Here is a 72,089-nt window from a genome sequence, read left to right on the forward strand (position 1 = left end):
GAAAGTAAAGAAAACCCCAAATTTTGGGTTGTCCCCAGAAAAGTAATAGAGGGGAAATCTTCCAATGGGGGTCCCCAAGGAATTCTGTTAATTGTTGGGGATTATTTCTTACTTCTGGTATTGCTATGGGACAGGAAGTGAAAGTTAATCTCCCCAATGGACACAGATGGCAAAAATAAACTGACAGAGGTTATAACCCTCCATTACCCTATCCAAAATGAAAAAAAAGGGTTTTGCCTATAGTTCTACTTTAAAAATGGACTTCACATTATGAAGAGTCCATCTGTGTGTGTGGGAAAGGGTGAATGAGGCTGATACCATCATTAGGCTCCGTGCCGACAGCTAGGTAGAACTGGAAGTCTGGTGCGGAGATCTCACTCCTGCAGTCACTAAAGGAAATGAGAAGGCAGTACGGCATTTAGGTTTCAGTAACCATTGTAAAATTAAAGTGTTACTAAACCCCGGACCCTGCATTCACTATATCTGGTCTCCCACAGTACACACAACATGGAAGTGCAATTATTTTAGTAAATATAAACTGCTAAATACCTTTTCTCATCAGAAATTAGATCAGTCTTGTGGCTTCTATCAGTGTCCAGCCCACCACTAGCTAAAGCTTGTAGGAGGAGTTTTCTTTCTGCTCTTGGAGGATGCAAATCCCCTGACCTCTGTCTGGACAGTGCTGATTGACCCTGTGCTGATGACATGCACTCTCCCAAGTTAAAAAAAAAACCTCTAGCAATACACCAAACTGAGCATGTGCATGCCTACGGTTCAGGTGGAGATAAGAGGTGGTCACTTGAAAAAGGGAGGAACAGAGAAGAAAGGATCAAACAGCCTTTTTACACAATGCCGAGGATTAACCCCTTAGGTTCCACAGTGAGTATAACAAGCATGCTTTATGGCATATACAGACTGATTTTACTTTTGTGGGTTTAGTAACACTTTAAAAATCAATTTTGGGGGAAGCAGGCAACATTCCAGACATCCTAATGATTACATGGTGACTATGAGGGGTTAAAGTAGTATTAAACCCAAAAACAAAAATGTATTAAATTGCAGCTCACCAGCTCATAGATGTGGTGGTTGCATTCGTTTTGTTTTCAAGGCTTTTTTTCTTTATTTTCACCAGGGGATTCAGCCAATACGTCTGTTATTTTTCAACTTAGTATAACAGACCAGGCTGTCCAGACAAAGTGACAATTAGAGGGATGAGACAAACCATTTACAACTGACAGGGGTGCTTACAATGATCATCTTTTATTCATTCATTATCCAGGTGAAATTAAGGGGGAAACAAAGTTTACAAAAGGAAAAATAATATCTAATAACTTATCTAAAGATTGGTAAACTGCAATAATTACATATTTATTTTTGGGTTTATTACCGCTTTAATGTCACCCTTGCTGTAAATAATTCCCATTGAAGTCTTGACATAAAGCAGAAACTCGTGGCTCGCCCTCTACCTTATCTCGGAGCACTCTGTGACGTTCCATTGTATTGTCATGTATTATTTAATCCTGGCTGAGAAGGAAATTGGGGCAGGATGCTGCAAGATTACTTCCAACCTGTGAAAAGCCACAGCCATTTCCCGCCATCATTTATCTGTTACATTGTTACAAGTTCCGACTCCTCCCATTCACCAGACTCCGAGAATGGCAGCTTCTAGCTGTGCTGTTACAATTTGTCAGCGAAATACACTGTAGATTTATTTAACAGCAGGCCCTCAAAATAGAAATGTTCTTGTAAAATGTCATGTAGAAGACCCATATTTTTCCTTTATATGAAAAACAAGCACCTGCAGTACCCTTTAGGTTGTACTTTAGGAAAAGTAGTTACCTTCCATCCCTGATATTCCCAGCCTTGCCATATTTTACACAATGTGCTTACAGCCCAACTGAACCTTCTGTTTAAATAATCTAAAAACGTTCCTGATGCAGCAGAACATACGATGTGCAAGGTCCTACATTTCTTTTATGTTAGAAAGTTGCCAACATTTATTTATTTCAGGTACTTATATAGCACCATCAATTTACGCAGCGCTTTACATATATATTGTACATTCACATCAGTCCCTAACCCTCAAGGGGTGTTCAATCTAAGGTTCCTAACTCACATTCATACATACACATACTAGGGCCAATTTAGACAGGATCCAATTAACCTACCAGCATGTCTTTGGAGTCTGGGAAAAAACTGGAGTACCCGGAGGAAACTCAAGCAGGCACAGGGAGAACATGCAAACTCCAGGCAGGAGGTGCCATGGCTGGGATTCGAACCAACGACCCTAGTACTGCCAGGCAGAATTGCCAACATGCTTCAAAAAAGGACTCTTGCTCTGTGTGGATACAGTGGACTCTCTGCAGAGGTCTGACATCCCCCAACTAAATTAGACCAATCAGTTAAAGTGGAACTAAAGGAAAAACTTTTTTTCTTTTTTTGGATAGAGTAAGGGAGGGTTATAACCCCGTCAGGGTTTTTTTTTCATCTCTGTCCATTGGGGAGATTTTCCTTCACTTCCTGCCCATGGCCAAAATAGAATGTGAGAAGAAATCCTTCCAAAGTGAGGGAATCCCTGGTTGTTACCAGAAAAGAGTGTCTTTATTGGAAGATGTCCCCTCTATTACTGTTCTGGGGACAACCCAAAACTTGGGATTTTCTTTTACTTTCACTTTTTGGTGATAACAGTGAACAGGACAAATAGAAAGGGTGAATATCTCTAAAAGGAGCACATGCATCAATAAAAATCTGACAGGTGTTCTAATCCCTCTCTACTCTATCCAAAACTAAAAGAAAAAAAAAAAAGTTTTGCCTTTAGTTATACGTTAAGCTCATGTTCACTGCTGTTGTAGGTTTGTCTCAGCAGGGAAGGGTGTTAGACCCTGTAGAGAGACCACTGCTTCCACCCAGAGAACATGGGTCCTTCTCTGCAGCATGCTGACAGGTGACAGGCTTTTCTACTGATTGTGTGGCTGCTTTCTAAACAAAACAATTTGCAAGACTTTGCAAACCTTTTTATTTGCACCTGAAATGTATTTATCTGATTTTACAAATTAATATTCAGTTGGGCTTTAACCAAAAACGAATATGGCCTATATACAGTTGCAAGAAAAAGTATGTGAACCCCTTGGGATTACGTGGAGTTTTGCATGAATTGGGCATAAAATGCGCTCTGAACGTCATCTAAGTCACAACAATAGAAGAACACAGTCTGCTGAACATAATACTACACAAACATTGGATGTTGCCATGGTTTATTTGCACATAACATGTAAACATTCACAGTGCAGGGAGGAAAAAGTATGTGAACCTTTGGACTTAATAACTGGTTGACCCTCCTTTGGCAGCAATAACCTCAACCAAACATTTCCTGTAGTTGCAGATCAGACCTGCACAACGATCTGGAGTAATTTTGGACCACTCCTCTTCACAAAACTGTTTCAGTGTAGTAATATTCTTGGGATGTCTGGTGTGAATCGCTCTCTTAAGGTCATGCCACAGCATTTCAATCGGGTTGAGGTCAGGACTCTGACTGGGCCACTCCAGAAGGCGTATTCTGTGCTGTTGCAGCCATTGTTTTGTTGAATTACTTGTATGCTTTGGGTCATTGTCCTGTTGCATCACCCATCCTCTGCAGAGCTTCAGTTGGCGGACAGATGGTCGTAGGTTTTCCTACAAAATGTCTTGATAAACTCTGGAATTCATTTTCCCATCAATGACAACAATCCGTCCAGGCCCTGAGGCAGCAAACAGCCCCAAACCATGATGCTCCCTCCGCCATGTTTTACAATGGAGATGAGGTTTTGATGTTGGTGTGCTGTGCCTTTTTTTCTCCACACATAGTGTTGTGTGTTCTTCCCAAACAACTCAATCTTGGTTTCATCTGTCCACAGTATATTTTGCCAGTAGTGCTGTGGAACATCCAGGTGCTCTTTTGCAAACTTCAAACGTGCTGCAATATTCTTTTTGGACAGCAATGGCTTCCTCCGTGGTGTCCTCCCATGTACTCCATTCTTGTTTAATGTTTTCCTTATTGTAGATGTGTCAACAAAAATGTTAGCATGTGCCAGAGATTTCTGTAGGTCTTTAGCTGACACTCTGGGATTCTTCTTTACCTCATGCAGCATTCTGCGCTGTGCTCTTGCAATCATTTTTACAGGACGACCACGCCTAGGGAGAGTAGCAACAGTGCTAAACTTTCTCCATTTGTAGACAGTCTGTCTTACCATGGACACATGAACATCAAGGCTTTTGGAGACGCATTTGTAACCCTTTCCAGCTTCATGCAAGTGAACAATTCTTGATCGTAGGTCTTCTGAGAGCTCTTTTCTGTGAGGCATGGTTCACATCAGACAGTGCTTCTTGAAACCAGTAAACCCAAAACAGGTGTGTGTTTTTTAAGGGCAGGACAGCTGTCAGCAACACATCCAATATCATCACACTGATTGGAGTCAAGGTTGGCTCACTCCTGGCTCCAATTAGCTCTGGGAGAAGTCATTAAGCTAGGGCCTCACATACTTTTTCCTCCCTGCACTGTGAATGTTTCAATGTTATGTGCAATTAAACCATGGCAACATCTAATGTTTGTGTAGTATTATGTTCAGCAGACTGTGTTCTTCTATTGTTGTGACTTAGATGACTTTCAGAGCACATTTTATGCCCAATTCATGCAAAACTCCACGTAATCCCAAGGGGTTCACATACTTTTTCTTGCAACTGTAGATACTTGAAATTACTGTATATAATACCATAGCCTCTTCAGTAGGAAAATGGCAACCAGAAGCAACAACAGGGGCACTGCACAGGGTGTGAAGAAAGACATATTGTCACACCGTGAATGCTGCTCAACCACCAGCGCTGAGAGTGAGGCAAATGCCTGAGCGTGTTATTATTTACCTGAGTGTGGTCATACACCTTTGCTGAGTCTAAACTAACACCAGGGAGATGGAGACCTGCCATTTCTGCAGACTGTGCACCTTCACTCAGGAGCCCAGTTACACTAAATTTGGGTTGGGTGGGTGCTGTGACTTGCTGTCATGTAGACCTGAACCATTCTACTGTTTTGTAATAATAACTGTAAATCCACTCCATGTGCATAAACATCAAATATTCAAAACAACCCATGTTTCATGCTGAGTGACAACTTCAAAAGAGTATAGAAGGCCTGAAGATGAAACACGTAGGGTGGAGCTTAGTGGTAACGTCATCATGTCTGCTCAGTGGAGCGGCAGTTTCTGAAATCTGCTTAAATTTTACCATTGTGAGTATTTACCTTTATTTCAGTTAAACAAAAACCGTCATGAGTTACTGCATTATGGAGTACCTCTTTCTTTTCATCTGCATGTGCCACTGAGCTATGCGGCAAACTGCCACTGATGTATGAAGTGAGGGAGAGAGCCACCCATCCATCAGGTTAGAGGTAAATGTTAGGGTTAGCGGTAATTGTAAGGGTTAAATTGCTAACCCTAACAATTACGGCTAATCCTAGTGATTACTGCTAACCTTAACCCTAACTCTAACCCTTAACTCTAACCCAGGCTCTTAACCCTAAACCTTTACCCTAACCCTAGACCTTAACCCTAACCCAAGCTCATAACCCTAGCCCTTAACCTTAACCCTAATATGCAACTTTGGTCACATAAAGGTTCCTGGACTACTTTGATGCCAGTTTGATACTACATTGATGCTACTTGAGTGCCAAAAAGCGTAAAGTCGCATCAAAGTTGCACAACACTGTCATACTTTTCTATTAGCAAAATAAAATGCAAAACACGGCAAAACATATGTTTAAAAACGCAACTCGGAATGGAAAAACGCATCAACTGCAACATGCATAGATGTGAACCTAGCTTGTCTAATATTGGTTGAACTTGGGGGCCCAAGAATTAATTTTGCACAGGGCACTAACTTACTGGGGGAAAACGTATCAAAGACTATTTGGAACAGAAAGGAACAACATAGCCTTCCTCTTCCTCTCCCCACAGACTTCAGATTGTGATTAAACCAGAACACAAGTTGAAAATGCTTCTGAAAAAGAAAACAGTTACATAGTTAGTCTGGCTGAAAAAAGACAAAAGTCCATCCAGTTCAACCATTAAAAAAAAAAGTTATAATACTATACCCACTGTTGATCCAGAGGAAGGCAAAAAAACCCAGCAAAGCATGATCCAATTTGCTCCTGCAGGGAAAACAATTTCTTTCTGATCCCCCGAGAGGCAATTGGATATTCCCTGGATCAACTTTACCTATAAATGTTAGTATCCAGTTATATTCTGTGTATCTAGGAAAGAATCCAGGCCTTTTTTAAAGCAATCCACTGAGCTGGCCAGAACCAACTCTTGAGGGAGTCTATTCCACATTTTCACAGCTCTCACTGTGAAGAAATCTTTCCGTATTTGGAGATTACATTTCTTTTCCTCCAGACGTAAATAGTGCCCCCTTGTCCTCTATTGATGACCTCAGGGTGAATAACTCTACACCCAGTTCACTATATGAACCACTGATGTATTTATACATGTTGATCATATCCCCCCTTAATTTCCTCTTCTCAAGAGAGAATAAATTCAGTTCCTCTAATCTTTCCTCATAGCTGAGCTCCTCCGTGCCGCTTATCAGTTTGATAATTACATAGTTAGTCTGGCTGAAAAAAGACAAAAGTCCATCCAGTTCAACCATTAGAAAAAAAAGTTGTAATCCTATAATATGGAATATAAAATGGATCCAATCATGATACACATCTAGATAGGCTTAGGCAAGCATGATCTGAAAGCTGAAGATGTCTTTAGGTCCATCTTCAGTTATAAACATCACTCTTTTGTGTTGGCCAAGTATTCATATTAATGCCTATTGGAGCATGCAGGCACCTTTTCTTATCTACCCTCACTACCCTCACTAGGCATGGGGCATTGGGACCGTTGTGGCATTTTTACTCCCACTGACCAATGCCGCGGGGACATTTTTTACTCCTACTGACCTTGAATGCTGGGGAAATGTTTTGTCTAGGTTCACACTTGTGCATCTACATATTTATGCATTTTTCATGTGTTTTCAGGCATTTTTCATGCACTTTTATTGAAGTCTAAAGGTCCAAAATTGGACTGTCACACCAAAAGAAGCATATGCGCCTTTTTCCTAGTTGTTCCGAAACACATTGCATAGATATGAATTGATGGCATTCTTTTTGTTGTGCATTGTACCCATTTGCTTTGGCCAAAAAGGCATGCCAAGAGGATTACTATTATTTCCATGGGGCCCATTCACACCTGCATGCACCTGCAGTACAGGTCATTTTTTTTTTTGTGCGACTGCATGTTTTTGGCCTTGCATAAAAATGCATGAAAATTCATATGCACAAGTGTGAACCTAGCTTTAAAACACATGAAAATGCATGAGTAAAGGAATCAAAAGGAATAAAAAATGCACAAAAATGCAGATGTACTAGTTGTACTCCCACTAACCATGTGGCAGTTTGACCACAGACATTTTATGCTCCTACTGACCAATGACCCAGGGGCATTTTTTACTTCTACTGACCTCTGATGCTGGGACATTTTTTTCACTTCCACTGATTATAGTACAACTCCCATAACGTATGCCAGACATTGAAATGGCCCTTTCTTTCAAAAGTTTGGGAACATCTGTTTTAACCTATCTATACTCTATCCAAAACAAAAAAAGTCTAGGGTTGGGCAATAAGTATGTTCCAAGTCTGAAAGGATGTAAATATATAACCGTGCACCTGTGCACACACAAAAAAACAAAAATTTAATGCAGCAGACACAAAAAATGGATATCCCTACGGCTAACTATACTCAAATAGAATGTGTTGCATTCAACCTAAATAAATATTGCATGTGTTCAAAATATACAAAATTAACATAAACATATACAGTAATCATACATAAATACTAATGTGAAATAAGTGAAAGAAAGTCCATGTACAAAGTCCCATTCAACAAGTGTTAATAGGTGTAAAGTTTGTTTCTTCCAAATAACATAAAGTGCCACCACTCGACACCATCACCCAAACTGGTAATGGGATACACGCTTACCAGCTACCAATGACCCCCTTACAATATGGGTGGACAAAAAGAGCTTGTATGAAATCCTCCAGTATCAAAGGTAATCTCACAGCAGCCTCACTGGTACACAGGAACACCACCAATAGGGTACATATAATCCTCACAGAATAACAGCCCATGTAAGGCAAAAAGAGGAAGAGAGCATCTCCTTCTTAAAAATGATTTTATTTTGTAAAAATATACTCACATATAGTAGAAAAACATGTATTTAATTACAAGGAATTAAGCTGGCATAGACATCATCTTCCTCAAACACGATGACGCCAGTGCAAGGCTTTCGTCATCAAAGAACATCTTCCTAGGGCAACAGGCATTGCACTAAGTCATCGTATAAAAATACACTGCCTGGAAAAGCCAAGCCTCGTTATCATCTTAAATCCACATCTCATTTCCAATATGGGAGAAGGGTATTCCAAGTCTTGTTTCCAGTTTTCACCAAGCTTCGATGTCACAGCCAGACAAGTTTTTGAACAAGAAGTTAACAATTTGTACAAAGCCGTATTAGTGGCCAGTCACAGTGTTTATTAATCCCGGGTATGGGCAGTTATTACTGCGTAAACTGGCACCAATACTAGGCGATATTACTGTGTAAAATGGCACCAATACTAGGGGCTAATATTGCATACACTGGCACTAATGCTGGGGGATACTACTGCATAAACTGGCAACAAGACTAGGGATTATTATTGTATACACTGGCGCTAATACTTGGGGTTATTACTGCATAAACTGGCATCAATACTAAGGATTATTATTGCATACACTGGCACTAATGCTGGGGGTTATTATTACTGCATAAACTGGCATCAATACTGGGGATTATTATTGCATACACTGGCACTAATGCTTGGGGTTATTATTACTGCATAAACTGGCATCAATACTAGGGATTATTATTGCATACACTGGCACTACTGCTGGGGGATAATACTGCATAAACTGGCATCAATACTAGGGATTATTATTGCATACACTGGCACTACTGCTGGGGGATAATACTGCATAAACTGGCACCAATACTAGGGATTATTATTGCATACACTGTCACTACTGCTGGGGGATAATACTGCATAAACTGGCATCAATACTAGGGGTAATTACTGCATATACTGGCACAAATACTAGGGATTATTATTGCATACACTGGCACTAATTCTGGGGATATTACTGCATAAACTGGCACCAATACTAGGGATTATTATTGCATACACTGGCACTACTGCTGGGGGATAATACTGCATAAACTGGCACCAATACTAGGGATTATTATTGCATACACTGGCACTGCTGCTGGGGGATAATACTGCATAAACTGGCATCAATACAAGGGGTAATTACTGCATATACTGGCACAAATACTAGGGATTATTATTGCATACACTGGCACTAATTCTGGGGATATTACTGCATATACTGGCACAAATACTAGGGATTATTGTTGCATACACTGGCACTAATTCTGGGGATATTACTGCATATACTGGCACAAATACTAGGGATTATTATTGCATACACTGGCACTAACGCTGGGTGATATTACTGCATAAACTGGCACAAATACTAGGGATTATTATTGCATACACTGGCAGTAATGCTGGGTGATATTACTGCATAAACTGGCACCAATACTAGGGATTATTATTGCATACACTTTCACCGATGCTGGAGGTTATTTTTGTGTAAACTTGCACTAATGCTGGAAGTTATTACTGTATAAAATTGGCATCAATGATGTGGGGGTATTGATGCAGAAATTGGCACCAGTGATGTGGGGGTATTGTTGCAGAAATTGGCACCAATGATGGAGATTGTTATTGTGGAAACTGGCACCCGTGCAGGGGATTTTTTGCTGCTCTTGACGCCAATGCAGAGGGTTATTATTGCTGCAATGATCAGGCTTATTTTACTTCTTATAAAATGTGAATTTGAATTATTTAAACCTAAGTAAATTTATAATGTTTTAAATATGTTCTTGTCTCGAAAAGACGGGACACAGATGACCTTGTCTAACCACTGATTGTAAGCTCTAATGAGCAGGGCCCTCTGATTCCATTGTATTGTAATTGTACTGTCAGCCCTGTTGTAAAGCGCTACGTAAACTGTTGGCGCTACAGTATATAAATCCTATATAAAAATAATAATGCTTTTTAGCGCTGGGTAAGACACTGTGGGACAAGGAAAATGTATCTCTTGAACATAATCATACTATGTGTCCTGCATTCCCTGACAGATTGCCCCCTTCGTACTCTGTCACCTTAAATTCATCATCCCCTAATTCTGATGAGAACACGCAAACTCTTTGTTTCTGTGAACAATCATTCGTAATGTGGATTTTATGCGCCTGGTGCTTTCTCCTCCAGACAAATGTAAATTCTTAACGTAGCACACAAAAAAGTCCAAATTTCCATTTATCTGGCCCTTAGCATTTTTATTGTGCTTTCAGAACAGCGATGAGTCGGGAACCAAAAGTGCCATTCGTCTTCCACTGAATAACTTCTCCCAGGCTTGGTTTAACGTGCATCTAGACTGAATACACACATTTTAATGTTAAAGTGGACCTGTCAGTAACGTTACCTGTAATCTATTAGATATAAACTGGAATGAGAAAGACGCTCATACCTCATGTTCTCTAGAAGACTGTAAGCAGTAATAATCACACCCCTCATACCACTTGTTCTTTATTACATGTAAGCTGTAACAAGAAGGACCCTCATACCCCCCATTCTCTGTTTGACTGTAAGCTATAATATTCAGGACCCTCATACCTCCAGTACCCTATTAAAAGTAAGCTGTAATGATCAGGACCCTCAGACCTGCAGTTTTCTATCAGTTATAAGCTGTAATGATAGGTGCCATCATATCTGCTGTTCCCTTTTAGATGATCCTTGAAAGAGTAGGACCCTCATACCTCCTGAGACTATACGCTGTAATGAGCGGGACCCTCATATCTAATGTTCATTATTAAATGTAAGTTGTAATGATCAGAACCTCATACCTCCTGTTCCCTAGTACATTTTAGCTGTATTGAGCAGAGCCCTCATACCCCCTGTTCTCTTATGGATGCCAGCTGGTATGAGCAGAACCCCATGTTTCCCATTCCCTATTGGATGTAAGCTGTTATAAGATGTTAACTGCAGTGATCAGAACTCCTAATCCCCATGTTCCCTGATAAATGTAAGCTGTAATGTGCAGAAACCTCATACCGCCTTCTCTCTATTAGACTGTATACTGCGATAGTCAGGACCCTTATGCAGGTTCAGCAGGAATCCAACTTTTGGTCTGTGTGTACAGCTGTCTATTCAACAGAAGCTGGTCTAAGGACTGGCTTCTTCATGCATTGGCCCCCCACAAATCCATACCAGACTCTTATCCAAGCATGCAGTCTAGCTTGCAAGGAAAGGGGAGGGGTGTATGTTTACCCCCTCCCTCTCCTCAAACCATGCATGGCCACATGCCCTCAACATGGCCAGGTACCTGCATGCCCCCCTTTTCCTGCATTCTCTTATAAGAATCTGTTTTTTGTGGCCCGAAGAAGGAGCATGCATTCTCTGAACGCACGCCAAACAGCCTACTGGTCCTCCCCCTTCCATTTCCGGTAACATCACTACCATCTCTCAGCGTCCCTGAAGCCCTGGATACCACCAGGGTGGCTGAGTGGACCACGAGATACAACGCTTCCAACGCTGCTCACCTCAACTGGAATATACCTTGGATGGAGGAGCCAATATCACCTTATATGCAAGTAATTTCCTTCCTGTTGTGAGTCTTTTTGTATGGTTTTTATTAAAGGTTTTATCTCTACTACTACATCTAGATTAGAGCTGCTGTCCTATCCTTTTTTATTTCCTACACAAAGAAGCTTCATTATTATTATTATACAGTATTTATAAAGCGCAAACAGTTCGCTCAGCGCTGTACATTACAAAAGGAGACAGAACATGCGACAGTACAATAACAATACAATGTGATACACGAAGGGTTCGAGGGCCCTGCTCCTTTGAGCTTACAATCTAGGAGGGAGGGGATAGTGGTACAGGAGGAGATAGCTGTGGAGGATGGAGTGGTAGGGAGAGTGGAGGAGGTCGGCAATTAGCAGGGGGTGGGGTAGGCTTCCCTGAAGAGGTGGGTTTTCAGGGTGCGCCAAGAGGAGAGGAGAGTAGGTGATAGTCTGATGGATTGGGGTAGGGAGTTCCAGAGGATGAGTGACGCCCTGGAGAAATCCTGGAGGTGGGCATGGGAGGAGGAGACCAGGGAACTAGAGAGAAGGAGGTCTTGTGAGTAGCGGAGAGTGCGTGTTGGGTGGTATTTGGATATTAGGTCGGTGATGTAGTTTGGGGCGGTATGATGGACAGCTTTGTACGTCAGTGTTAGGATTTTGAATTTGATCTGTTGTGCAATCGGAAGCCAGTGGAGGGATTGGCAGAGGGGGGTGGCGGAAACGGAGTGGTTGGTAAGGTGGATGAGTCTGGCTGCCGTATTCAGGATTGACTGAAGCTGGGATAGTCTGTGGCGAGGCAGGCCAGTGAGGAGGGAGTTGCAGTAATCGAGTCGTGATATGATGAGGGAGTGGATGAGCTGTTTAGTGGTTTCTGGGGTTAGGATAGCTTCATCTCTGGCAGCTATCAGGACTATAGCCATTTATTTGTGTATGGACATATATGGAATCTGGGGTGGTTTATTGCCACCACTCCTGCATTGTTCATATTGCATATTGATTGTATGTCTCCTCAATTGGGTCTCCTAGCGCCTCTATACCCCATTATCTAGTTAACCTTAAACTCAGCCTTACTTATATTCCCTATTAGATGTAAATTGTAATGAACAGGACCCTCATAACGTCTGTTCTGTATTAGATATAAGCTGTAATGAGTAGGACCCCCATACATCATCTAATTATTGGATGTAAGCTGTAATGATCAGAATCCTCATACCTCCCATTCCCTGATAGATGTAAACTATAATAATCTGGGCCCTCATACCTCCTGTTCCCTATTAGATGTAAGCTGTAATGATCAGGACCCTCATACCTCCTGTTTCCTCTTAGATGTAAGCTGTAGATATCAGGACCCTCATACCTCCTGTTTACCATTAGATGTAAGCTGTAATGATCAGGATCCTCATACCTCCTGTTCCCTATTAGTTGTAAGCTGTAATGATCAGGATCATCATACCTCCTGTTTCTCATTAGATGTAAGCTGTAATGATCAGGACCCTCATACCACCTGTTCCCTATTAGATGTAAGCTGTAATGATCAGGACCTTCATACCTCCTGTTCCATACAGTATGAGATGTAAACTGTAATGTTCTGGACCCGCATACCTCCTGTTTCCCATTAGATGTAAGCTGTAATGATCAGGACCGTCATACCTACTGTTCCCTATGTAGCACCCTCTAGTGTGCTACTAGAATAGTGTAGCGTATTATAGGTAAAATCATTGTGTATGACTCATGGTAGTTGTGTGAGTCATCTGATTAAGGTCAGGTTTTTGCAGGTCAGCAGGTTGTGCCTCTATCACCTCCTCCTGACTCTGGAGGACCACAGAACCTTCCAGAAGTCGGTAAGCAGGAAGGGGTGGAAACCAGATCTGTAAGTTCATGGAGGTCTGGCCAATCCCAGGTTTAGAGGCACTGGTAGAATGGTGGATTGACCCATAAATATGGGAGAGTCAGACTGACAGGGGAGTCGGGTGGAAGATGGCATGCTGAGGAGACTGCTGGTGCCTAGGAGGGGTCCCTGAGATCTGGTGGAAGGCAGATTCCAGGCTGGGCTTGGGTTGGCTCAGGAGGGTACATTCAGGAGAGAGGCGTTGATGGAATCAAGGCCTGGAGCAGCAGAGAGCAAAGAGTACAGTGTAAGTACAGCAGCACACTCTGGGAACTACAAGGGGAAAGACTGTCACACGTAGAAAGCTTTCTAAGGACAGCGCTGGGCACAATCCTTAATCCTTGTCCCGGGATATCTTTCAAGAAGCCAGGAGGGCTGGTAGTGCTTGCAGGCTGTAGAGCTGGGAGCAGCTCTGTAGGGGGAGAGAAGACATCTCTGCATGTAGCTATGAGAAACAAAGTTGATTTTTGAGGGTCTGCTAGTTTTTCACCCATAAATGGCAGCTGCTACTAATAGGCAGTAACTGATGGATTTCAGGATAACAGTCCAGGATCTGCCTTTGCATATAGGAAGGAAGTGTCCCCATTCCATTGATTCAAGCCAAACTGGGCATCCTATAATGCTTATTTCCCTATCCAACTTGAATACCCCTAATAAAATGACAAAACCAAGCCCATGGACTGGTCATTGTCCCTGGATGCACGTCGGTGTGGGAAATACCTGTTGCCTGGCTGTGTGGGGAAGAAGCTTAGGGATACCCACTACACAGCAGCCTTAATGAGGGTAGTGCCACACCTATTAGATATAAGCTGTAATGATCTGGACCCTCATACCTCCTGTTTCCTGTTAGATTGTAGCAGTAGTGAGCAGGACCCTCATACGACCTATTACATAATACTGTAAATGTTGCAGGAACAAATAGAACATGTATTTGCTGTAGTTTACAATGCAGTTTGCTGGTCGGGACCGTCCATGGCAGAGTTAAGCTTCTTTAAAACTGAAAAGCTTCAAGTAGCGAAGAGTCCTGGGAGAGGATTTATTCAGAGACGTCTTAGCTCAAGGCAGCAATTGTGCCATAATTTAGGCCAGCATACGCTTCAGAGCTCCGGAGAACATCGCCGGCCCTTAATGCTGCACTTGAGGACGGCCGCAGACTAGTCATTTGCTGAAAGGTGGCTTCCCTGTTGACTTGCCGCTGTGACATCTAGATAAACACAGAGGCCGGGGCTGCGCACTGCGGCTCTCACCACAAGCGCGTAATAATGGAGAGGAGCAGGGGCCCTCAGCGCCAAGCTGGAAATGACTTAAAGGTTCTAATTTCCCAGACAAAATGCAGAGAGGACTTGTGGCAGAGAACATTCTGCTCCGGGCACTTAATAATACTTGAGATATTTATAAATAAGAGTCTCAGCGCACGACATGCAACTTCCTCTTATTATAAATTACATGATGGGGTTCAGCAGCTTCATCGCCAGCGGAATTCATTAGATAAATTAACAGGACACTTTTATTTCATCTATTCCTCTGTCTCATATCTATTGCATTATATCTATCTATTTCATCTATCTATCCCTCTTTTTCTCAGACCATCTACTACATATCTCTCTGTATGTCTGTCTGTCCATCTTTCCATGTATCTGTCTATTGATCTATCTGTTGCTCTTTCTCTCCCAATGTATCTATGCTTATCTCTATTTATGTAATAATCTATCTTATCTATCTATCTATCTCTCTATCTATCTATCTATCTATCTATCTATCTATCATCTATCTATCTATCTATCTATCTATCTATCTATCTATCGTATCTCAAATTGATCTGTATATCTGTCTGTTTGTCTGCCCCATCCATTTGTTGCAAGGATAGGTTGGTGACACTCTCTCCATGTTCCCCTCCTTGATGTGCGCCTAGTGTGGGTCACATAAGAAGCCTACCACGGCGTAGGTTCTTCTGAGCTACATTATGCACCTTAGATGGATCACTACCTTACATGTCCAGTATATCTCCGCTTCCTCACTCACAGTAATAGAATGGAACTCCGCAGTGCATCTAGCATGAACTCCATACATGCACTCAAATAACTCTGCCATACCCAGTGTGCAGGCTGGGAATTTCTGACGCTGATCTGCTCCCGTTACTATGGTAGACGGATCGCCAGGGGAGATATCTCCACAACACTCTGTCGCTACAAGAGGATGTCCCACCTGTCACAGATACAAGCTTAACGATTGGCTGCTTGGTAAACCTCCGGCACCACTTGTGTCTTCATACCCCAATATGTCCCAACTCACCCGAGATGAAGACAGTGTGCTGGTTACTTACATTACACCTCTTTAATAACTTCAGACCAGGCAGCTGGCAAAGTTTAAAGGCTGTACTGAGAAATTCTGAACATAAAGTTCAAGACACAATACAATTCTTTCCCTGCATCCCTAGTCCCTATCTCAAGCTTGGGTGTTGCCCCAACATACCTGCATAGATAGAGTCCATTTGACACTTGAACAAAAATGAGCTGCGTGGTCGAGGTGCCAGAAAGAAGCCTTTACTGCATCAATGACACAAAAAGGCCTGGTTAGGCATGTCAAGGTGTTGTCAGGCATACTGTAACTGGGCTTTTTTGTGGCATTGGTGCAGTAAAAGCTTCTTTCTGGCACCTCAACCAAACAGCTCATTTTTGTTCAGGTATCACCGTATTGCACTCCTTAAAAACAACCATACCAGCTTTTTCCAGAGCAGCCTGTATTTCTTTTGAGGTTGCCTGTGGGTTTTTCTTTGAATCCCGGACAATTCTTCTGTCAGTTATGGCTGCAATCTTTCTTAGTCTACCTGACCTTGGCTTGGTATCAACAGATCCTGAACTTTCCAGATCTTAATAGGTGATTTAACAGTACTGATTGGCATATTCAAGGCTTTGGACATCTTCTTATGTCCTTTTCCATCTTTATAAAGTTCCATTACCTTGTTATGCAGTACTTTTAACAGTTCTTTTCTGATCCCCATAGCTCAGTATATAGCCGAGTGAGTGCTTCCACATAAGAGCTAACAAACTCAATGACTATTTATACACTGACACATTAACCTCTAATTGGCATTTTAACCCGTGTGTGTCACTTTGTGTGTCTGTACCAAGGCCAAACATTCCAGGGTATGTAAACTTTTGATCATGGCCACTTGGGTGCTTTCCGTTATCATTATGATTTAAAAAGGAGCCAAACAACTATTCGATAATAAATGGCTTCATACGTTCATCATCCTTCAATAAAAGAGCATTTTTTGGCATGATCAGTGATATTTTCAATATCAATGCCAAAATTTCACAATTTCTGCCAGGGTATGCAAACTTTTGAGCACAACTGTATGTATGTATGTATGTACAGGTGAAACTCGAAAAAATTAGAATATCGTGCAAAAGTTCATTTATTTCAGTAATGCAACTTAAAAGGTGAAACTAATATATGAGATAGACTCATTACATGCAAAGCAAGATAGTTCAAGCCGTGATTTGTCATAATTGTGATGATTATGGCTTACAGCTCATGAAAACCCCAAATCCACAATATCAGAAAATGAGAATATTTTGAAAAGGTGCAATATTCTAGGCTCAAAGTGTCCCACTCTAATCAGCTAATTAAGCCATAACACCTGCAAAGGGTTCCTGAGCCTTTAAATGGTCTCTCAGTCTGGTTCAGTAGGAATCACAATCATGGGAAAGACTGCTAACCTGACAGTTGTGCAGAAAACCATCATTGACACCCTCCATAAGGAGGGAAAGCCTGAAAATGTAATTGTAAAAGAAGTTGGATGTTCCCAAAGTGCTGTATCAAAGCACATTAATAGAAAGTTATGTGGAAGGGAAAAGTGTGGAGAAAAAGGTGCACAAGCAGCAGGGATGACCGCAGCCTGGAGGATTGTCAGGAAAAGGCCATTCAAAAGTGTTGGGAACTTTCACAAGGAGGGGACTGAGGCTGGAGTCAGTGCATCAAGAGCCACCACACACAGACAGATCCTGGATATGGGCTTCAAATGTCGTATTCCTCTTGTCAAGCCACTCCTGAACAACAAACAACGTTAGAAGCATCTTACCTGGGCTAAAGAAAAGCAGACCTGGTCTGTTGCTCAGTGGTCCAAAGTCCTCTTTTCTGATGAGAGCAACTTTTTGCATCTCATTTGGAAACCAAGGACCCAGAGTATGGAGGAAGAATGGAGAGGCACACACTGCAAGATGCTTGAAGTCCAGTGTGAAGTTTCCACAGTCTGTGTTGATTTGGGGAGCCATGTCATCTGCTGGTGTTGGTCCACTGTGCTTCATTAAGTCCAGGGTCAACACAGCTGTCTACCAGGAGATTCTGGAGCACTTCATGCTTCTTTCTGCAGACGAGCTTTATGGGGATGCTGACTTCAGGACTTGGCACCTACCCACACTGCCAAAAGCACCAAAACCTGGTTCAATGACCCTGGGATTACTGTGCTTGATTGGCCAGCAAACTCGCCTGACCTGAACCCCATAGAGAATCTATGGGGCATTGCCAAGAGAAAGATGAAAGACATGAGACTGAACAATGCAGAAGAGCTGAAGGCCGCTATTGAAGCATCCTGGTCTTCCATAACACCTCAGCAGTGCCACAGGCTGATAGCTTCCATGCCACGCCGCATTGAGGCAGTAATTGCTGCAAAAGGGGCCCAAACCAAGTACTGAGTACATATGCATGCTTATACTTTTCAGAGGTCCGATATTGTTCTATGTACAATCCTTGTTTTATTGATTGCATGTAATATTCAAATTTTCTGAGATTGTGGATTTGGGGTTTTCATGAGCTGTAAGCCATAATCATCACAATTATGACAAATCACGGCTTGAACTATCTTGCTTTGCATGTAATGAGTCTATCTCATATTTAGTTTCACCTTTTAAGTTGCATTACTGAAATAAATGAACTTTTGCGCGATATTCTAATTTTTCGAGTTTCACCTGTATCTATCTATCTATCTATCTATCTATCTATCTATCTATCTATCTATCTATCTATCTATCTATCTATATATGTTACAGCTTTATCTTTGCACCCAGGTATTGTTCTGCAGAGCTGACACTCTTCTCTGTCAGTGGGACTTTTCAGCAGGCAGAATGAGGGTCAAATGTTTCCCCCATGTAATCAGACTAAACTCACCTTGTTTAACATGAGGGAATTATCTAGAAGCATGTATTGATTTCCACCTTATCTACATTACATTTCAATGTTCAGCGCTCCCACCTCCCACGACAAACCTGCGAGTTGGTGAACAGATGGTGTTGTATTGTTAAGCGGGGCTGACTCCTAGAACACCGATCTAATACTTGTTATTATTGCTTTACACTTCCTCATCTAAGTGAACGGAGGAGACTGAAGCGGGTGAGAATGGTGTCAGTGTTTCTTGAAGACAAAAGAAAATCTCTGCGATTAAAAATAACTTGCGGGTCCTTCAACAGCACACCAATACACTGCTGTTATTGTATACAAAAGGGAATGCTGAGAAACTGAAGCTCTAGGCATGGAAATAGTTACAGTATAGCTCCAGTAGGATAGTGCTTAATTTTTGGGTAGAGGCTTGCTTGTTGAATGGTTCACTTTGGATTAAATATTTGGGAATAAAAGAGATCTCATCCTTTTGTTAGATTTTTTTCAATATAAGAGGCATTTTTGCCATTGACCCCCAAAGAATTAATTGTAGTAAGGGTTTCCCTGAGACCTGGAACTTATTTTAGAGGTTCCTCTGGGGTAAAAAGGATGAGGAAGGCTGGTCTAGGAAAAATTTTAAGTTGTATCGTCACAGCATAAACATCAGCATTGTAATAACAATACAAACAATAGTTATATTTGACAATTCACTCTCAGTCTACTTGAAAAATCTCTTTTCATGTTGTGAATTCTGCCAATCTGCTGGTCATCTCTTTCCACAACTTCCTGGATTCCCTGCATGCTTTGCAGCTTCTCTTCTGCTGTTTAGTTTCCATTTCCAAGGACTACATATCCCATGGTACCTTGCTGCCTGCAAGCAGTGATTCCTGTACTGATTCGGCCTTCTGAAACTCCTCCTCTCAGCACCTCTGTAGTTCAGAAGGCAGGCTCTGTGAAATGTGTGACACAGCAGTGCCTACATGTGTGGGATCTTCACAAAGTCAGTTTACAAACTATTAGATCAGGGTGTCCAACCCGTTGCCCACATGTGGCCCCAGAGAGGTTAGCATGTGGCCCAGGTGACACTGTGCAAGGACAGCAGCCATGGCTGCCGACACAGACAAGTCCGGCCCATGCACAGCCGTAGGGTGCCGGGGATGCAGCCTACAATGGCAAGCAGGCAAATGCACGTGTGGAGGGATGCTGGGGCTGCCATGTTTGCAATATCACCAGAAGCAGGGAATTTAGGGGTGCCAGGTAAGTAAATGCTGCATGGCCAGATCTAGGGGGGTGCTGGGGGGCATCCAGCAGCAATCACTGGCTGCTGTGAATAGGTGCAGCCACCTGCGACCTGCCATTATAGTGAACAGGGCTGGAGTTTGCATCTACCGCTGAGAGTCGCAAGAGGAAGTGCTCATCAGCTGGCCTTATCGTTAGTGTGTTTTATGTATGGCCCAAGACGATTTCTCTTTTTCCAATGTGGCCCAGGAAGGTCAAAATATTGGACATCCCTGTTTTAGATCCTTTAGATTAATAGGAGAGGGCTAGAAATGATTGAAATACAATGTGGAAATGATTGTATAATTTTATATTCTGAGCATGGGTACACTTTAACATTAAGGATTCTAGGTTAGGCGGAGCCTTTCTACTTTCAGCTTCTACATACAGATGCACAAAAGCAATTTGGAGATTCTTCTGTCTGCTGCAGCTGTGACGTTGGGCAGTATGATGTACTGGCGGAGGGAGCACAGATACATCATTTTTGAGGGTGTTGGGTACTGCACTCCAATTAGCTTTTCCCTCATGCAATGATAAAAGAGAAATTCAATATTTGCCAGCATATAGTGATTTTAGTAGCTCCTCATTTTATAGCAAAATTCCTATTTATGGTTAGACTAGAGTATTTAAAAAAAAAAAAAAAAGATTTTATTTATAAAATGGAAAGTCAGCTGCTTTTTGTTTTTTTTGTTGTCTTGTTTTTTCCATTGCTACAATTCAGCCCTTACATGCTGATAAGATGGCAGAGTGCACAGCTCCCATCCATCATTTCGGCCGTTTTAGATTCCATTGTTGCCCCATTTATAAAACAATATTGAAATTTCAGATATAATAGTAACACATAAATACCTGAACACTGAAAGGAGGAAAGGGTTCTTCTTTGTTACTCACCACTTACAGAACTTTAAAGCTGAACTCTGGGCAAAAAACTTTCATATAAATATATTCCCTAATAGCCACAAAGAATATACATCCACTTTGTGTGCACTATATGTTCTTGCAAAGCCAGATATTATTTTGTAGCAGTGACATCACTGTGCTGTACATAGCCTGTGCAGAGAGCAGAGCTGTAGGAGGGGTCCGTCAGGCCCCATGCACTCCAGGCTGCCTACAGAAAACTATAGGAGGGGGCGGAGACAAGACCAGTCACCCTACACAAAAATATAGAGCAGCAGTGATTGGTCTTTATTACACAGAAGTTTCACACTGGATTGCTGCACAGGTCTGTAAGATATACACAAAGCACACCAAAATTCAAGTAAAAATACTCATCTCTTGTATTTATATTTGTTGTTTCTGGAATTCAGCTTTAGGCTCCTTTTACACTGACCGTCCAATTGGGTCCGTCTGTCAGTTTTTTAGGCGGACCCGATCAGACCATCCATAGCCCTCTATGGATTGGCGTTTGTCTGCTGACACCCACCGGCATCCTATCCGATCCTGTATGCTAAAACCAGACGGATGGGGATTTCCCCATCCATCTGGCAGATCGGATCGGATGACAGTCGCATGGAAACAGACAGGCGGTCCATTTCCATCCGTCCGCCCCATAGAAAACAGCGGGCCGCACGATCGGAATGGACACAGATCTGTCACCCACTTGCTCAGTGGGGATCAGTGGAGAGCAAACGGATTCGCTGACAGGTCCGCCCTGAATGATAGGGGCCTTAAGCTGCTCATTCCATGCAGTGGTGCTGTTTGTGTGTATAATCAGAATTTTACAATAAAAGGAAAGAAGAAGAAAGAAAGACACCCTCCAAAGTACTCCGTCCATTAAAGCTGAAATTTAATCTGCTTATATTTTGCCTTTCCTAGTCACCCCCTCCCCATCAACATGCTAATGACATTTTTAAGCAAAACCTTCAGATTAAATACATAATACTTATTTTGGGGCCAATCATGTGATCATGCGGTCTCTGTGCTTTTCTAGGCAATGCAGGCAGATAATGGCAGGTGAGAGGGGTCAGCATGGTGCTGTACATATCTTTCTGGAAACATCACTCAGACTGAATGAAAGCAGTGTGCTGGCTCTTGGGAGGAGTTATGCAAATATCAAAATGTCTTGATGGGTGGATGTGAGTCTGGAGAAATGGGTGACCTAGGCAGATTGCCAGATTGCCACATGTAATGCAGGGCTTGCAAGCTGGCCTGGGGAGACAAGAGCTAGATGATACTAGATGTCCTCTATCCAGATAATAGGATGGGCTCTGACTTGCTGCAGCTTCTAATGCACATCGTGAGAAGCTCACAGTGTGCAGTGAAATCAGAGTAAGCAAATTAAGTACAGGAGAGGAGCCGAAGGATGGAAGGAAGGAAAGGTAAATGACTATAAAGTAGACTACATGAGAGCATTACTTAAGCACATGCTGAGGGACTACAAGTTTCAGCGTTCCCTGGCAGACCCTCTGAGCAGTTCGCTGTCTGCCTTTATACAAGGCACAATTTCTCATCCTGTTATCACTTTTCCCCAGCACCTTTCTAGAATATTTATCCGCTGTCTGATACTTTGTTGTCATAGGATCCAAACATTAAACGTGGCACATTGCGCTTAATTACATGTCAGCACCTAGAATGGCAGACTTTAATCTCTGCGGGAAGCTGATTAATAAATAGCAGGATTATATCGCCCGCCTGAGCTCCTTTCTAAAGTTTGTTGCTTCTCAGTTTGAATTAATTTTGATGAGTAAAAGTATTTAGCAGCATAAAGAAAAGAAAAAGATGACAGTTTAAGGTCCCATCAAGGGAGCTGATGCCCTCTGAGATAGGCACAAGGGGGGTAAATTGTAGACGTTCTTACCTCACCCGCTATTGGCCTCTGCCCCTTATGCCAAGGAATGGTTGTGAGTCTCACCCTAGGTTCACATCTAAGCGGTTTGCAGAAACACAGTACAGTCCATTTAGCATGATATCCTATGGGACATGTTCACATCTCCGCGTTTTCACCCGGTACATTTTTTGGAAAGGGTCAGGGACTTTTTTGAATGCAAAAAGCTGCATTCTTGGTTCTATAGACTTCAATGGAAAAGCTGCATAAAAGCATGTAGCGTTTTTGCTGCGATTTTTCATTTTAAATCTGCCTAGCAACAAGGAAAAAAAAATCTGCATCAAAAACGCGGCAAAAACACAAAGCAAAACGCAATGCAGAAACGGCTCAAACACAACCTGCATAGGTGTGAACCTAGCCTTATACATTTTTGGTGTCTTGTATTTTTATGTTGAACAATACTGCCACTGGTATCAGAGAGATTGGTTCAGTTAACAGTTTTTTAGTAAGGTCATATTCAGCTGCCATTAGGTTCAACTAACTGTCATGTTAGGGTCCACTTACGGCAGATGATCGACACATGCAATCACATACACTTTTTATGAAAGTAATGTATTTCAACAGGAGCAGTTCACACCAATGCATTGTACTGATGTGCGCTGCCCCATGCGGAAAAAAAAAGTAGAACATGCCCTACCCATGTAAGGTCACCACAATGCACATAAACACAAAGATTAAAACAGACAGTTAAAGTTTCCTTTACAAATATAGCTTTAGTAAAGATAAAACAAAACCTAAAAAATGTCAGCCCATAGCATGCAAATGTATGTCAACACGCGTGTGTTCAGTGCATGTATTGCAGTCTGAATGGACCCTAAGATTCATCCTGTAATTGAATGTACTGATGAGAATTTTGATACGAATGTTCATAAATCTACTAGTGCAGGGATTAAAGGATAGGTTCACCTGTAGGAGCATGTTACATGTTACAGCCAAATTTACGGTGGTGTGTTTCTGGCCAGAATACCAGGTGAAAATAGAGGGAATAAAGCCAAAGAAAAGAAAACTGATGCAACCATCACATCTAATGATTTTCTACAACATAATACAGATTTGGGTTTGGGATTAATACCGCTTTAATTTTGGTCGCCATACTTAAGTTGGATTTCAGTTTGATTATGAACAGCCTACAGAACCTGTAAAAAGTGCTGTTATTTCAGTGTTTCTGAATTTTGCTACTAAGGATGCTAAGCCATTCACATCAGACTCTGCACCAGAGGGGCTTACACTCTAATGTCCCAACACAGTCACACATTATTCCTATTTTACACTTTTTTAAAGCTCTGATATATTCTACAGTGCTGTATTGAGAACGCTGAGCCATTCACATCAGACTCTGCACAAGAGGAGTTTACACTCTAATGTCTGCACAACAGTCACACACTACTATTATTATACATTTATATAGCACTGACATATGCCACACTGCTGTACAGAAAGCACTGAGCCAGTCACATCTGTCTATAAACCAGAGATGTATACACTCTCCCCACCATAGACACACTATTTTTATTACAGTACTCAGCATAAATGACTACACCCCAGGGGCGGACTGACCATTTGGACACTCGGGGACTGCCCGAGGGTCTGGGGTCAGTAGGGGGCCCTTGAGATGCCCCCGGTACCTTTTTCATAGGCTTTTTTGAGTTTGGGCAAGGACACAGGGACCCAATGATCCCATATTGCCTGGGGGCCCCATGAGTTGTCAGTCAGCCCCGGGGGGGGGGGTCTACTCTTGAGACAGTCTCTATTGTTGCTGGGGAGGTCTATTGTTATTGGTGGGGGATCTATTGTTGCTGGTGGGATCTTATGTTGCTTGGGGTCAATTGTTGCTTGGAGGACTCTACTGTTGAAAGACAGAACTATTGTTGATGGCTGCTGGAGGGTCTATTGTTGCTGGCTCCTGGGGGATCTCTTGTTACGGGGGTCTACTGTTGAGATGGTCTCTATTGTTGCTGGGGAGGTCTGTTGTTACTGGTGGGGGATCTATTGTTGCTGGGGGGATCTTATGTTGCTGGGAGTCAATTGTTGCTTGGGGTGATCTACTGTTGAAAGACGCAACTATTATTGATGGCTGCTGGAGGGTCTATTGATGCTGGCTGCTGGGAGATCTATTGTTGATGGCAGGGGTCTATTGTTGCTGCTGGATCTATTGTTGCTTAGGGGATATTTTGTTGCAGAGGGTGTATCGTATTGTTACTGGCTGCAGGGGATCTATGTTATTGCTTTTCTTCTTATCATTACCAAATTCCATACAAGTTGCAAAATGATGCTTGGCATCTTCTAAAAAGGGTGGTACTGGGAGATAGGTAAGAGACATTACTCGGAGGTGGGTAGGGGGTGGAGACAAGGAGTGATTCAGAAGGGGTGAATACCTGCACCTATTTTCTGACAAAAAAAAGGCCTGGTAGCATGTGACATGCTCCTATGCATCAACCTCCCACCACCAGCTCTCCCCTTTCTATGACAGCGGGCGGGGGATCTTCTCCCTGCACCCGCAGTCACTTGAATTGGACACATTTGATTGAAGTCTTTTGAAGTGTTTTTTGTGCTGCATTTTTATGTTGAAAATACTGGCACTAGTATCTGAGAGATAGTTCAGTTGATAACAGGTTTTGATGTAATAGCACAAGTGATAAGGGTCAGGTTCAGGTTGAAGACCAAGGTGTTATCTAACCCCAAATCTATTCTTAACTCCTCACCCTATCCCTAAACCTTTCACTAATGCATAACCCTGTCTGTAACCCTTCCCCCTAACACCTTAACCCTGTCACTAACCCATAACTCTATTCCTAAACCCTTGCCCCTCTCCCCTAATCCCAACCCAGTGGAACAATTATATTATCAATAATCAAACATATATCAATGCTGCTTTTTCTATGGCTTTTGTCTTTTGTGTGTTGTTGTTTTGTGTTGAATAATTCTGACACTGGTATCGGAGATTAGTTCAGCTGATAACAGGTATCCAGGTAATAGTACAAATGATTAGGGTCATGTTCACCTTTAGGATTAGAGGGTCAGGGTCACCCATTAGGAGGTTAGGATTTGTTTTCAATTATTACATGGCACCAATGTCATAAGATTTAAAACTACCACTGAAATTTTATTTTTGCAAAACACAAATGTACCAATGTAGTAAAAACTTTATGAATGGGATCATTTTAAATTGCTGTGTCTCTTTTTTTACACCCAGCTGGGATTGCGAATAGAGAAACATTTAAACTGGTATTAAACTCTTATTTTTAAAAAAACACTGACTGGCAGAATTTTTATGAAAGTGGAGACCCTATCAGTCTCTTCTGTCATTTATTTATTTCAGGTACTCAATTTACGCAGCACTTTACACATATATATATTGAACATTCACATCAGTCCCTAACCCTCAAGGGGTGCACAATCTAAGGTCCCTAACTCACATTCATACATACACATACTAGGGCCAATTTAGACAGGATCCAATTAACCTACCAGCATGTCTTTGGAGTGTGGTCATAAATCCTTCCCCCAGCCCGTCAGCTGTAATGTACACTGAGCTGCACATGCACGGCTCGACATGCATTTACAGCACTGTTCTGTCCTGTGATAAAGTGACTGGCCAAAGAAAAGATGGAATTGTTTGTGACCAGCAGGAGTGGTGACAGCTCTGTCTGTCATAATGAGCTAATATGCGGTGCATACTAACAACTTGGTCCATAAACTACCTGGGGCCTGTTTAATTAAAAAAAAAAGCAAAGTTTAATATCACTTTAAAGGACATTTTTGGGCAAACCAATCCTCCCCCCCCATCTCTAACACACCACCCACCCACCCACTAACACAAGCTTTTAAAAAAACACCAAAAACTTTATTTATTTAGTGAAGTCCACCATTACATGATCCTCCACAATGCCTCTTCCTCTAGTGAGGATTGGAAAGCCACCATAACAGTCCACTGCTGAGTGGTCTAAATCTGGTGAGGACCCGATAGGCAACAAATAGGAAGTGTGCACGTCACTAGGGAACAAGGTGCCCACCTTAGGCCCCATTCACATTTGAACGTTTTGAAGCTTGTAGCGTGAAGCTCAAATACACTCAACAAGCAAAAAATGTATTGTTTTCAATAGCCCTTGTTCACATCTGAGAGTTCCGTTGCTTGCAGCAAATCGCCTGTTGCTCAAAAAAGTATATGAGCTACTTTTCAGGCAGAATTGAACATTTTTGTCTCCATAGATTTCAATGGAAATGCCTAAAAAGCAGGACATTTTCTGCTCAAACAGCAGCTCTCCACAGCTTTTAGTTTAAAAACGTCTGAAAAATATGCCTGACAAAAGCTGCAAAACATGTAATTGTGTTCCAATAAATGCTTAAAAATGCTTGAAAAAAACGCTTGAGAAAAACTCTTGAAAACGTGACACTTAGGTGTGAATGTAGGCTTATGTGAGATCCTTCCACACTGCAACAGAACAGACAACTACTCCAGTGCTCAAAAGCACATTCCCCAGACCAGGATAATGTGTGGGGTCTATATCTCCTCTGGAACAATGCTTCAGTGGTGCAGCCCTCCTTGGATGGGGGAATCCAACCATATACTGCAAAAGAACGCACAATGGGTGCAAATGGCTAGTGCATTACTCAAGTTTTATTAAAAGAAACCAAATAGCAGATTAAATATTCACAAAGGACAGAAGAAACAGTCATGTCAGCAATCTCCGATGGTCAACCTGTGTGGCAACGAGTGACCAGACTGTTGGTGATGTTAGCAAGATGACGTGTTATGCGGTTGTATCCCCTTCCTCCTGCTCAAAAAGCACCCTTTAGTTGAAAAACACCTGAAAAAACATTGGCAAAAGCTGCAAAAACCTGCAATTCTGCTCCAATAAAAACCTCTGAAAAAAACACTTGAAAAAACTCTTGGAAAGGCAATGCTTAGGCGTGAATGTAGCCTTATGCAGGATCCTTAACACTCTGCAGGCCAGACAAGAAAAAACTTTGGACTTGGTGTGTCATGTAACACTTTATAAGGCACAGTGATCTGTCAAGCCCACAGGTTTGTTTGTAAACAAACCTCAGTTGAACAATATCATCATTGCTGATTGGTTTCCAATCTTTAGTGTAGACCAGCGGCCGTCTTGGAACTAGGAGTGTTAACAGCTGAGAACTCCTAGTTCTACAAGAAGACATAGATGAACCTTTCCTCAACATGGAACGCCCTGTTACGAAATGTTTGTTAAAAGATTGCACTTCGTAACAAAGAAGTCGACACCAATTTGTAGTCAGTAATGTTGTGCGTTTTTTCCATTGTTTGTCACATGGCCATAACAGAAGCCTCTCTCTACATGATATAAATCTAATTACAACAAATGACAGAATCTGACCATGTGACTGGAGTTTGCCTGTCTGCATCTTATCTGTCCGCTGTAACGGGATAAACATGGCCTATTTGTTTCTTTCAGATGGGATCAGGCTGTAGGACTGACTGTATCTCTCTGTGCTCCTTCCTGCGGCATGCGATAAGACAAAGTCAGAATCAATAGTTCATTAAAATCACAGCCACCCCGGAACAAAGCGAGGAATGATACGGGGCGTGCAGGATGGATTTTGCTAAATGCATGTTGGGGATGGGAGGTGTCCTCTGCTACAGAATGCATGCAAATGTCTTTGTGGCTTCAAGAGCTTTTTAATTACTAGCCGAACGATTCCAGAGGACAGATATCTTTCTTGTGTCTGGAGCAATTTCTCTTTTTTCTTGTAATTCAGCAAAGTCAAAAATAATCTGGTGAAATCTATTCTGTAGACAGCTTTCAATATTTTATTCATAGAATTTATGTCATCATAGCTCTTGCATGGGCAAGGTGACAGTGTTTCTATAACCACTGATTATCCATAACCCCTGTGGGATGTTCCCCCACCTACTGCATCTCCTGTATCTTCTATGACAGTAGAGTTATCCTTTAACCCTAATAAGCATTTTTATCTCCTTCTAATACCAATAATTTCATCATCATCCTTATATATTTTTATATCTGCATAGAGTTCAGCTTTATGGGGTTTTTATGGTCAAAATGTAAAGTCCATTGAATTTCAATTATTTTTCACCTACTATTAATCTGAATAATCTTGGAGTTTGTAAACTTACTTTGTGAAGCTCTTCACACATTTACTTCCTTGAATTCTGTAACACGTAGTCACTATGCTCTATGGGTAGGCACTGCTGTGTCACACATTTCACAGAGTCTGCCTTCTGAACTACAGAGGTGCTTTGGGGGAGGAGTTTCAGGAGGCGGAGTCAGTACAGAAATCACTGCTTGCAGGCAGCAAGGTACCATGGAATATGTAGTTCTTAGAAATTGAAACTAAACAAAGCATGCAGGGAATCCAGGAAGTTGTGGAAAGAGATGGCCAGCAGACAGGCAGTATTCACAACGTGAAAGAAGATTTATCAAGTTAGGTTATACTGGATTGTCAAACAAATTGTTTGTATTATTATTACAATGCTGATGTTATAAAAAGAAACTGTATGCTGTGACCAAAGATCTCCTAGACTACCTTTTTACCCCACAGGAACCCCTAAGATAATTTCCAGGTCTCAAGGCACCCTTTCTAAAACCAATATTTGGTTAATGGCAAAAATGCCTTCTACATTGGTTGTCAGTAGGGAGAATGCCCCCTTATAGTGGTAGTGAGAATACCACCCTTACCGACAGCTAAAAAAGGTCATCAGTACCGAGATATTACCATTAAATAGGAGGTCAGTTAGGGGCACGAAGCCTCTAGCAACCTCTAGAGCAGACCAATTTACTGATGTAAATTGGGGCTGTGATGTGAAGGGGAGAATGAAGACACCAATGTAAAGAGGGGCTGTGATCTGAAGGGGAAAATAAGGACACTGATGTAAAGTGGGGCTGTGATGTGAAGGGGGGGATGAGGACGATGATGTAACGAGAAGCCTGTGATGTAAGGGGGGTGTGACAGACCACCTGGCACCTCACTTGAGTGCCTCCTTCAGAGAACTGCTTCCTCACCACTGGGGCACAAGACCAAGCTATTATAGCTGGGCATTGCACCCAAGGACTAGACTATGCTAGCTTAGGTGCACCTGGAACTCTCTATCAAACAGAAATACAGGTTTTTATACACTTCAGAAATAGGGGCAGTCCCCACATGAGCAATAAAACATATTACCATTGGGATAAACATCTCACACTGATTAGATAATGAGGTAAAGCTAACACCAGACTGATCCCATCATATAGGAACCTTCAGGAGGACTAGCCAACAGACAGAAACAATAGAGGCCTCAAATAACTCAATTAACAATGGGAGAAAGACACAGTAAAAACATCACACCATTATAAACAGATTACAGCTTCAGGATCAGGATGTTTTGAACAGAATACATTAAAATCTGTTTAGAGTCTTTGAGTCTAGGAGGGGGGTCTAGGAGGGGGTTGAAGCAGTTATTGCTGGTTTGGGCACAGAGACCCCAAATCTGTATCCTGTTACTCCAGTTCTCAAAGTCTGTGAGGGAAATTTACTAAAGCTGGTTCACTCAAAATCTTGTGCACCTGTGCTTGGTAGCCAATGAACTTCTAAACTCAGCTTGTTCAATTAAGCTTTAGCAATAAAAACTGGAATCTGATTGGTTTCCATGCAGAAGCCCATGAGATTCTGAGTGAACCAGCTGTAGTAAATAAACTCCTGTGTGTTTTGGGAGAGACTTGGACTTGAATCCGAAGTAAAACTACTCCAAAGGTCCCCCCCAGGCATACACCTCCCAAAGAATAGAGCCCTCTCAGATGCCAGGGCCCATGGTCAATAGGCAAGAGGCTAGCCTGCAGTCCCTCCAAAAGCCCCTGCCTCAGTTGGGTCTATAACAGGGGGAATGAAGACATTGCTGTTAAAGGAAGGCACTAATGTGAAGGATCTGAGTCACAAACCTAAGATTTGGACCTCTGCTGGAAGAAAATTTTACTGACCGAACACTGCATGAATTTTAATTCAGTACCCCTGTTCTAGAGGAATTCTAGCATTCCCTAGAAACCCTAATTGAGAATGGCTGCTCTAGATGAGAGAACTAAATTAAGTCTTGTTTATGCTTCGAAAAAAAATCACTTTTCTCATCCCTAACTATGATATCAGTGCTGTGATAGCTGGTCATCCCATCAGATCTGTGCAGACTTCATGCACTAAACACACAAAGTCTGGGCTTTTGGGTGGAACACATACTCAGTTCACATGTTTAGGCAGACATTTAGACACTGAGCTTTGTGTTGAGTTTTTCCTTACAAGTCATCACAAACTGAGATCACGAGAAGTCATCATATCAGAAGGATCCCTACTGCGGAGTATGAATCTATTAATAGATATTTTGCATCCCACATGGCTCCCACTCAGCTTCTCAGCTGATGTGTCTAATTTTAAAGCTATATTAAATACGCTAAATTGGGCTGCCCTTCTTCTGTGTTGGCAATGAAACATGCATTAAGCGATGATTACAGGTGTATCCTCTGGGGCGCGATGATTACAGGGGCTGGTACCGACATAATAGGGAATGATGTCCGAATCTTCTTTATCTACTAAAAATAGAATTTCTTCCTCACCTGTGTGCTTCTCTGTGGAAATAAGAAACACCAAGTCTAACGCTGGACTCTAGGTACAGTGGACTTTCCTTGGCAAACAGAGTGCCCACTTATTGCCCCCCCCTTCCCCAACACTAATAGCCTTAAAAAGCAATTTGTAACAAAACCGCTTGCCCCCAACCAACATTTCCAAAAGGCACAGGTGAGAGCAATGCCATATCTGGGAGCACAAAATCCTGTGAAAATGCCCACTTGCAATCAGGCCCAGATCTAGGGCAGTGCCGGTGTAACCTGCGACCCCCAGATTTTAGTCACCTAGGTTTAAGAGTGCATCCTCTGAATCCATGAGCCAGTCTGATGTAGGCAATTGATGTAAGGTGGCACTCTGATGGGGACATTTGATGTTAAGCGAAGCTCTGATGGGGACAGTTGATGTAAGGAGGCACTCTAATGTAAATAGTTTATGTGAGGGGGCACTCTGATGTGGACAGTTTAAGTAAGGGGACATTATAACATGAGCAATTGATGTAAGGGGCACTCTGAAAGATATAGTTGAAGTAAGGGGGCACTCTGATGCAGATAGCTGATGTAAGGGGGCACTCATGCGGACAACTGATGTAAGGGGGAACTCTGATGAAGACAACTGATGTAAGAGGGCACTCTGATGAAGAAAAGTGATGTAAAAGGGCACTCTGATGAAGACAACTGATGTAAGAGGGCACTCTGATGAAGACAACTGATGTAAGGGAGAACTCTGATAAAGACAACTGATGTAAGAGGGCACTCTGATGAAGACAACTGATGTAAGGGGCACTCTGATAGAGATAGTTGAAGTAAGGGGGCACTCTGATGCAGATAGCTGATGTAAGGGGGCACTCATGCGGACAACTGATGTAAGAGGGCACTCTGATGAAGACAACTGATGTAAGAGGGCACTCTGATAAAGACAACTGATGTAAGGGGGAACTCTGATGAAGACAACTGATGTAAGAGGGCACTCTGATGAAGACAACTGATGTAAGAGGGCACTCTGATGAAGACAACTGATGTAAGGGGGCACTCTTATGAAGACAATCCATGTAAGCAGGCTTGTGTGTGGACAATTGATGTGTAGGGGCACTCTGATTGGGACAGTTGATGTAAAGGGGGATTAGTGAGGACTGCAGATAAAGGGGGACTCTAAAAGAGATACCTGACATAAGGGGGCATACATTTTTTTAGTCATCCTAATCTAATGACAGCCTAATATATTCCAGTGTTTCTTGTTCACTCCTGCACCGTCTCTGCATTACCTGCCATACATTACTTCAAGGATGTGACTTGTGGTTCATAAACTTGCTGAGTGAACGGGGAATACTGATTCACTATCAGTGACTCACACACAGTGATGGCATTATGCCCTCTGACATTTTTACTGCACCTCTAGATTGGATAGGCTAGAACCAACCCTGTTTGCAATAATCTGGAGTGCAACCTGTGGGATTTTGAGGTCCCAGCTCTGTCCACAAACACATTGATCTTACCTATGCCTGCTGGAAGCATCGACGGATGGGCCTGTGGTATTTTTTTGACAGTTTGTTTACAAATTTTAAAGTTATTTGTGTTGGGGGGCAGGGGGCTGGCAAAAAGCAGACCCTACAATTACCATAGAAGGTCCACTCAAAAGTGTATCGAAAGCCAAGAATAAAATGTATGATATTGCAGCTTCCCAGTGCTTAGATTTTGTGGCTGCTAGTGATGAGCAAACCAAGCAAAGTTCAGATCAGTGGACGTTCATCGAGCAACTGAAAAAAAATGTTGAGCCTCAAACATAGTGGCAATCCCACTGAATTCTATGAGAACTAATGCTTGTAGTTTATTTTTGGCCTTCTTCAAGGCCAGCTTGCAATCTTTTTGGAAAAAAAAAGACATGGAGAGCTTGGCACTGCCATTGCGACCATGTACCAATGCAAACATTTTTTTTCCTAAAATTTAGTTTAGAGGGAAGTGGGTATTTTCATGCGATTTAAAGAGTAACTCCACTTTTGTTGAGAAAAAACATTCCCCTCTGATATATGAACATTGCAAGGATTTTAACCTCTTTGTTGCAGATTCTTACCTTTTGTTATTCTGAAGAAATAGCTGCTTGTCTTGTGTCCATGTGCAGAGTGAATCTGTATGGGAGAGATTTTATAATTATTTATCAGCTGCTGCACCCACAGGGCTCTAATGAGGAAAGAGGCAGAGTTTTCCCTTTGGAAGTATCTCACCAAAAATGAAATTTTTGTTGCAGCAGATGCCCAAAATCTGACTTAGTGCAGACTTCTGGGAAAATCAGCGAGCCATTCACAGAAGCAGGAAATTACATTTCAGAGGGGGCATCTTACACAGTCTATCTACAGAACTCCTCCAGGTTGCCATATTGCATTGCATTTCACAGCGCTGGAGATTGAAAAGGAAAGGTTACTTTAAATAACATTCAATTACAACTGTAGCAATTGTATATGCTATATTAGTTTTTTGTTATTTGCTATTTTTTCCCACATAAGTGGAGTTACCCGTTTAACAGCAATATTAAAAAACACAAAGGGGAATTTATCAAAACTGGTGCAGGCAATATCTGGAGCAGCTGTGCTAGACAACCAGTCAGCTTCTAACTATCAATTACAACACTTTTCTGGGGGAACTGAAGATAGAAGCTGATTAGTTGCCATGCACAGTTGTTCCATATTTTGTCTGCTCAAGTTTTGATATGCCCCCCCTCCAAATTGGGGGGACGCCTTAAACCTGACCATGAAGTAAGTGACACACCTGCATGATGCACTAAAGCAAAAGTGACACTGACAAATACCATTTTAAACAAAGTAAACAAAGCAGCCAGTATTCTTCTCAACATCCTTACCAGACCCTTATGCAAAATGAGGATACAGTGAGGATTGTAAAGGGGAACTCCATGCAAAAAATGGGGTTCCCTCTAACAATCCATACCAGATGCTTTTCTGAGCATGTGGCCTGGCTGGCCATGAAAGGGTGGTAGTGAGCTTGCACCCCCATCCTTAACCATACCAGGCCACGTGCCCTCAGAATGTTGATAAAGACAAAGGGCCTCTTCACCACAACCCTGGCCTGGTGGTTGTGGGGGTCTCTTGGGGGCCTCGGATATCTGCCTCCCCATGTGAATGAGTAAGAGGTACTACTATGCTAAATAAACACACGCCATTGTGAAAAAGTCCTTTATTAAACAAACTAAAAATCCCAATAGCGTCCAATGGCCAATGGTATGAACCCATTGTCAGTCATGTCATCCAGTGACATAGATCCCTGTCAATCACAGTGAATTAAAATGGATGGATCTAAAGCAGCGGTTCTCAACCTGGGGGTCGCGACCCCTTTGGGGGTCGAACGACCATTTCCCAGGGGTCGCCTAAGACCATCGGAAAACACATATTTCCGATGGTCTTAGGAACCGAGACACTGCTGCTGTCTCCGGCGATGTGTGGGCGGGATGACACGCTGCTCCTGTCACCTCCGGGATCGCTCAGCAGCTCCGCCTCCTCGCCGCTGATTGGCCACCGGAACTGTAGCTCAGGAGAGGCACACAGGCGGCCAATCACCGGCGAGGAGGTGGAGCTTGGAGAGGAGGAGCCGAGCGGCAGCGCGCGGAGATCGAAGAAGACCGAGGGAGCTGCCGGAGCGAGTGAAGAGGAGAGCGGCCAGAGAAGGAAGACAGCTGACAGGTAAGTGAGAGAGCGAGCCCAGGCTGGAGCAGGGGTCAGCAAAGTAAGTATCATTGGTGTCAGTGGGAGGAATAGTGCCCCATCATTTGTGTCACTAATACCAACGATGGGGCACTATTCCTCCCCCAACTGACACCAACGATGGGGCACTATTCCTCCCCCCACTGACACCAACGATGTGGCACTATTCCTCCCCCCACTGACACCAACGATGGGGCACTATTCCTCCCCCCACTGACACCAACGATGGGGCACTATTCCTCCCCCCACTGACACCAACGATGGGGCACTATTCCTCCCCCCACTGACACCAACGATGGGGCACTATTCCTCCCCCCACTGACACCAATGATGGGGCAGTATTCCTCCCCCCACTGACACCAACGATGGGGCAGTATTCCTCCCCCCACTGACACCAACGATGGGGCACTATTCCTCCCCCCACTGACACCAACGATGGGGCACTATTCCTCCCCCCACTGACACCAACGATGGGGCACTATTCCTCCCCCCACTGACAACAACGATGGGGCACTATTTCCCCCCCCCTGACCCCAATGATGGGGCACTATTCTCCCCTCCACCACACTGACATCAATGATGGGGCACTATTCCTCCCACTGACATCAATGATGGGGCACTATTCCTCCCACTGACACCAATGATGGGGCACTATTCCTCCCACTGACACCAATGATGTGGCACTATTCCTCCCACTGACACCAGTGATGGGGCACTACTCCCCCCACTGACACCAGTGATGGGGCACTATTCCTCCCACTGACACCAATGATGGGGCACTACTCCCCCCACTGACACCAATGATGGGGCACTATTCCTCCCACTGACACCAATGATGTGGCACTATTCCTCCCACTGACACCAGTGATGGAGCACTACTCCTCCCACTGACACCAGTGATGGGGCACTACTCCCCCCACTGACACCAGTGATGGAGCACTACTCCCCCCACTGACACCAATGATGGGGCACTACTCCCCCCACTGACACCAATGATGGGGCACTATTCCTCCCACTGACACCAATGATGGGGCACTATTCCTCCCACTGACTCCAACGATGGGGCACTATTCCTCCCACTGACACCAACGATGGGGCACTATTCCTCCCACTGACACCAACGATGGGGCACTATTCCTCCCACTGACACCAACGATGGGGCACTATTCCTCCCACTGACACCAACGATGGGGCACTATTCCTCCCACTGACACCAACAATGGGGCACTATTCCTCCCACTGACACCAACGATGGGGCACTATTCCTCCCACTGACACCAGTGATGGGGCACTATTCATCCCACTGACATCAGTGATGGGGCACTATTCCTCCCACTGATACCAACGATGGGGCACTATGCATCCCACTGACATCAGTGATGGGGCACTATTCCTCCCACTGACACCAGTGATGGGGCACTATTCCTCCCACTGACACCAGTGATGGGGCACTATTCATCCCACTGACATCAGTGATGGGGCACTATTCCTCCCACTGATACCAACGATGGGGCACTATTCCTCCCACTGATACCAATGATGGGGCACTATTCATCCCACTGACATCAGTGATGGGGCACTATTCCTCCCACTGATACCAATGATGGGACACTATTCCTCCCACTGATACCAACAATGGGGCACTATTCCTTCCACTGACACCAATGACATGGCACTACTCCTCCCACTGCAAAATTACAGTTATGAAGTAGCAATGAAAATAATTTTATGGTTGGGGGTCACCACAACATGAGGAACTGTATTAAGGGGTCGCGGCATTAGAAAGGTTGAGAACCACTGATCTAAAACATGGCAAAGCGTGTTATGCGCATTATTTACTGCACGTTGCAGAAAGCATGGTTAAATAGCCTGGAAAGGTTTGCTGGAATAGAAAATTTGGAACAAGAAGAGCATTCCCAGTGAGCCTCCTGCAGATTATAATGGTGCACTAAGCTTTACTAAAAGACTTATCAATACTATTGAAATATGACAAGTACATATGCCAAATAGTTATGAACAAAACTTTTGAAGCAACCTTTAGTGTTTGTACATATATATATATATATATATATATATACATAGATAGATAGATAGATAGATATATTATTGTAGCTCTAGTTCAGAGAGAGCACCTGCTGTCAGTATGCTGTATTTATTAATAGTAATATCGGTGTAATTCTTTTCCTCCCACGCTGCTCAATGTTAATAATAACAAGAGAACATGTTGATGAGTTTGTTAACATTATTCTCTGGCCCAGAAAATTACCGTGTAAGATGCATGCGTCAGCTGGAAGGGCCTGGCCACTTGGGACTATCAATTTTAAAAGAAGAGTAAAGAAAAGGAGACAGGAATAGACCTCGTGGTCCATCTCTACGCACAGACAGGGCCTCTTTCAGACATATATTTCTATGTTCTCATGTCATGTACTGCACTTCCCCACAGACTGCTCAGTCATGGCATCTTGCTGCAGGCCTCTCAGAATCTCTGGAGATGACAATTCGAGACAGCGAGGGCAAGAAGAGACAATGGAACTGCAGTGTGATGTTCTTTCCTTGAAGACCATAACAGAAAAGAGATTAAAATGCGCAAACATGAACAGAACAACACTGTCACTTGTACTGTATACCCCTGTGATTTCCAGCTGTCTAAATCTCTTTGTAGCAGCTCACCATAGCAAAGAAATACCCCACCAATACCAACACCACCTTTGTAATGCAAGGCATTTAAAACTGAACTTCACAGATGATTTTTATTGCAGTTACATTGGTCCAGCTTTGACTTCTGCATGTAACTATATCTTTTCCATACCTGTGAGACTGCTGGGGACGGGAAGAATTACTGTGTAGTAGTAAGCGCTACTACAGGGATTGCCTTGGTCTTTAAGGTTCTGTGCCAAGTGGCTGCTCCTCTGTATAGTGAACACAGGGCATTGATGTTTGGCGCTGCCACCAGCCTCAGAACACCTTGTATTTTTTTCATTGAATACAAGACTTTCTCTGATCGGATGATAGAGAGGGGCAGTGATGTCCAAATCTCCCCCTCATCCAATCAGAGAACCCCATTGTATTTATTGAAAAAAAAAAGAAAGAAAACAAGGCATCCGGTGTTCAGCAACAATTCCTCTGTGTTCACTATGGTGTGGGAAATACACTCAGCACAGGACCCAGAAGACTTTGGCGATCACTGTAGCTGCACCTACTAATACTGTGATTCTGAAGGGATTCCACAGGGTCCCTTCAGGTATAGAATATGTACACATACATTGGTCCAATCTAGACAAATGCAACTATGCAATTAAAACCATACCTGGACTTCAGCGTTAAGCAGATCTTAACCTAAGAACAAAAATGTAGTATATTGCAGCATATTAGTCATTAGATGTGGTGGCAACATTAGTTTTCATTCTTCAGGCTTTTCCCCTTTATTTTCCCTTGATGATCCTACCAATAATACTTCCTTTCCTAGAGTGACAAAGCTCACTCACTCTACAGTATCTATGGAGGAGCAGCTTTGTCACCCTAGGACTGGACTACAAAACATCTTCCCTTCCCCACTTCTCCGTAACATAGGGGAAGGGCTAGGTCAGGAGTGGGCAACTGTGGCCCTCCAGCTGTTGTAGAACTACAAGTCCCATGAGGCATTGCAAAACTGACAGTTACAAGCATGACTCCCAAAGGCAGAGGCATGATGGGACTTGTAGTTCACCAACAGCTGGAGGGCCACAGTTGCCCACCCCTGGGCTAGGTAGTCCTCTGTACATCTTCTGTTTGTATCCTGCATTGTTTGAGTTTGACTGGAGATAAAATAGAGGTTTTATTGGTAATCTCTCTTTCTGAAAATGCTAGTTGTCAAAATGATCCAATAGAAGCATATCTAAGTTCATAGTTTCACCTTGAGATTAACTATATGACCCAAAGTACATGGACCCCTCCAAACGATAGAGTTCAAGATTTTGCAGTGATGGGTATTGTTAATACTACACCATACAAAGACATTGTAGACAATTTAACTCTTCTGACCTTAAAGTAAGTGCCAGTTTACATACAGTATATGCAGAATGGATGCAGTTCGAACCATTTCTAAACCGCACATGTCATCAGTTGTGAACAGGATAAAATCCTGACCTGAACCTGATCTAAACCTGACCTGAATTGCTGAACAATAACTGTATCAATTAGCTGTGAAACCGGAGCTTCAATCAGCACCACACGTGTGAATCAGCGCTGAGCAGGGCTGCTGTTAGAAACCATGGGGCCCCATACAGCCAACCTGACAGCTCCCCCCCCCAAAAAAAAAATAGTTTACTATGCTTCAGTTATGATCGGACACAGTGAGTGATCAGTACCACTCACTCCTTGTGTTCATTCAGGAAAGGAAGGGGCTGGTAAAGCTGATATATTTTCCGGACCCTTCCCCCACTCTCCGTCCTGAAGGATCCTATTGTGTGCTTGTAGCTGCTGGTGGGAAGGAGAGGACGGAAGCTGGCAGCACTGCAGGGTTGGGGGCACACAGGGGGAACCTGGACAACAGGGTGAAATGTATGGAGCACAGGGAGGGTGATGGGTGTAGCAGAGGGCAAATACTGAACTCCCTGCCCACATTCGATTCACCTAGCTGCCTGGGCCCCCCTGCTGGCCTGAGCCCCATACAGGAGGACTGGTGGTACCTCCTTATCCATGGCCCTGGCACTGAGTGTCCTGCACAGAGCTCTGATGTCAACTCTACTGAACACATCTGAGATTAATTAGAACACCGATTGTGATTCCTATCTAACATCAGAACCTGAACTCACAAATTGGACGGAAGGGGGGGTTGGCTCCCCATTAATGGGCTTTTTTTGGAATAGGATATCCAACAAGCTCTTATAGGTGATATGGCCAGGTTTCTTCAAACATTTTGGCCATATAGTATACTGTAGATATATCTGGACTCCATCACTGCTGTCTGTGAACTGCCCTGGGGCACCCTGTCCACCCATACAGTTTAGGGCTCATTCACATACTTTTTTTTAAAGCATGCCAACGTAAGGACCTGTAAAAGATAAGCTATGTAAAAGGTAAGTAATTCACATTTTTTGCATTAAAAACTGAAAAAGTAAAGTAAGCCCTACTTTCTCTCAGTGGAACACGACGCAATGCATACTAATGTGTATCAGTTCAACATGCATTAATACACTGGAAGAACACAAGTTTGGTGCCTCTTCCTTGCCATAGACCCTTTGTATGTTCCAAGAACTGAGGAGAAAGGTACAGTACATTTTAAAATGCAAAGCCCCGCAACCCAGCATGCCAACGCACGTCCATTTAACTGCACTCAATGCACACTTTGCAGTGTGAATGGACTCTTAGAAGGACGATACAGGTTCTTAGCATAGGTCAATCTTCAGCTCAGCTCACTCTGTTCCAGATCCTGCCTTCAGTGTTCAAATATATTCATCAAGCAGCAGCTCAGCAGGAACAATCAAACCCACAATAGCTAAATGTGGAATATGCTGATATCTTATTGTGAATGTGATTTTGGGGGAGATTTGCATTTTGCTTGTCTTTGTGAGAAACTTGTGAACAGAAGGGCAAGATCAGCAGCTCCACTACCAACTGTACTGTATTTGTGCGGATCTCAGTGCTATTTACTTCCTCCATCAGTGTGGATATCTGGTGCGCTATGACACTAAAATATATACGCTGGGTGTAATTCTCAGTATCTGATCTTATTCTGTATGTATGGACTCTGCACAGTACCACTTCTCTTCTCCTGTATATTGGGTGTAATTCTCAGTATCTGATCTTATTCTGTATGTATGGCCTCTGCACAGTACCACTTCTCTTGTTCTGTATATTGGGTGTAATTCTCAGTATCTGATCCTATTCTGTATGTATGGACTCTGCACAGTACCACTTCAATTGTCCTGTATAATGGGTGTAATTCTCAGTATCTAATCTTATTCTGTATGTATGGACTCTGCACAGTACCACTTCTCTTGTCCTGTATATTGGGTGTAATTCTCAGTATCTGATCTTATTCTGTATGTATGGACTGTGCACAGTACCACTTCTCTTGTCCTGTATGTTGGGTGTAATTCTCAGTATCTGATCTTATTCTGTATGTATGGACTCTGCACAGTACCACTTCTCTTGTCCTGTATATTGGGTGTAATTCTCAGTATCTGATCTTATTCTGTATGTATGGACTCTGCACAGTACCACTTCTCTTGTCCTGTATATTGGGTGTAATTCTCAGTATCTGATCTTATTCTGTATGTATGGACTCTGCACAGTACCACTTCTCTTGTCCTGTATATTGGGTGTAATTCTCAGTATCTTATCCTATTCTGTATGTATGGCCTCTGCACAGTACCACTTCTCTTGTCCTGTATATTGGGTGTAATTCTCAGTATCTGATCCTATTCTGTATGTATGGACTCTGCACAGTACCACTTCTCTTGTCCTATATATTGGGTGTAATTCTCAGTATCTGATCTTATTCTGTATGTATGGACTCTGCAGAGTACCACTTCTCTTGTCCTGTATATTGGGTGTAATTCTCAGTATCTGATCTTATTCTGTATGTATGGACTGTGCACAGTACCACTTCTCTTGTCCTGTATAATGGGTGTAATTCTCAGTATCTGATCTTATTCTGTATGTATGGACTCTGCACAGTACCACTTCTCTTGTCCTGTATATTGGGTGTAATTCTCAGTATCTGATCTTATTCTGTATGTATGGACTCTGCAGAGTACCACTTCTCTTGTCCTGTATATTGGGTGTAATTCTCAGTATCTGATCTTATTCTGTATGTATGGACTCTGCAGAGTACCACTTCTCTTGTCCTGTATATTGGGTGCAATTCTCAGTATCTGATCTTATTCTGTATGTATGGACTCTGCAGAGTACCACTTCTCTTGTCCTGTAAATTGGGTGTAATTCTCAGTATCTGATCCTATTCTGTATGTATGGACTCTGCAGAGTACCATTTCTCTTGTCCTGTATATAGGGTGTAATTCTCAGTATCTGATCTTATTCTGTATGTATGGACTCTGCACAGTACCATCTCTCTTGTCCTGTATGCTGGGTGTAATTCTCAGTATCTGATCTTATTCTGTATGTATGGACTCTGCACAGTACCATCTCTCTTGTCCTGTATGCTGGGTACAATTCTTCGTATCTGTTCTTATATTCTATGCCTGGACTCCAGTAGACGGAGCAGCGAAGCATTCTTATACAAATGTCTCTAGCCGCTCAATGTCAGATCCAAAGAGGAGATATTACAGGTGTAAAACAGAAACATCTGCCTGAGCGGAGGTTGCTAGTGAAAATGGGAGATGATTAACATTAATTAAAACTTTTAATTAACACCTTGCTACATTCCATAATAAATTCCCTTATGTAAATGCTGCAAGTGTGATCACTCTGCTTTATTTACCTGCTTGACAACATAGAGTGAATGAAAGACGAAGTGTTTGAGCCCAGGGTTTGGGTGTCACTTCCCGAATCACAAAAGGTTCTGATGCTCCACCAAGGCCATAATCTGCACTCCTTTATTAAATATTTATTTCCTTCATTTATAGAGCTCTGACATATACCATACTGCTGTACAGAGAACTTACAATCTAATGTCCCACCATAGTCACACGCTGTTATTATTATACATTTGTATTGCACTGATATTCCACAGTGCTGTACAGAAAATGCTAAACCAGTCTTATTGGTCTCTGCACCAGAGAAGCTTACACTCTAATGTCCCTCCACAGTCACAAACTGTTATAAATTTATATAGCTCTAACTTATTCCGTAGTAATGTACAGAGATCACAAAGACAGTCACATCGGTCTTTGCACCACCAGAGGAGCCAACATATTCCACAATACTTGACAGAACACAGTGCTGTATATAGCTACAATGTATATATATATATATATATATATATATAAATCATTGTTCAAAGAACACGGAGCCAGTCCCATGTCTCTGCACCAGGAGAAGCTTATTTATTTATTTAAGGTACTTATATAGCGCCGTTAATTTACACAACGCTTTATATACAGTATATATTGTACATTCATATCAGTCCCTAACCCTCAAGGGGTATACAATCTAAGGTCCCTAACTTTCATTCATACATACACATATTTGGGCCAATTTAGACAGGATCCAATTAACCTACCAGCATGTCTTTGGAGTGGAGAAGCTTACACTCTAATGTCCCCATTGCAGTCATACACTATTATACTGAGCCAGTCTCATCAATCTCTGTACCAGAGGTTACACTCTAATGTCCCCCATTGTTGAAACGCTCCTGTTGCACATTTCTATAGCTCTGACATATTCTGCAGTGTTGTACAAAGTACATTGATGTGGACAGGATGAAGTTGGATCATGCACTGAAGCTGATTTTCCTCTCCTCTCTTGCCTCCATTCCCTGATGGATTTTACTTGTATCCTGGGTGAATATATAATCAGCTACAATGTAGAAGTATGTATGGAATCTTAGTGATCTTGGGACATCCTACAAATTTCTTTAAAATAATTGGCAACAGTGAAGGCCGAAAAGGTACACGTCACACGTTTGTCATCTTTGTGTATCCAGATTGTACAGAGGGATCAGTCATTCTGTAATGATACGTTTTTGGGGGATAAACAGTGTTTTATTGCGTGTTTCATGTTGGGACTGTGTATCGTTCTCACAAGTGGATATTATTTTTGGCTCCTGGCCAGGGAAATGGCTTCAGTCGGTATAAAATAACAGGTTTTATTAATGGCCAAGCAGCAATCATCACAAGATGTGTAGGACCCAGTCTGCAGCTGGGAGGTCTGGACAACTTCCCTCATATTGTTTTGTAATCTTGTCCGGGGTGATGGACAGCTTGTTGATGTGGATTGTGAAGGGAATTCTCATGATCCAGATGTTTAATGAGATGGTTCTGCCGGCAGCATCGATCAGCACTAAGAAGAAGCTCCTGTGTATTGTGTCCAGGGGAAGAAAGCATAGATAAAGCCGGCTACATCAGATATTACTTACTAATTAGCTTCTATGCTGTAATTTAAGAAAATACCCGATATATAAAGAAGAACTCCAGGCAAACAGCTGACTATACTATAGGGCCAACAGCTGTATATTGTTTCTGTGGGGCCAAAATCGCACTTCAATCATTCCAAAGTAGTACAAGAACCTTTTCCAAAATCACGCCGTGCTAAGTCGCATTGATGTTAATGGACATCAGTAAAAACAATGTGATTAGCCTTGTCAAGTGATTCTGTGCCACTCAAGTTGCATATGAAATCACACTATGTGAACCAGGCCTTAAGGAAGTTTTTTAACCTGACAAGAAATGTGTACTGATGTCCATCCAGTCCTGAGATTTATATTGCTTCTGCTACACAGCACAGCCCTGTGTGAAAGGGTAGGGGATCAAATCTTTAACTACACCTACAGGTCATGTCTCTCTCGGAAGGCCTGTAAGCAGACATTGAAAGAAGAAGCAACAGACTGATGAGCTCATCACTCTGCTCTCTCCTCATGCTCCTGACACAGCCACTGATTGGACTGATGTGCTGCATCTGCCTTTCTCAGTATGAGCTCTGCTGTAAAACACTACAAGAGGTTGATACCGAGTCAGATTCAGGAACTGACACTGCTTGCATAATACTGTAAATAATTATATAATGATGTTATGTTTTCCAATTATTCTTTATTAAAGAGGATCTTCAGTCTTAAAAAATAAATAAAATTCAGCAGCTACAAATACTGTAGCTGCTGACTTTAAAGAAAAGACAATTACCTGTCCAGGGATTCAGCACTGTCCTCATCTGGGCTGGTTCTTCGCCAGTCTTTGGCTCCCCGGGGCCATCATGTTTACTGAGGGAAGCCAGCTGTGAGTCCTTGTGACTTCACAGCCGGCTTCCCATTGCGCATGCACGAACCATGCTGCGCTGTTGTTTATGGCCGCACAGCCTGTGATGTGTCCCAGAAGGTTGCAGACAGAGAAAGGGGGGCGTAGAATTTCTGCTCTGATCACCTAGGCGGCTGGAGCAGAAGTGGATACCTGCTAAAACTAGGTACCAGCCCCCCCCCCCAAACCTCTAAAAATGGGAGAGGAGGGGGGAAGGAGGTGTTAAAGCGAAATTTCCCTTTTAGGGTGAAGTTCCTCTTTAAGTTTATCAAACAATTGCTGTTACATAGACATTAAAAAAGTCCAAAATGTAAATTAAATGTGTCAATCCAGTATGGAATCAAATGGTAGAAGATGCGATGCCATTATAACATAAGGCTCGCTGTGCAATGGTATAACATAAGGCCTCACGCACACTGCTGCACCTAAACTCAAGTTTTTGTGGGTTTTGGCATTTTTTTTCTGCCCCTGAACTCCTCTCTATGTTATCCTATGTGTCCATGCACACATAGAAGTTTACAGCAATTTAGTAGCAGGGAACTGAAGAGGAAGTTTTCTAAACGCACTAAAATCACATGTAATAGCGGGAACTATGACTAAAAAAAAAAAAGCTGCTAAACGCATGTAAACATGTCTAAATGTGCCTAAGCACTAGGTGCATTTAGCACTTCCGCATTTATTCATTTCAGTGATCAGACTAAATTAAAATTTTGGCCAATTAAATAAATAAATGCCCAAACACCAAATTTTGCTAAGCTCTACAAAACTCACCTAAACTGGTTTGAAAAAATGCAGCTTAGATGAGTTGTTTTTCTCATGTCAGAAAAAACAGCATTTACAATAAACCAATGTGCATGAGGCCTAAGAAAGCATATCAGTAATCGGAAAAAGAAAGGTGAAGTAATGCAGAAGAAAGAAGGTAGTTATAGATCAAGCGATGGGTATTAGTTGCATTAATTGGGTATACATTCAGTATGATGTAGTGTTCTGCAGACTTAAAGTGGAGCTCCACCCGAGAGGGGAAGTTCCGCTTTAAGGACTGGTCCCCCCGCTCCCCGTTGAGGATTGGCACCTTTGGGGAGCGGATACCTGCTCCCACTTCCGCTGCGATTGCCTAGGTGTTCGGAAGCAGAAGTTGTCCTCCGTCCTCCATCCCTGTAGTCTTCTGGGACACGTCACAGGTCTCAGAAGACGTTGGGACCATTCACAAAGCGCAGCGCTACTCACACATGCGCTGTGGGCACCCGGCTGTGAAGCCACAAGCTGTTACAGCCGGGTGCCCACACTGAAGATTCCGGTGATGGGAACATAGGGCTGCCGGTGAAACAGGCTGCGGGGGGGAAACCACTGGATCAATGGACAGTTAAGTGTGCGTTTTAAAAGTCAGCAGCTACAGTTTTTGTATTTTTTTTATTTTCACTGGAACTCTACTTTAATTGACTGTATGTTACATAGAGGGTGGGCACCTAGTGGTCCCCTGCTTTTTGTACATTTCAGGACTTATTATTCTTAATTGCAAAGATTATTTAATAAGCACGCTGCAGGTTAACATCTGCAAGTCTCAGTGGTGTAGTGGAATTCTATTTGCCTGCTATGTTATGTTTAGCCTCCAATAGTATATTGAGGGCTATTGTTCTGGATTGAACAGGTACAGTATGTTGTCATCTTCTGAAGGATTGCTAGTTCCATAGAAGGCATACCTTCCAACTTTTTGAGATGGGAACTAGGGACACCTATTAGCAAATGTAAGTAGCAGGGGCGGACTGACAACTCATGGGGCCCCCGGGCAATAGGGGATCATGGGGCTGCTGTGTCCTTGCCCAAACTCAAAAAAGCCTATGAAAAAGGTACCAGGGGCATCTCATGGGGCCCCCTACTGACCCCGGGCTTTCGGGCAGTGCCCGAGTTTCCAAATGGTCAGTCCGCCCCTGGTAAGTAGGCATAGGACACACCCCCTGAAAAAAAAAAGATTAGTTAAACCCATAAGTGCTTTTTTACCACTACTATTCTTTTTTATTGGCTTTTGAAATTTACAAATGCAACAATTTAGACATTGGATAAAAGGTTTAGCACTGGGAAACAGTTTTTGAAAGAAAAATAGTGCATTATATATATATTAATAGAGATGAGCGAATCGAACCTGGCGAAGTGGAATTCATTTCGAATATTAGGAAAAATTCGATTTGCGTTGAATCCGAATATTAGCAAACTTCGGATGCGCGAATCGAATTTTCCCCGATCGGCCGATTTTCATCCCTTCTACAGCCGGCAAAAAGTGTCCCTGCAGAGAGCTCCGCTATTTCTGACAGTTCTCTGACAGTTCCTTTACATTTACAGCAGTTGAAACATTGTATCTATTTGCTTCCATTTAGGATACAGATGTTTTTATTCGGAAACAAATAGATACAATGTTTCAACTGCTGTAAATGTGAAGGAACTGTCAGAGAACTGTCAGAAATAGCGGAGCTCTCTGCAGATACACTTTTTGCTGCACTGGAATTCTTCTTCATCCTCATCCTACGTCTTCTTCTTCTTCATCCTCATCCTACTTCTTCTTCTTCTTCTTCATCCTCATCCTTCTTCTTCTTCTTCTTCTTCTTCTTCATCCTCATCCTACTTCTTCTTCTTCTTCTTCATCCTCATCCTACTTCTTCTTCTTCATCATCCTCATCCTACTTCTTCTTCTTCATCCTCATCCTACTTCTTCTTCTTCTTCATCCTCATCCTACTTCTTCTTCTTCTTCTTCTTCTTCTTCTTCTTCATCCTCATCCTACTTCTTCTTCTTCTTCTTCTTCATCCTCATCCTACTTCTTCTTCATCCTCATCCTACTTCTTCTTCTTCTTCATCCTCATCCTACTACTTCTTCTTCTTCTTCATCCTCATCCTACTTCTTCTTCTTCTTCATCATCATCCTCATCCTACTTCTTCTTCTTCATCCTCATCCTACTTCTTCTTCTTCATCCTCATCCTTCTTCTTCTTCTTCTTCTTCATCCTCATCCTACTTCTTCTTCTTCTTCTTCTTCTTCTTCATCCTCATCCTACTTCTTCTTCTTCTTCTTCATCCTCATCCTACTACTTCTTCTTCATCCTCATCCTACTTCTTCTTCTTCTTCATCCTCATCCTACTTCTTCTTCTTCTTCATCCTCATCCTACTTCTTCTTCTTCTTCATCCTCATCCTACTTCTTCTTCTTCTTCTTCTTCTTCTTCATCCTCATCCTACTTCTTCTTCTTCTTTTTCTTCATCCTCATCCTACTTCTTCTTCGTCTTCTTCTTCTTCATCCTCATCCTACTTCTTCTTCTTCTTCTTCTTCTTCTTCATCCTCATCCTACTTCTTCTTCTTCTTCATCCTCATCCTACTTCTTCTTCTTCATCCTCATCCTACTTCTTCTTCTTCTTCTTCATCCTCATCCTACTTCTTCTTCTTCTTCTTCATCCTCATCCTACTTCTTCTTCTTCTTCTTCTTCATCCTCATCCTATTTCTTCTTCTTCTTCTTCTTTATCCTCATCCTACTTCTTCTTCTTCATCCTCATCCTACTTCTTCTTCTTCTTCTTCTTCATCCTCATCCTCATCTTCTTCTTCTTCTTGCCATGGGCCCCTGTACCGCCTCCTCATGCTGCTGCCAGGTCCAGAGTGTGTCATGGGTCCCTGTACGGCCTCCCATTGCTGCTGTCTCCATCGCCACACTCTGCCATGTGCCACTTTCAGGTCTCCTCACACTGCTGGTGGGTTCCATTTTGTCATAGGGTGCTGTATGGCCTCCCATTGCTGCTGCCTCCACCGCCACACTGTGGCTCCACACTCTGGTTTTGGCCCCGTGACTGCCCAAATGAGTGAAGTGTGCGGTGATTCTAAGATCGACGGCACTCATCTGCATGTCATACTGACTGACAGTATTATTTCTCTTCCCCAGCAGACTCCAAGGGCATTTAAATTAAAGGTACAGTGTTCTGCACTAATATAAAGGCTCTCTGAAGCCTAGAAACCCTTTTTATAAGTTAAATTCGCAGCGAATAAATTCGCATCGAATCAAATTTATTCCACAAATTCGGCGAATCAGCTGAATCTAATTTTTTAATAATTCGCTCATCTCTATATATTAACTATATAGATTAGACCAAAACGAGGAACAATTAGGAGGAAGGAGGGACAGAGGGACTTGGGAGGTATGAGAAGGAGTGATCACACAGTTAGCAATATCTGAGATTAGTTTAAATATTTGGTTCCAGGAGGACCTTAAGGACCTGCAAAGGCATAATACATGGATTAAAAAACAGCAGACAGCCACAGGCTCTCCAACAAACATGTTTTTTTTTTAGGAATACAAAGCTACATTCATTGGTGTCTGCCCATAAGTCTCTCCAGTAGAGCCCCCTGATTTGCTGAAATTTTAACATTTCACTGCAAAATCCCAATTTTCACATGAAGTTAAAAAAATGAAAACTTCAATTTTTGCACATTTGCGTGGTCAGGTGAAAACAGGCAGCACTGTGTATATCCTATCTCATGTATATGAAGCTATTTAGCTGCTTTTAAACTGAATGTTTCTATATTTTCTAGATTAATAACAGGTTTATGTCTTGACATACAGATATTGCTTAAGAGAGATCAAAGCCCAGATTGTGCTCCGTATCTGCATATGTACATTGGTGGACATCCCTCTATAACTGTTTTTATTGGCTTTGTGTGCGGAGTGCCTGTGCTACATTTGTTTTTTTCCTCCACAATTAGAGTTTGTCATACAAATGACTATAAAACATTTGCCTTTTTAGCAATGGCTCTGTAAAAGAGCTATGAAATCCATTAAAAAACGGACGGGCAGCATAGGAGCACTAAGTTCTTTTGGACTGAGATGGTTACATATAACCACATGCCCTTCTTATCCTAGTCCCAATAAATGAACCCAAGGATTCCTTTTCATCATTTTATTTTTAAGTAACAAATGAATACAAAAATAAAGATAAACAGAACCACGCTGAATTGTTACAATGTCTATTCATCTTGATATTTCTATTCTGTCCACATTTTGAATAGAGCTTTTAGGATACAGTAAGTCCATGCACAGGTAACCCTTCTCCCCTGTCCTGTGAGACACTGACCCGCAAGTTGGCAAACAATGAGATAAGTGCTCGTCAACCATCGGCAAACAATGTCAGTGAACAACCGCAGACATGACTGCTGGGGGAGACAAAGGCAGAAGTGGCCGCAACAGATGAATATTAAAGAAAGAGAGAACAATGTCAGTTCAGAGGTGACGCTGAGCTGCAGCACAAAGACACTTCTGACTAGATGGCGAAGCAGGGAGAGCTCTGCTGAGCATTGTTCTTGTTGGAGAGTGCTGAAATTTCACACATTGTTTGGTCAAGAGAGCCATTTAGTGCAAAACGAACCACCTTTCTAAAGGAATTTGTTTTCCTCGTTTATTATTCTTTATGTTATTTCATATTGTGTTGTCTGACACAAAAGGAACACAAAGAAATGGCAGAGGGGAATCGCCATATTGTAAAAGATCCTGCACTGTTGGAGGACTCTGCTACATCCTCTGTCTAAAAGTTGTCATACATGACTCAAAAGTTTGACCGATTTATGCTAAATCCATCAAAATTCAAGACGTATGTGCCCCTGTTGGCACCACCTGGCTCTACAAAAGTTGACTGGACATCTGTCAAAGGAAGCAGGTGGAAAATTGTCAGCTGAACAGCACCTGCACCATATGAGATCAGTTTGGGTATTATGGTAGGTGCTGGAACTGGCTGTGAGAATAGGGTAGCCGACAGGGGAGATTTGTCCATCCACACTCTTTAGAACGAATGGAAGAATGTTAGTGTTTTTGTTTTGTACAGAAGCAGGTTGAATGAAAAAAAAATGTAATCTATAAGGGTATGGCCAGCTTAACTCCTCTCTCCTAAAATACTCTGCACTGCTTGAGGACTCTGCTACTTTCTCTAATTATCCACCCCTGAAATACTCTGCACTGTTTAAAGTGTAACTAAAAGCAAAACTCTTTTTTTTAGTTTTGGATAGAGTGGAGATGGATTAGAACACCTGGTTATAATTGCTGTCTGTGCTCCCGCTACTGTGAGATTCACCCTCTCTATTTGTCTTGTTTACCATTATCACTGACAGTGAAAGTAAAAAAAACTCCAAATTTTGGGGTGTCTCCATAAAATAAAGGGACATTTTTCTAATTGGGACACTGGGGGTCCCCAAGAAATTCCCTTAATTTGTATGGGTCTTCTCTCACTTAAGCCCATATTAAGGGTGTCGTTATCTTAAAGCAGTGGTCTCCAAACTGTGGCCCATGGGCCGGATGCATCCCTTTGCATGCCTTTATCAGGCCCTTGGGGCATTGTTCCTACCACTGATATAAGGCACAATTCCTTCCACTGACACCAACAATACAGCACTATTCCTTCCACTGACACCAATGATGGGGCACTATTCCTCAAACTAATACCAATGATGGGGCACTATTCCTCCCTATGACACCAATGATGGGGCGCTATTTCTCCCATTGACATCAATTATGGGGCACTATTCCTCCCACTGACACCAATGATGGGGAACTATTCATCCCACTTGTACTAATGGTGGGGCTCTATTCCTCCCACTGACACCAATGATGGGGCACTGTTCCACTGACACTAATGACGGGACACTATTCCTCCCACTGACACCAATGATGGGGCACTATTCCTCCCACTGACACCAATAATGGAGCACTATTCCCCCCACTGACACCAAAGATGGGGCACTATTTTTTCTCCTACTGACCACCAAGTCTGAAACACTGGCTACTTCCACTGACGTGGGGCATTTTCTATTCTCACTGGGCACAGTCCAGCACTCTGATAGTCTGGGGGACAGTAATCTGGCCCTTTGTTTATAAAGTTTGGAGACCTTTGTCTTAAAGGATAAGTTCAGCTTTGGGAACACATTACATGTTCCACACGTATTTAGGGTGGAACATGTAAGATGTTCCCATAGCCGCAGCCACAGCCGCTGCTCGGATCCCCCATCCCTCTGACAGATAGCACGGGGAGAAGTCTCCCCATACTATCTGTCAAATTTGAAAACATCTCCACCCACACGGCTGCATCATTCATTCACAGACTTCCGTGAATGAATGAACTGCCAGTCCGGACAACCTTAGCGGCTGTGTGCTTGTAGTTTTCAATGAACTACCATGGTGCTGTGGAGCTCTGTGGTAGTTCATTGAAGCTTGTTGTCCAGGGGCAGACTGACAATTCATGGGTGCTCAGGGCAATAGGGGATCATGGGGCCCATTTGTCCTTGCCCAAACTCAAAAAAGCCTATGGAAAAGATACCAGGGGCATCTCATGGGGTCCCCTACTGATCCCGGCCCTCGGGCTGTGCCAAATGGTGTTTCCAAATGGTCAGTCCGCCCCTGTTGTTGTCAGAATATATGCTTGTTCATACATCCCGTACGGCAAGCAGATATTCTGACAGGTCTGCAGGAGACCTGCATGGCATCAGCGATCTACTGATCGTTGGTGCAATGCTTTCCAGGCTCCTGTAGACAAAAATAATACATGCACATTTTTTACCTGGAAAAAATATGTGCATTCATTATTTTTGTCTAAAAGATGAACTTATCCTTTAAAGTATAACTAAAGTCAAAACTTTTTTCTTAGTTTTGGTCACAGTGGAGATGGATTAGAACACCTGTCTTGATGTCTGTGCCCCCCATTAGGGAGATTCTCCCTCTCTATTTGTTCTGTTTACCATTGTCATAGAAAGTGAAAGTAAAAAACCCCCCAAATGTTTGGTTGTTCCCAGAAAAGTAATAGAGGGGAAATCTTCCAATGGGGACACTAGTTCTGGTGACCTGGGGGTCCCCAAGGAATTATGTTAATTTTCAGAGATTATTTCTCACTTCCTGTTTTGGCTGTGGGACAGGAAGTGAAAGGAAATCTTTGCAATGGGACACAGATGGCAAAAAATAAACTGACAAGGGTTATAACCCTCCCTTACTCTATCCAAAATGAAAAAAAATGTTTTTCCTATAGTTTTATTTTAAGGATTTTGCCCCTTTCTTTAAAGTAGAACTATTGGCAAAATGTTGTTTTTTCCATTTTGGATAGGTGTTCTAATCTATCTCCACTTAAAAAAAAAAAAAAGTTTTGCCTTTAGTTATACTTTAATTGTCCTCCTCTGATATACCCTGCACTACTGGATCACTTCTTTATCTAATGGAGGACTTTGCTCCTTGCCTCAATTACTAAAATACTCTCTATCTAATTCTCCTCTCCTGAAATAACCTGCTCTGCTAGAGAACTCTGCTCCTTCCTTTAATTGTCCTTCCACTATCTCGCTCTCTTTTCCTGAAATTTTCTGGACGGTTGGAGGACTCTGCTTCTTCCTCTATCTGACTCTCCTCTCCTGAAATATTCTGCACTGCTGGAATACTCTGCAGCTCCTTCTATTCATCTCTCCTATACTGAAATGCTCTGCTCTGCTAGAGGACTCCACTCCACTTTCTCTATCTGATGCTCCTCTCTAAAAGTACTCTGCACTGCTGGAGGACTCTACATCTTCCAGTAACTCTCCTCTCCTGAGATAATTTGCATTGCAGTAGGACTGTACCTTCCTCCATCTAACTCTCTTCTCCTGAAATACTCTGCACTGCTGGAGGACTCTGCTCCTTCCTCTAACTCTCCCTTTCTGAAATATTCTTCTTTGCTGTAGGATTCTGCTTTTTCTTCTATCTAATTCTCCTCTCCTGAAATAATCTGCTCTGCTGGAGAACTCAGCTCCTTCCTCCATCCTAAACTGGCTGTAGATAGGTCCGTTTTCTCATTCAACCAGTGGGTTGAACATAAAAAACCAACACGATTCCCGATCTACACATCCCCGCTATTTCTTTGTATTCTGACAGTGGGGAGATTTCCGATTGCATTTTTTCCAACAGGCTGGTTGAAAAGAAGTTGATAAGTAATGCAGCTTCTGTTCAATCATAGTTCCCAAGCATGGATGGAAAATTGGCTGGTCCCCACTGAATTGGGTGAATTTCCATCCATGTATGGCTGGCTAAATTTTTTCCCCTTGTGAAATACTTGCACTGCTGGAGGACTCTGCACTTTCCTCTATCTATCTCTCTTCTCCAAGACAAGACAAAATGACTTCAAAATTTGCCATTTTCTGTGTCCCCTCCCCATCCCATCCCTCAAACTGCTGTCATTGCTTCCTGATTTTGTTAATTTGGGGCTACCTCGGGTGTCATTCATTTGAAACTTCTGGTAGATTTCGTTGGGCTCTTATGTAGTGGTTAGAACCCAAATCATAGAAAACTCATAAGCAAAGACTACCAGAACTGGTAGATTATCTGGCAGTGTATACATAACAACAAACTAAAAAAGTGCACTGCCCACTTTAAATATGATCGATAAATAAAAATATATGCAAACTGAAATTCATATGTCAACAAACAATCATATTTTCATATTAGGAGTGACACAATACAAATAAAATTATATAAATAAGTCCTCAAATCCAATGTGACGAAAAAGTCATTTCTGATCTCCAATCCCAGAAGATGCCATTTTTGGGGAAACGCGTTGGGCGGAGTCTTTTTGTGACGTCACCACGCACAAGCCAATGGCCTGATACCACGGCCGAACAGTCTTAGGCTTTTAAACTGCTCTTTTTAACCATCTGAACTTAAGTACAATACTTATGTTTTAATAAATCATTTGGTTTTAACTGTGTTGCATTATGAAGTTTCTTCCTGTTTAAACTCTCCCATATATGATTACGGAGAGCGGTGTGAAGTGGTTAAGCCGGTTCCTGGTGTGAACACGCATTGGTTTGCTGTATCCATCCATGCTCCTTAGATCTGTCAGTGAGAGTGTCAGTGTGGAGTCTGGACACAATCTGCTCACTTGATATCTATCTTTGAGATCCGTTTGGTCTAAGAGGCTTGGCTGTCTTTTGAGGAGCACCTTTGAGCACATTAGCACCTTATTGGAAGATATATTTGGCACACAGCACTTTTTCTTCACATTGGATATGGGGGCTTATTTATATAATTTTATTTGTATTGTATCACACCTAATATGAAAATATGATTGGGTATTGACGTATGAATTTCAGTTTGCACATATTTTTATTTATCAATCATATTCAATGTGGACAGCACACTTTTTTAGCTTGTTGAAAAATGTATTCTGGTATCCAGGAAGGTAGAAGCAGAAGTTCACTTTTTCATCATTTTATACACTATTTGGCTAAGCGCAAAGATCTTTCTTTTTATACACAGTGTATACATAACATTATGGCAACGTTGTGGCTACTGAACCTGTCCACAGAGTAGACCACAACTGGCAAAACTATATAAAAGGAATCAAACAATCACTAAATCACTAAAATTAGAAATGGAACTGTTTTAGCACTGAATCTCATGTATACTTGTTACTGTTTCCTCTGTTCTGATTTTGATTACTCTGAGCCTGGTGTCCTTTTTTTAGCATTGGCCATTAGTGTGTCATGCTGCTCGCCCTCCACTGCTGTGACACGCCAACAACAACAACCATACGACCTCCTCCAACCCCAGTGTGTATAAAATGCGGACACCGGGATAAAGACTACAGTCATTTCATTTAGTCTTTGGAATAATCTCAGACTGCGCCAGGGGTCCACTCACTGCACTACACATATAAAAATAACCTTCAGAAAAGGTGGATTTTAATACTTCATGAGGAGATAATTTACTGTCAGCAGTGGCAGTTATTGCGAGTTTTCACTTCACGTAAAGCTGTTTTGCTACTCTGACTACATACAGAACTTTTGTCAGCTAAGTGCATTTTCCTGCAGACCCGAAGTGCTCTAAGCACAGACCCCCCCGGGCACACAATGCCTTTGTATTACCGCAGACGTTCCAGTTTAAAGGAAACATTAGACGCACTGACGTTATTTGAAGCGATCCATGCGTTTCTTCCTCTAGTTACTTTACAGACTTTACATCCATGGACATTAAATGGATAGTTTCAGCTTGATTATTTGATACATTTAAATGACAGCTTTTGAATGCCCCCACCACAGTCACACACTGTTATTATTATTATTGTACATTTATATAGCTCTGACATATTCCATAGTGTTGTACAGAGAGCACTGAGCCAGTCATACCAGTCTCTAAACCAGAGCAGCTTACACTCTAATGTCCCACCACAGTCACAACATTTTCTTACATAATTATATAGCTCTGGCATAGTCTGCAGTGCTGTACAGTGAACACTGAGCCAGTCACATCAGTCTCTGCACCAGAGGAGCTTACACTCTAATGTTTCACTATTCTTGCTATACATTTATATAGTTCTGACTTATTCCATAGTACTGTACAGTGAACACTGAGCCAGTCACATCAGTCTCTGCACCAGAGGAGCTTACACTCTAATGTTCCACTATTCTTGCTATACATTTATATAGTTCTGACATATTCCATAGTGCTGTACAGAGAACACTGAGCCAGTCACATCAGTCTCTGCACCAGAGGAGCTTCTAATGTCTCACTGCAGTCACACACTATTGATATTATACATTTACAGTGAAGGAAATAAGTATTTGATCCCCTGCTGATTTTGAATGTTTGCCCACTCGCAAAGAAATGCTCAGTCTAAAAATCTAATGGTAGGTGTATTGTAACTGAGAGACAGAATAGCAACAAAAAAATTCAATAGAAATGCATGTCTAACAAATTATGCACTGATTTGCATGTTAATGAGGGAAATAAGTATGTGATCCCCTATCACTCAGCAGGATTTCTGGCTACCAGGTGTCTTTCATACAGGTAACAAGCTGAGATTAGAAGCAGTTAAAAGGAGTGTTGCTAATCTCATTTTGTTACCTGTATAAAAGACACCTGTCTACAGGAGCAATCATACAATCAGATTCCAAACTCTCCACCATGGCAAAGACCAAAGAGCTGTCCAAGGATGTCAGGGACAAGATTGTAGACCTACACAAGGCTGGACTGGGCTACCAAACTATCGCCAAGCAGCTTGGTGAGAAGGTGACAACAGTTGGTGCAATCATTCGCAAATGGAAGAAACACAAAACAACTGTCAGTCTCCCTAGGTCTGGTGCACCATGCAAGATCTCACCTGGTGGAGTGTCAATGATCATGAGAACAGTAAGGAATCATCCCAGAACTACACATGAGGATCTTGTCAATGATCTCCCCAAGCAGCTGGGACCACAGTCACCAAGAAAACAATTGGTAACACACTATGCCGACAAGGACTGAAATCCTGCAGTGCCCGCAAGGTCCCTCTGCTCAAGAAAGCACATGTCCAGGCCAGTCTGAAGTCTGCCGCTGAACATCTGAATGATGCAGAGGAGGACTGGCTGAAAGTGATCTGGTCAGATGAGACCAAAATCGAGCTCTTTGGCATCAACTCAACTCGCCGTGTTTGGAGGAGGAGGAATGCTGCCTATGACCCCAAGAACACCATCCCAACTGTCAAACATGGTGGTGGAAATATTCTGCTTTGGGGGTGTTTTTCTGCTGAGGGGACAGGACAACTGCACCGCATCAAAGGGACGATGGACGGGGCAATGTACCGTCAAATCTTGGGTGAGAATCTTCTTCCCTCAGCCAGGGCATTAAAAATGGGTCGTGGATAGGTGTTCCAGCATGACAATGACCCAAAACACATGGCCAAGGCAACAAAGGAGTGGCTCAAGAAGAAGCACATTAAGGTCCTGGAGTGGCCTAACCAGACCTTAATCCGACTGAAAATCTGTGGAGGGAGCTGAAAGTTTGAGTTGCCAAATGTCAGCCACCAAACCTTAATGACTTGGAGAGGATCTGCCAAGATGAGTGGGCCAAAATACCTCCTGAAATGTGTGCAAACCTGGTGGCCATATACAGGAAACGTCTGACCTCTGTGCAGGTGCGGACTGACAACTCATGGGGCCCCCGGGCGATAGGGGATCATGGGGACCCTGTGTCCTTGCCCACACTCAAAAAAGCCTATGAAAAAAGGTACCAGTGGCATTTCATGGGGCCCACTGACCCCGGGCCCTCGGACAGTGCCCGAGTGCTCGAATGGTCAGTCCGCCCCTGCCTCTGTGATTGTCAACAAGGGATTTGTCACCAAGTACTAAGTCATGTTTTGTGAAGGGGATCAAATACTTATTTCCCTCATGAACATGCAAATCAGTACATAATTTGCTAGACATGCGTTTCTTTTGAATTTGTTGTTGCTATTCTGTCTCTCATTGTTACAATACACCTACCATTCGAATTTTAGACTGATCATTTCTTTGTGAGTGGGAAAACATTCAAAATCTGCAGGGGATCAAATATTTCCTTCCTTCACTGTATATAGCTCTGACATATTCCACAGTAATGTACCGAGAACACTTATAAATTCACATTGGTTTCTGCACCAGAGGAGCTTACACTCTGATGTTCCATTACAGTCACACACTATTATTATTATACAGTTATATAGCTTTGACGTTTTCTGTAGTGCTGTACAGAGAACGGCAAACTATTGCGATCAATCCCTGCACCAGAGGAGCTTACATTCTAATATCCCTAAACCAGGTATATTATTTGGATGTGGGCGGTAACTGGAATGCTCGGAAAAAAGCCATTCAACTGCAGGACGAACATGTAAAATCGTTGAGCTGCTCTGTGAATTGAATTCAGGACCCCAGTGCAGTGAGGCAGCATTGCTATCTACTAAGCCACCATGCTGCCCATGAAATTGTTTGTAAACAATTAATTTGTGCCCTGGCTTTAGTTCATAATAGAAATAATCCCCGGGCTGGATACAAAGAGATCTGAATTTATCTTAATACTTTAAACACCATTTCAGCGCTCAGGAATGGGTCTTGTATAAGGTTGCTCAGACAATGGATTATTGGCTGCGCCGGCAAAGGAAAATGGGATATTTCAGCACAATGCTCTCAATCATATTCCTTTGAATCCACTTTAATTGAAATGGGCCGGGCCCCACTGTAAGGAGACGTGTTTTACAACCACTTCACGCCACCTACCCGGCCTTTGTCCCACTTAGCTGGACCAGCAATCATGCAATTTATTAGCTTCAATTTCCACTTTTCCCCTCATCATCTATTTAGACGCTTTCATCAGTAAAAGGAGCATTCAAATCAATGCTGGGCGCACACCGACTGTTGTGCCGCTAAATTCTATATTTTAAACAGGGTTTACCCCATGTCAAAGCCCTCATACACAAAGTGTACACAGTGATTATGTATCACACAATTACTGGTAATGATCCATATGAAGAAAATCATGTATTAGAGAGTTTGAGGAGAAGAAATTCACGTACAATATTCCTAAAAGGGAACCTTGTGGGAAAGAAAGATAGAAAGAAAGTCATAGAGTTAGAGAGAGAGAGACGCTGTTAAGACAGGTGCAGGATCCAGAGAAGTCCTTTCCATCTTGGCTTCAGTCCTGGGTGAGCCACTGCAGGGGAAGAAACATGTAGCAAGTTAAAGCAGTTGTTCAGTCTGGGGAAAAAAAAATAAAAGGACACTCACCTGTCCAGAGATCCGGCACCGTCCTCCTAGTCTGGGCTAGTTCATCACTATCATTTTGGTTCCCAGTATACTAACTATGGGCTATGCTGCTTTCGGCTTCACAGCCAGCTGCCCTCTGCACATGCGCAAGCCACGCTGTGCTATGCTTTGTGAATGATCCTGCAGTCTTCTGGGACCTGTGGCATGTCCAAGGATACTGCAGGGAGGGAGGGAGGGGGAAGGATAAATGGTCAAAACCAGGTACCTGCTCCCAAAAAAAAACCAAATGTGCCAAATGGTAAAAGAGGAGCAGGAGAGGAGGCCTTAAAGCAGAACCTCCCCTTTTGGTAGGAATTCCACTTTAAGTCAGAAAAGTGTAAAAGTGAACCTTTACAAGTCTCTGTAAGTCCTTGACTTGTAACACAATATACAGCAACAGCATAATTTTTGATTAATCAAAAGCCATCCTTGAGCTCCAGCCAGTGAACTTGCTTAGGCTGAGATAATGTCATCAGTCTGCTGCAGGTAAGAGGAAGCATTTCCTCAGTCTCCTTTCTCTCAAAGATCAGACTGCTAGTTTGATGGGAAGGTGTGGCAGGGCTGATCTGTGTCAGACATTTGTAAACACAACCAGCAGCTGCAGGGGTACCAGGATTGTTTTATCTCTGAGCTGGCATCTCAGTCCAGAATGTAGATGGTGACCCTGAATGATATCTGAACAAAGATGAGTTCTAATAGATAGACAAGGAGAGCTCCATGTAACATCTATTTATTTTATTTCCTGAGTCTATATAGCACCAGTATCTTACATTATGCATTACAGAGAACATACAATAATTCACCTAATTCCTGTATCCTGAAGGAATCAAATGCCATATGTCAAATATGTCATATCAAATGCCATCATTACTTTTAGGCTAGTCATAGATAAATCAAAATTCGGCTGGTTCAGTAGCAACTGGTCGATCCATGTATGGCTGTTCCCACTCAACAGAAGTCTATCTAACGATCGACTTCTGTTAAACAGGAATACTGAAAATTTTTCATTCTGTCAATGGCTGCAGCCAATTAGCTGCAGCACTGATTGGTGGTTTCTGACAGCAGAGGGGTCCCAATGTCAGAATACCATAACACAGCGTTGAGGATTTCTTCATCCACCTTGTTTGTTCAGATAGGGGAATCCATTTGTTGTTTTCAATCAGCCCACAGACTGATAGAAAAAAAAAATCATCTATGGGCAGCCTATTTTTGGGAGAAAGCCAATGAAAGCTCAAATTCACTTTCATTTTGAATCAGCTAAACACATTCTAGTTGTATCAAAATGAAAGGGGTTCAAAGCTTTACCTTTTGTTTTATTTATGAAGCAGCTCTCTGTAAGGAAGCAGTAGCCTCTCTGCAGAAGTCTGACTTTCCTCCTACTGAGTTAGAGCTCTCCAATCAGCAGGAAGCAGGAGCTTTGCTGATTGCAGATCTATAGGTATGGTTCAGCAGAGGAGGGATGGACCTCTGCAGAGACCACTGCTTCAACATAGGGAGCAGGGTCCTTTTCTACAGCATGCCACCAGGGGACAGTCTTTTCTACTCAGGATGTGGCTGCATTCTAAAACAAATGGTAACTCTTTGAACATTTTTAATTTTGATGCACCTATGTAATAATGTGTTCCTGTGTTTTGTTTTCCTGTCACTTTTTTTTTTTTTGCAGAGCTTTACACCTAGGGACATCTGTGTTACATTCCCTTCCAATCAGTCTGTGGAAGAGTCCTGTGTATTCATAGTCCTGTGTTAGGGGTTGATGCAGAGAGTCCTGCCTGTTCTGTCAGCTGGCTGTCCCTGGTGGCTTGTCATGAGTGGGCTGGATGAAACTTTGACAAAAATGGGAGGCAGTGTCTTGGAAGGGTCCTTGTTTTTTCTTCCCATTTTGGGAAATGTTCTAGGGGAGCTTTCCCTGTGAGAAGGCTATGCACCTGGTTTGAGGCTCCACGGTTGGAGCCTGGGCCTACGATGCCATAAAAAAGTATACATACCCCTTGAAATATATGAAAAATACACAGCAAAAACAATCCCAATCCAATATCCCAAAAAAGTTATCCACCTCCACCGTTGAAGGCCAAACAAACAAAATATATAAAACTTTTTCTTTTTTTACCCAAATAATAAATATGTCCGCCAATCCCACCTAACAAAAAGTGTCCAAAAAATATATATATAGTGTCCCAAATGTCTCAATTATCAAAATAAATCTCCAAACATGTAGATCATTAAATTCTTTCTTCTTCAAACTTGCAAATCCTGATGACAATTAAACCTCAAAAGAAAAAAACTTAACATAGTGTCATACCATTTAAATAATAAAACACATGTGCCACTCTCTGTGCAACATGCAAAATCTATGTACACGTGTATACTCTATAAGTGAGTATCTCTATACAAGCAAAATTTATATCAATGGACGACACTCACATAAAGTGTCAGCTACAAACAAACGTGAAAACTAAAGATATCACTCCAAACGATGTGTATATATAAGTGTACACCTTAGACCCAAACCCACAATCTCCACCTCATGTGCTGATGGATAATTACCCTATGCAGGAAAATATAGGGCATCACATCACTCTGGGTTGCTATCTCTTCATTCAGATATCAGGCTTCCTCCAATCCTAAGATTATTCCTCCATTTCCCTCATGAGGAAATACACAGTTACCAATCGTGGATAAAAACACAATTTTCCTTTATTTGCCAACTTACATTACAATAAGGGTGAAGCAGCTCCTCCTCACAGGGATACAGATACAAACAAGTTTTAGGGAAACATTAGCCACATGTTCCCACTTCCAAGATGGCCACGATCGCACTTCCGGTCAGCGTCGATACGTCTGACGTCACGTGTCACCTAATTAGTAAATTGAGCCCACCTGTGTGTAATTTATTCTCAGTATAAATACAGCTGTTCTGTGAAGCCCTCAGAGGTTTGTTAGAGAACATTAGTGAACAAACAGCATCATAAAGGTCAAGGAACACACCAGACAGGTCAAGGATAAAGCTGTGGAGAAGTTTAAAGCAGGGTTAGGTTATAAAACTTTATCCCAGGCTTTGAACATCTCACAGAGCACTGTTCAATCCATCATCTGAAAATGGAAAGAGCATGGCACAACTGCAAACCTACCAAGACATGGCCGTCTACCTAAACTGACAGCCCAGACAAGGAGAGCATTAATCAGAGAAGCAGCCAAGAGGCCCATGATAACTCTGGAGGAGTTGCAGAGATCCACAGCTCAGGGAGAATCTGACCACAGGACAACTATTAGCCGTGCACTCCACAAATCTGGCCTTCATTGAAGAGTGTCAAGTATTAAGCCATTGTTGAAAGAAAGCCAAAAGAAGTCCTGTTTGCAGTTTGCGAGAAGCCATGTGAGGGGCACAGCAAACATGTGGAAGAAGGTGCTCTGGTCAGATGAGACCAATATTGAACACTGCACATCACCCTCAACACACCATCCCCACCGTGAAACATGGTGGTGGCAACATCATGTTGTGGGGATGCTTTTCTTCAGCAGCGACAGAGAAGCTGGTCAGAGTTGATGGAAAGATGGATGGAGCCAAATAAGAGGCAATCTTAGAAGAAAACCTGTTAGAGTCTGCAAAAGACTTGAGACTGGGGCAGAGGTTTACCCTCCAGCAAGACAACGACCTTAAACATAAAGCCAGAGCTGCAATGGAATGGTTTAGATGAAAGCATATTCATGTGTTAGAATGGCCCAGTCCAGACCTAAATCCAATTGAGAATCTGTGGCAAGACTTGAAAATTGATGTTCTCACACGCTCTCCATCCAATCTGACAGATCTTGAGCTATTTTGCAAAGAAGAATGGGCAAAAATGTTACTCTCTAGATGTGCAAAGCTGGTAGAGACTTACCCAAAAAGACTTGCAGCTGTAATTGCAGCAAAAGGTGGTTCTACAAAGTATTGACTCAGGGGGCTGAATACAAATGCATACCACACGTTTCAGATATTTATTTGTAAAAAATTTTAAAACCCATTTATCATTTTCCTTCCACTTCACAATTATTTGCCACTTTGTGTTGGTCTATCAGATAAAATCCCAATAAAGTACATTTACGTTTTTGGTTGTAACATGACAAAATGTGGAAAATTTCAAGAGTTATGAATACTTTTTCAAGGCACTGTCAATTATACTGTCAGTGTTAAGAGGATGTTTTTTGGAGACCATGTAGACTAAAGATTTTCTGCTAGAGTTATCATTGGAACAGAGATAGACCCGAATCTTTTGTTTTGAGGTGCACCAGATGAAGCTCTGTGTGATACTTCTGGATGCCAACACTCACCCAGTGACATCTAGATCAAGGAGTTGTAGGAGCCCCATGTGAGTGTACGTATCCCTCTTGTCCTACCTCAAGTACAAGTAAAACTTTGGAAACTGCTTCAATTGTGGACCTACTTTCCTTCAAAATGTGTTTTTTTTAGGAATGTCCAATGGAGGAGTCACTCTTGTATCCACAAGACCCCTTGAAGTAGAGGCACTATAGCACAAGAACAGCAGGACTCTAAATGAAATCATTCCCTGTTAGCAGAGATTCAGAATCCCCTATTACCTAGGGTCTGCTGAGGCATTGGATGTTATAGCAGCCAGGTAGGGTTCATCTTGCATGGTCACTCCCTCAAAACAGAGTTAGACCTGGAATGTTTTTAACAGTTTAAATGGATAGTTTAACTTTTCTAAATGTTTTTGATATTTGGTTCCTGAACAAATTGGCAGAGAATGTATAAACTGCAAACAGAACACTTTGTTGGATTTGAATCTAGCACCTTAGGCACTGTAAGGCAAGCATGCAACATCTATCTATATATATTCTGTGGTTAGCAATTGTTAGAGTCATTGTCATTTTGCTCATTAATTTTGATCATATCTTATGTGCTTTTGGTGGACAACTTTTTGATATGTCTTGAATTCCTCCTTGCGCCATTCTCCTTCACATTTTATGTGTCTTTTCTTTTTAATTTCATCTTTCCTTTTCCCAGGCAGAAGGGAAATAAAGTGGAAGAATAACTCATGAAGCCCAGTAAATCTATGCTGCAAGAAATTTCTAACTTACTACAAAAAAAGAAAGGTCATTGTCAGCTGCAGGGCTCTGACATTGTTCCTTTAAGTTAGACCCTCAACGCTAACTCTTCTCACCACTTGGCATGTAGAGCGCGCGACCTTTCATAACTTGCCCAGAAGACACGCTGGGTATTAGCACAATAAATGTACTTTTCCTTCATGCGCTTCTCTGACTTATTACTCTGGTTTAGGTGTTTTATTTTCAGAGAAATAATAGAAAATAATAATATATATCTGTCAGGGTTGGGGAATCAGTTGTGTTTTGATTTGGGTTAAGATGTCGACGTCCAGTGACCAAATTCCTGTTGCTGAACTGTTACATTTGTTTGGGAGCAAGAAAAGCTAAAGCTGGCCATGGAATTTCAATCCATGTATGGGCAGGGTGGTTGTACAGCATTCGATCTACCAATTCATTTCTGTACAACGTGTCGGATTTTTGCTGCTCGAGCAGTGCTGCTAGCTTATAACCAGCAGCTCTGATCAGTGTATTTCCCCTACTGTCAGAATTTAATAGCACAGCAGGGAGGATCCCTCCATCCACCTCAAATGTGTGGATGGGGAAACAGTCATTTTTTTTCATTCAACCAGATGGTAAAAAGAGAAAAAAAAAATTACTCATCTATGGCCAACTTAAGTTATGTCTTTAGATTATGGGTTGAGATAAGGGGTGAGGCTGAGGGATAGGTATCTTTATGGGGATTGCCTGAGGTTTAGGCAGAGTTTTGGGAGTTACTTGGAAAACTACAAGGGGCGTTCAAGTCAAACTAGGACTTTTAATTTTACAGGTATAAAAAGGGATGCTAGAGTGGCGGCACTACGTGCAGTAGTAAGTGGCAAATGTGTCCTCATGTCGTGGGACAGTCCAGGGACTGTTAATCAAGATGGCAGACAATAGAGTTAGTGTGTGCATGGAGCAGCGCGTGGTGATGAAGTTTCTTGTAAATCCCAAGGATATCTACAAAAGACTTCAAGCACAGTACAGTGATGAGACGCAGTAAGACATTTGAATGATGTAAACGTTTCAAAGGTGTCCGCATGTCCATCAGTGAGTATCCCGGCCAGGGTGGTTCCCAACCCACAGCAGTCATTCCTGTGAACATTCAGCGTGTGGAACACTTGATACTGGATAACCGACACATAACCTGTCATGAAATTACACAAGAGACTAGTCTTTCTGTGGTCAGCATTTCAGCACTGATGACAATGTAAAGCAGGCTGTCCTAGATTGGTTCAGGCATACTGACAAATCTATCTATGCCAAAGCTTTCCAGGCATTAGTAAAGCGATTCTAAAAGTTAATTTTTTTTTAAATAACAAACATGTCTATACTTGCCTGCTGTGTGTAGTGGTTTTGCACAGAGCAGCCTGAATCTTCCTCTTCTCTGGTCCCTTGCAAGCTCCCCTGGCCCTTCCCTCCTGTCAGGTGCCTCCACAGCAAGCAGCTTGCTGTGGGGGCACCCACTGTTCCATGTGTCCATTCACACACAGAGCCATGGCTTGGCCCTGCCCATACTCTTCCTTCATTATCTGACTGTCTGTGATTGACAGCAGCGAGAGCCAATGGCTCTAGCTTGCTGTCTCAGCTAATGAGGAGGCATAGACCAGGGACAGCTGAGTTAAGGTTTTGGATAAAGGTTGATGATTAGTGGTGTAAATTAGATCTGGATTACCAAAGTCTGGGGTTAGGTTGAGATTTAGAGTTTTGGGTTAATGTCAAGATTAGACAAAGGTTCAGAAGATTGGTGAAAAAGTAGTGTAAAAGTTAGGTGATAGTTCAGGGCTTAGGAGGAGGGTTAAGGTGAAGGTGCAGTAGTTAGGTGGAGGGTTAGGATTATGTAAAGGTTCAAGGGTTACATGGAGGGATATGTGGGATTTAGGTGAAGGTTCAGGGATTGCGTGGAAGAACATGTGAAGGAACTAGGTGGAAGGATAGGTGAGGGTTGGGTGAAAGTTCAGGGATTAGGTTTATTGATAGGGTAATGGTTAAGTGGAAGGGATAGGATGAAGGTTTAGTGAAAATTCAGGGGTTAATGGAGTGGTAGGCTAAAGGTTAAATAAAGGTTTAGTGGTTATGAAGAGGAATAGGGTGAAGGTTAGATGAAGGTTCAGGAAGGTAGCTGGATATTAAAGTTGAAGGTTAGGTGACTGGTCAGGTGTAAGATAAAGGGATATGGTCAGGGTTAGGTGAAGGGTCTAGGGTTAGCTGTAGAGATAGGTGTGAGTTAGGTGAAGGCCCAAGGGTTAGGTGAAAGTTAGAGTAAGGGTTAAGGGAAGGTCCATGAGTTAGGTGGAGGTATAAGACGGTGGTTAAGTCGTGATTTCAGGATTAGGAGGATGGATGGAGTGAGGTTCTTGTGAAAATTAAGGAGTTAGGCAGATGGATAGTCGAGGGTTAGGTGAAGGTTCAGGGTGAGGTAGAGTGAAGGATGAGAGCTGAAGGGTTAGGAATTAGGAAAGGGTGAAGGTTTGGTGAAGACCCAGGGTTTAGGTAAAGGGATAGTTGAGGGTTAGGTGAAGGTTCAGGGGTTAGGTGTAGGGATATGGTGAGGGTTATGTGAAGGGTCAGGGGTTAGGTGGAGGGATAGTTGAGGGTTAGGTGAAGGTTTGTGGGTTAGTTGGCAGAATAGATAAAGGTCCAGGGGTTAGATGGAGGTTCAGGGTGCCAGCAGAGGTTGAGGGTAGGGTTAAGGATCAACAATAGGGATCACCTACTGGTCTGTTTACTGACTGGAGACCAGGAGGGAATATTTTGCAAGCAATAACTGAGCAGATTGTTAAACACAGCTAATAGGTCGGACTCACAGTTATCCCTGTTTGATTGAACCCAACAGCTCCTCATTAATTGCAGTCATTTGCGATACCATTGCTTTTTGCTCCAACTGACAGCAAGATATGAAACAAAGCAGACAGAGCACAACTGCAAGGACACATTATATCTAGAAAATAGCTGATCAAAATGAAATGCTTCTGATACTGCTGGTCCACATTACCCTTTATGATTTAAATTGAATTTCCTTATTGAATTGAGACTGCTTTTCAAATACCTTAGAACTGCAGGTCTCAGACCCATTCCCCCTTTTCCCCCGTATAGGGAAGCCCCTAACTCTTTCTAAGATATCTTCATGCCAACACATTATGCTAAATCATACAAAGATCTAAAAAGTCCCTGATGTAATATTAGACCTCCTCATAGACTCATATCATTGAGTGTTGTGGCTGGAATTCACCGAATGTCCAAGAACATCAGACACTGCGATTAGATCTCAATCTCTTGGCAAGAAAATTTATTAAACAGAAAAAAGTGACCTCATGTTTCACGCTGAACTCATCCAATCCTCGGAAGCCCTTCCCAGTGAATTGTGGTCTGGACGCCATCTATGATACAGTAGCCCAGATCTTGGAAATAATGGCGTAATGTGCTGACAGCACTGGAATTCTCCAGCTTCCTGAAAACCATTATGGGCTCATCTTACTCTGCACGACCCAAATTTTCTACAAACTTTTATCACAGAGTAGCTGAAATGAAATCTTCACGATTTGTTCTTCTGCGGGCTGACTTGAAACGTCCTTTGAAAGATGCTTTGTGTTTTATTGGCTCTGTATTTCTCCTTTGAAAGAGATAATTCCACGCAGGCAGAGACTGTCTGTCCCAAAAACATGTGTTCGACATTTCCTCTGGATTCCGGCAGGGGGTCACAGTGGAGAACGTCGGGGATCTTTTGTTCTGCCATAAATGACCTTTCACCCCCACACTTGCAATGCTGTCAGGGGATCTGTCATTTTAATAAGTGAGCAGAGACATAATTCTAAAATTGCAGTCTCTTTCCCCTAATATATGAAGAATTTAAAGGGAAACTATTCTACCCACTAATGGATTTGTATCTCTGATCAGACAGTCTTGTGGTCCTGGCTCTTTTGGCAGAATACACAGCCAAATTCCTAGCACCCACTGAAGCAGTGCTGCTCTATCAAAAACACTGCTGACTGGACAATAAAGCAGACGCAGCAGCAGCAGCACAGCCTGGGCAGCCTTCTGATTGGACAGAATCAAGGGCCCATTGCTGAAATCACTCCTGGGACCTCCCCTCCTGTAAGAATATCCAGAGTGTTATGCTGGCAGAACCACATAATGTAATTGAGTTTTATTGGCTAAAACTTCTAATCCTTCCTCTCCTAGCCTTAAATGGATTACAGGTGGATATAAATATAGAATATGCTGTATATAGCAGTTGTATTTAAAGATGCATGAGATAAAATAGACAGGTGAGTTGCTGATCACATGGCTTTGTAGATAAACAAAGGCTTACTGTTAGACTTTGGGCTCCTTTGTTCTTCAATATTGGATGTCAAGTTCCCAGCTAATGAAGGGCTATTTTTTGGCAGAACAACAGGTTAAGGATACGTGAAAGGAGCTTCTCTAAAGCCTAGTACATACGGGCCGAATGTTGGGCAGTAACAACATTTGGCCCCTGTGTAGGCAAGCTTCCGTCAAAGGGGCATGACCAAAAAAGGTCTGCCAATCGGGTTCTGTTCAGCTCTCTCAGTGGCTGAGAGTGCTGACTGGAGTGTTCTGGTGAAGAAGGTGAGGGGGGGGGGGGCGTCCCTCCTGTCAGAACACAATAGCAGGGGAGATTGCTGTACTAACGGCTCCTCCTGAACTGTCAATTTTTTTTTGTTCAACCCACTGGGTTGAACAAAAAAAAAAAATAGTAGTATGTACCAGGATAAATCCTCAGAAGCCATATAGAGCCCATTGTACACTTAAACACCGAATACAGCCTTCATTTTACCTTCACTGTTGACATCAAAACAAGCATCCCTAAGTGCTACATAAGGAATTGCAGGCTATATCCTATGACCCCCTATAAATAATACTAGCATCCACAGCCATATCCCATAACCACATGCACCAGTTAAAGTGTATCTGTGTTCAAAATGTAACATTATATATTCATTTTTACATTCAATTTTAATTATTTCTTGCCTACTCCTACAAGCTTCATTCACACTTGTATGACTTTTGACACAGGCATTCATTTACGAAAGCTCGATTCTGCATGGAAACCAATCAGCTTCTAACCTCAACTTGTTCAATTAAGATTTGACAATAAAACCTGGAAGCTGATTGGTTTCTATCCAGAAGTGAGTCTGATTTTGAATTCTTCAGCTTTAGTAAATAAACTCCATAAAGTCGCATGACTAGTTGCAGTCCATTGACTACAATAGATCCAACTCGGATCTATGCGACTTAAATTCGCATCAACTTTTAAAAGGTTCCTGCACTACTTTGATGCAACTGGAGTGCCAGAGAGTGTAAAGTCGAATTTCAAAGTCGGACTAGAAATCGTGTGACTTTGGAGTAGCACTAGTATGAACCAAGCCTTAATCTGAATGATCTTGAAGTTTGTAAACTGATGTGAAGCTCCCCACGCATTTACTTCTTTCAATTCTGTGACATGTAGTCACTATGCCCTGTAGTAGGCTGTGGTGTGTCACACATTTCACAAAGCCTGCCTTCTGAACTCCAGAGGTGCTAAGAGGAGGAGTTTCAGGAGGCAGAGTCAGTACACTGATCATTGCTGGCTGGTTCCATGGGATATGTAGTTCTTAGAAATCGAAAGTAAATGGCAGAGGGGAAGCTACAACGCATGCAGGGAATCCAGGATAGAGATGGCCCGCAAACAGGCAGAACTCACAACATGAAAGGAGATTTTTCAAGTGAGCTTATATTGGATTGCCAAATGTAACTATTGTTTGTATTGGTATTAAAATGCTGATGTTAAAAATGAAAGTGTATGCTGTGACAATAGAACTCCTTTAAATAATGCAGGCTGCATCCTAACAGTGAACTGCTAAATTAGGAAACACTATAACAGCCTATGTTTTTAAGAATTGCTTGCAGATGGACTTGGTCGTTCTGATTCTAAGTTGAATCTGCACTGTGCATCCTCCTTCTCATGCTCCATCTTGAGATTGGCACTAGAACTAGGGAACACACAGATCTAAATTTTGAAAGGCTAAGATTCAGGTTCTGAAATGCAAACTGCTGGCAAATATAAAGATGTAACTGGCTAGGTGCAGGAAATGTGCGTCAGGGCAAAAAGGAGAGCCCTTAGTGCGGTAGGTTGCACCCCCCCGTCAATTCATGTGCAAAGTTTTTATGTTTGCCTGGAGAGTAACTTTAAACAAACCTTTTAAAAGAAAGAAAAAAAAAAGATGCAAGATAGTAAAGGGAATGCTGCCTGTAATTGTCAGAACGACCTTAGCGTGACATTCAGGATCAAAAGTGCGATGTCGAGGCTCATCAGGACGGATCCGCCGCTTCAAAGTCGCCGATAAGATATTACGATCCAACCTGCTAGGCTTGAGCCTCTTTCGGTGTTTACGGCACAGACTGTTCCAATTACACCATCAAATAGATTTTAAAAAATGAGGAAAAAAAATAGAAAGAAAGAGAAAAAAAAGCAAAACGGGGGGAAGATGTCAGATGAAGCCTCTTAATCAGTTACAACACGACTTTCCTGATTAAGGCTAAAAAGGAATTGAAATAAATGTTTTCAATATTGCAAGATCTAAACGGAAAGTTAACAAAGAACGGTTAACGCGTTTGTTCATTAGGCTAAAAAAAAAAAAGAAAGAAAAGGCATCAGACTTTGTGTGGAAACGGTGTCAGTCTTCTGCAAGCCGTTCTCATTTTAAAGGAACAACAAAGCGAGCGCCAAAGCGCACAATGGCGTGCCGTTTTGATCATGATAATTAACAACCATTTTGTTTTAAATAAACAGCTACGTCTCTAATTGCCTTTTTTACATAAGAAAGGGGAGATCTTAAAAGGGAAAGCGCAGAAGAGATCAGACGGGCGCCGATAAGGAAACATGTTCTGATGTTATCCCAGATGATCAGAGAAGGCTGACAGGCGAACGTGACACACTAAGAATGCTGAGGAACCTGAAGAATACCAGCGACAATCGATGGGGAACAGGTCCTGTGGCCATGTGTTCACTCCGGAACCAGAAAAGGGTCAAGCGGACTCAGTTGAGGGCTATCAGGCATTACATATATGGTCAAAACTGGCGTGCAACTTTGGGTGAAGTTCTATTACCAATCAGCTGCCTATACTTCTTGATAAGCAGTGACACAGGGACCCCCATGGGAGCAGTCTCATGTCTTGTCCCCACTTTAGGTTTGAGCATTAGCAGAATAGAAAAACTTAACTATTATGAAGAATGGTGGCTTGCTCCTGTGAGCTTTGATATCACCAAATGATGCACATCTGTACGTTTTACTACTTTCATAACATTGGGTCGTAAAGTG

This window comes from Staurois parvus, unplaced genomic scaffold, assembly GCF_062004578.1.
Source record: "Staurois parvus isolate SC_StPar_1 unplaced genomic scaffold, SC_StPar_1.0 ptg000628l, whole genome shotgun sequence".
In the NCBI taxonomy this organism is placed as follows: domain Eukaryota; kingdom Metazoa; phylum Chordata; class Amphibia; order Anura; family Ranidae; genus Staurois; species Staurois parvus.